The following is a 72,089-nucleotide window of genomic DNA, read 5'->3' on the forward strand; positions in this document are numbered from 1 at the left end:
TCTGTGAGATTGTTGTCCATAAGCTTGTTAAAAATAAGCCCCTCTTGATATTTTTTGGATACACCTAAAACTAAGCCCTAGCATCATGTTTTGCATCAAATTATGATGCAAGAGCTTTTGTTTTATGCAACAAATTATGATGCAAGAGCTTTTGTATTATGCAACAAATTATGATGCAAGAGTTTTTGCATTGTGCAACAAATTATGATGCAAGAGTTTTTGCATTGTGCAACAAATTATGATGCAAGAGCTTTTGCATTACACATCAGTTAGTATTGTGAGAGTGGCTGAGGAGTACAGATGTGTTGTTGCATTGCTCCGCTTATTTTTTTTAAATATCGCAGATTTGTATAAATTGAATTATAGGTTTGTTTGATTCAATATATAGAATTTTCTAATATATTGAACAAAGGGTTTATATTTGCCCTAGTTTGTTTTACAAGATCAATACACCACATATGGTATTAGGTCAATGCCTTTCCATGCACATCACGACATGCCTGTGCAGACATGCAATTGAGGAAGGTCATTGCTTCAGTGGATCGATACTTATTCTATCTTTGTGCATGTAGGCAATCCTGTACAACCTGTCATAGGTTTATTAAGTATAGAGTTTTGATTTGAACCCCAAGAATTTTTTTATAAATACCAAAGCCAAAAATATTAACACACATATACACACACTAGGTATACAAAATACACTGCTGAACCCAACTGATATTTTTTATTAAGCATAGAATTTTGATTTGGACCCCAGGAAATCTTATATAATAAACAACAACAAAAATGCCAAATCAAAAATTTTGTAATCAATGCAATAAGAATATATACAGCCCCAATTGGGCTAAGCATCAAAAGATTTGTAATCCAGACAAATGCAGAACTCCCACAAAAATTTGCCCTAAATGCCATAGAAAATATAATCTGGAATACTTCACTTATAAACATAAGGGTACTTGTTCTGCACAGTCATCAACATTGCCCCCACAACCATCTACATCTGGTCTGAAAAGGAAGCATGAAATACCTGTTAATGCTGGACCAGCAAAGCAGCCACGCTATGAACCCATCCATAGCAGTTTTAACGGCCAATTAAGGGATCACCGTTTTTTATCAGAGCCAAGATGTGACATTAAGAATTTTTTGAACAGTATAAATCCAGATGTGCAGGCAATTCTAAATGCACAAAATGGCTCTTATAAGCTGTCCCTCAAATTGTTTACACAATATAAGAAGCCAAATGGCACAAAATTTACACAGCCCCACATAACAGAAACTGTACCTGTATATTCAAATACAAATTCAGACAAAATAATAAGCAGTTTGATAGATCAATTGAATATTAAACACTCTGAATTTGCAGCAAAAGAGTCTGGATGGAGCCTATGCGGTTCTCCACACAAGTTATATATTAATATTTCTGAATTCAGCCCATTACAAGGTTCTACATATCTGCCATTACCTGCCAATATTAAAAACAAAAGAGCCGTGGTTAATATAAAAAATAATGATGATAAATGCTTTTTGTGGTGTATTTTAGCTGCTTTGTATCCAGTTTCAAGGCATCCTGAGCGAATAAGTTATTATAAACAGCATGAAAATGATTTTGATGAGGCAATGGAGGGTTTAGAATATCCAATGTTTGTTCAGAATATTGATAAATTTGAAAAAAAAAGCCCGGGATATCAATGGCAAACAATTATCTATTAATGTATTTACTTGTTCTACTGGCCGTGGCAATTGCTTGATAGATCCTCTCAGAATCAGTACATTTGATGATGATTCTGCTGTTCCGATTGATTTGCTCTTAATTGAAGGGGATGGCACATATCATTACACTCTGATACACAGTCTTGAAGCTTTAGTCAGAACACAACTAGACAAAACTCATAGAATATTCAAGTTGTGCAGAAGATGTTTGTCTGTATTTGATGGTCAAAAAATGGTGAATGGTGTTTGTGAAAAGAATGCAGAAATTGCTAAAAACAAGTTAATTGAGCATCTGAAATACTGTGGCAACCATAAACCTGTTCATATGCTGATGCCTAACCCAAATGAAAATGCCAAAATTCAAAAAGTTTGAAGCCTTGTTGGAACACCCAGCATATATAGTCTGTGATTTTGAATCAAATCTCAAACCTCTTGCATTCTGTAGCCCAGATCCTGAGGAATCTTCAATTACATCATACCAGCTACATGAACCTTCCAGCTTTTATTATGTGGTTGTACAGGATGGGGTTGTTAGTAAAGAATATTTATACATGGGAGCAGATGCCATCAAAAAATTTGCAGATAGAATAGAAAATGAGTGCCATGACATAGCATCTAATATTTTATTAAAATCAAAACCCATGTTGCCTTTAACAGAGAAACAGATTGAAGATTTCAACAATGCAGAAAAATGCCCGGTATGTGATTCTGAATTTTCAGATATAAATATCAAGGTACATCACCATTCCCATACAGATGGTAAATTCTTAATGGCCCTGTGTAATAGCTGCAATATTAAGATCCAGAGACCAAAATTTGTCCCCATATTTTGTCATGGTGCATCCAATTATGATTTTCATCACCTGATCAGGTACGATAGGTTTGACAAGCAGAATTTAAATATTTTAGCTGAAAATAATGAAAAATATATAGCCATTAGCAAAATAATTAAAGTTAATGGTGTTTCTATTCACTTAAGATTTCTTGATTCATACAGAATTTTATCGGCTAGCCTGGCTACACTGGCCACTCAATTATCTGATGATCAATTCAAAATCACATGTGCTTTGTTTCCAAATCAGGACCTGAAATTAATTAGGCGGAAGGGTGTATATCCATATGATTATGTTACAGATTTTTCTAAATTTGATGAGTGTTCTCTGCCACCACAACAAGAGTTTTACAGCAAAATCAGAGGATCTGGAATCACTGATGATGATTATCACCATGCCCAGTTGATGTGGAACAATTTAAAATGCCAGACATTTGGTGATTATCACAAGGCTTATTTAAAACTTGATGTGACCCTCTTAGCTGATATACTGCAGGCATTCAGAAAATCTTCCATGCAAAATTATAATTTGAATTTAAAATTTTGGGAGCGTCAGCACTTAGGCTATTTTGCTCCCGTCACATTATATGGGGGCCAGCCCCTTATCATTACAAATAACAACTCGAACGTTGTATCACTAAAAATCATAAAATGTTCTGACTTCTGTTAAAAGCTGAGGCTGTAAACGGGCACTCAGCACACACAAGGACAAAAAACAGGACAACACACACAAAATTATACTGGTCATAATGCCAGTCGCCAGAGCCTCGTTAGTCTTTAGTCCAGGGTGCACTACGTGGAAGTGAGGTTGACTTTTGGGCGCCTTAGAAGAAGACCGCCCCTTACACCCCCCATGCAAAATTATAAGCTGGATCCAATGTATTTTTACAGTGCTCCGGGCCTAGCATGGTCTGCAATGTTTTTAAACACTAAAATGCAATTGGATCTGATCCAGGATCAAGATATGTATCTGTTTATGGAACAATATATAAGACGAGGCATGGTGCAATGTTCTCAGAGATATGCCAGAGCAAATAACAAATATATTCCTGATTATGATCCAGCACTGCCATTAAATTATATACTGTATGTAGATGCCAACAGCCTCTATGGTTATGCTATGATGGAAAAACTGCCATATGCAGGGCTTGAGTGGGTTGAAGATTTCAACATTGAAGATCTTAAGGATTTTGATGACAGTCACTACGGCCTGTTCTTAGAGGTTGGTCTGACAATTCCTGATGATTTACACAACAAATTTTCTGATCTGCCCCCAATTCCCGAGGTTAAGTGCTCACCTGGCTCTAAACAGAAGAAATTGATGATGACTCTGGAGCCGAAACAGGATTATGTCATATATTACAAAAACCTCCAGTTCCTGATGAATCATGGTGTTCAAGTGACCAAAGTTGGAAAAGTTTTGAGGTTCAGGCACTCAAGATGGTTGAAACCATATATTGATACAAACACAGAGCTTCGAACATCTGCATTGAGCCAATTTGATAAAACTTTGTTTAAATTGATGGTCAATTCAGTGTATGGCAAAACAATTGAAAATGTCAGAAAACATATTGATGTTAAAATAATTACTGACCCAAGCCGGAGCAAAAAATTGATTGCAAAGCCCAACTTCAATTACAGAAGAATTTATGATGAGAATATGGCACTTTTCAACATGAAAAAAACAAAGATTAAGTTTGATAAGCCTATTTATGTAGGGGCTGTGATATTGGAATTGGCCAAATTACACATGTTAAAATTGTATTATGATGTGTTGAAGCCTTTTTATAAGGATCGTGTAAAACTGATGTACATGGACACAGATAGTTTTGTTCTTGATATTCAAACAGAAGATGTTTATCAAGATATAGCACAGCCTGAATTGTTTAAATATTTTGATACCAGTGAACATACAGAGATTCAACACCACAACAAAAAGGTGCCTGGCAAGTTAAAAGATGAGACACTTGGTGATGTTATTGTGGCATTTGCTGGGTTAAGGGCCAAGATGTACAGTTTTGAAACATGTAGTGGTGCTGTTGCAAAAAAGGCCAAGGGCATTGGCAGAGTGACTGTGGACAAAGAGCTTGAATTTGAAGATTACAAAAATTGCCTCAAATCATGTAGCACAATCAGAACATCAGAATCCAGAATTCAGAGTGTGGATCACTTGTTGACTAGCAATATTGTAAGAAAAGTGGCTCTGGACCCACATGATGATAAGAGATGCATTTTGTCATGTGGCATACATACTCTACCATGGGGTTATTGTGATTTGAAAAGTGGCAAACAATGCCCAATTACAGAGCATGATTTGACATAAATAAACATGCCTATGAACTTATTTGGGTTCAAAAAACAGGCTATTATGGACCTGCCAACACCACAACCCTCTTCTGATATGATATCTAAACTAAGTGCTTTGTTAATTATTCATCTGAACAGCATACTTACAGATGTTGATGATGAAACAGGTAAAACATTGTACATATTTAACAATAATTTAAATCATTACCAATTAACTGTAGGTGGTCAATTGCAATTTATTACAACCCCTGAGGGTAATGTCAAGATTTCAGTAGGGAGAAATATTTATAGAATTAAGCACTCAAACATGGTTTCTGGCACTGTATATACTGTTTCTGCTGGTGACTGCTTATATATTGAGGTCCCGGGATCATATGACAAGCTTATACCTTTTTTTTATAGAATTAAGAATCAGATATTCAATAATAAATAACAACTAAAACAAAATGCCTAATGATATATTTGGCCATACAAGGCATGAAGATCACAGTGATGAGATTCTGATGCTTGATGTCAGAGTCAAGAAATTAATAAGTGATTTACAAGCTTTACAAACCACACTCAATGCCAGTCTTCAACTAGAAATTACAAATTTACAATCACAATGCATGGACCCTCTTCTTAAAATTGATTCTGAACTCAAATTATTGCTTCAGAAATATACTGATCTGGCCACATTAGATAATTTTCAAAGTTTAGAAGAAGCTGTAGCAGCTCTTCAAGCCAAATTTAAGACCCAGGCCACCAACTCTGAGCAATTGAAACAGCAATTGGAAGAGCAGATAAATAATGTCCAGACACAGCTCCAAACAATTGTCAAAAGCATAAAATCACAAGAAGATTTTGATCTAGTGATTTCCACTCTAAAGGAACAGATTCAATCACTCCAAATACCTAATCTGGACCCTCTGAACAATGCCATAGCCGAGGTTAAAGAAAAAATTGAGACACTTGAAAATTTTATGAACAACTTGCCATCTTCTGATGCTTTGAGTGCTATAACTCTGAGTGTTGCCAACATTAAGCTGCAACTTGAAACATGAAGATTTTGGAAAAATTCAAAGTACCATAACCCATCTTGAGGGTACAATAGCAGCAGTGCAAAGTGATTTGACAAGTGTACAAGAATCTCTAGAATCTCGCCTGCCTGGTATTGTAGACACACTTGTCAGTGTCCAGCAACAGATCACAAAGCTTGAAAACCTCAACACTGAATCTGAGCTATTTCATTTTCATCACTTGATCGATGATAACCAAACAAAACTTGAAATTTTACAGCAAACAACACCCACTCAGGCAGATATAGCCCTGCTCCAAAATGCTATGCAAAATGTGGCTGATGCATCTGAATTAAATAATGTGAAATTGGCACTTGAATCTTTGCAAAATACTGTATCAAATCTGCCTACATCACAGGAGATCAAACAACTTACTCAGACAGTGGCCACTCTACCAACTAATCAACATATTAATGAACTGCATGCCCTGTTTGAGGATATCAGAAGACAGGTCCATGATCTTACTGCTCAAAATTCAAAATTGGTAGTTATTGAAAATTTCCAACAAATTGTAGCTAATATCAAGCAGCAGCTAGGGACCAAGGAATCCAATCAAGCAAATGCTCTGTCTGTTTTTGCCACCCAGCTTCAAGAGATTGTGCAACAATACAAGAAACTTATTGTGGACATAAAAATCAAGCCAGGCCATGATGATGTTGTTAGGACTATTAATGAGCACCTTGAATCTGTAACAAGCAGATTGCAGAAAAAGAAATAACCGGCATAATTGAGAATCCAAAACATACAGTAATTCTTGAATTGTACAGCATCCCCAACAAAGAATATGATTCTCCATTTACACCAGGTGGCAAAATATATATGCTGTCCCCTGCACAATTTCATTACCAATTTTTTGTTGGGAGCACACTGAGGCCAATCAAGATCAAATATTGGCTTCAACCACAGGCACATCACTACCCCACCTTATCAATAACAAATGCTGACAACAAACCAAAAATCACCAGTGTAGAGTTAGAGGATTTTACAGATCCCAATACATTAGAAACATCTTATGCTGAAGATGATGGCTCTCTGGAATTTCATATACAAATAGGAGACAAATTATATTTAGAATATCCTGTAGTATCAGCTGCTGAACACCCCATAGTTGCAATATTCTTGTTTTCATATTATGTCTAGACAAATTATTGTTGATGAATTACACAGACAAGTCAGACATAATTATAAGAGACTGCCAGTAGTCACAAAAGGCATAGATGATTTATGGCAAGGGGACTTGATTGAGATGGCAAGTGGACAGTTGAAAAACTTAGACAAAATCAACAAGGGCTACAAGTATCTACTCAATGTAATAGACACATTTTCAAAATTTGCCTGGGCTGTGCCACTCAAATCCAAGACTGGAAAATGTGTTACAGAAGCCATCAGGACAATCATCAATCAGAGTGGAAGATCACCGCGCTATTTGCAAACAGATAATGGCAAAGAATTTTATAATTCTGTGTTCCAACAATTTATTAGAAGCCAGTCAATACAACATTATTCGAGTTACAGTGATCTCAAGGCCTCAATTGTAGAGAGATTCAACAAAACCCTAAAAAATCTTATGTATAAACAATTTACACTTCAAGGTAATTATAAATGGCTTAATATTCTTCCAGAACTTCTACATAAATATAACTCGGTCCATTCCACAATCAACATGAAACCCTCTGAAGTAACTTCATCTGATGAGCAAAAATTGATCAGGACTGTTTATTATCCTAGATACCAGCCAACAAGAAAGGCCAAATACAACGTGCGTGATCAAGTAAGAATCAGCAAATATAAGCACTTATTCAAAAGAGGCTTTACAAGAAACTGGAGCACTGAATTATTTACAGTGGTTCAAGTTAAACCTGGGACCCTTAACACATATATAATAAAAGACCACCGAGGAGAAATTCTCAAAGGCCGGTTCTATGAAGAACAACTCAACAAAACTAAACAGCCTGACACATATCTCATAGAAAAAATCATCCGCAGAAAAGGCAACAAGTTATTTGTCAAATGGCTAGGACTTCCAGAACACAGCTGGATCGATGCAGACAAAGTGATAATATGAGCACCTGGGATGTTATAAAAAGGCTGCCAGAACCTGAACAGCAGATTAAGAGAAATGGCAAGTTGCTGCCTGAAAATATTAGATGTCTTATTGTTGGGCCATCGGCTTGTGGTAAAACTACACTAATGCTTGATAATTTTTTATTGGCACCCAACTGGTTAGACTGGAGAAACAGGCACTTGTATGTCTTCTCTAAGAGCTTGGAACAATTAAAATATCAGCAGCTGATGAAGCTATATGATGGATTGGATATAGCCACTTTTGAACCAGATGTTAAGCCACTCCATGAATGTCTCGATAATTCTGTTGTTGTGTTTGATGACATTATACTGGATAATCAAAACAAGGTTAGAAATTTCTTTACACAGGGCCGACACAAAAACATTGATTGCTTCTACCTGGCACAGACTTTTTCTAAAATTCCGAAGCAGCTGAACCGAGACAACAGCAATTTTATATGTGTGTTTCATCAAGATCATACCAACCTCAAACACATACATGATGAATATGTAGGTGGGGACTTGAGCTACAATGATTTTTCCAAGTTTTGCAGTAGGTGCTGGAACCAGGACAGTTATGGGTTTGTCACAATTGATATGACAAGAAAACCCAATAGTGGCAAATACAGAAGTAAAATCAACAATTTTCTAGACATTGAAACATATATAAATAACCATGAAAAGGCCAATTATTGATGATCTTAAATTAAGAGATTATCTTGTAAAAAGATTTAAGGGATGGAAATCACAGAACCGAGGAATTTATGAACAACACAAACAAACATAACAGCCTATTATTGATGCTATTAGTGAATTAGGTAAAAATATAAAAACTGTTACAGAGCAAAATCAAAATTTGATCACAGAGCTTGTACCTCTAGCTGCAAGGAACATATTAGATTATCCAATCACCCCACTTTCCAGTATTCATACACCTAGTCCTGTTGCTCCTCGAAGAATTGAAGCTACTCTGGATCCTATTGAATTGGGTCTTCTTGCTCAAAAATATTTAAGCACACCTAAAGACAACAAAGATGAGGTCTTTGGCTTATATGCTGACACAGAGCGTGATGGTAGCATCATACATAGAATTGGCAATTTCAGAGTAACATTTATGGGAGATGATCTAATTGTATATTCAGAATCTCAACTTGGACAAAAAGGTGGTTTTGTTAAATATCCCGGCACACCTGGATTGTGGGAACTGATGACTAGGAAAAGGCCTGGCAGCTATACAGATCAAGACTATGAGCACTACAAAGAAATATTAATAAAATCAGATGCTCTATACCAGAACAATGATCCCACACAAAAAAGAGTCAAGTCTAGCAGTGGAGCAAAATACAACAATTTAATCAAGCCCATATGGTCACAGATCAAGACTGGCAGTGGAATCAAACAATACAACACCCTGCCTAAAGAATTTGTCTGGGTTGATGATGTCAGGAAACTTGTAGATAGGTTATTGGTGATAGCTGGGAAGGAAAATGCTGGCAACCACAATTTTTACAATGAAAAGGTTGGAATTATGGACATGATAAGCACAAAATTGTCTAATTTTATAGTGAATGACACTAAGGGGATTGGATATCTTATAAAAATTATTAATACTCGACCACCTAAATTTTGGAATATTTCTGAGGGCCGGGGGTTGGTTAATGACATTATAAACAAGCTGCCATTTCAACTACACATTCCAGGCTATCAGTATTGTGGTCCAGGCACAAAATTGGACCATAGATTAAACAGAGGTGATCCTGGTGTTAATCCCCTAGATGCTGCTTGTAGAGACCATGACATTGCATACAACACACATTCTGATCTTGACAAAAGACATGTTGCAGAAAAAAAATTAGAAGAGGCTGCATTTGGTAGGTTTGTAAGCAAAGATGCTTCTTTGAGTGAAAGAATAGCAGCATTGGGAACCACCATAGCTATGAACACCAAACAAAAACTGGGGTGGGGGCTGTGAATATGTATATAATAAACCTAGAATGAAGGCCAAGGGTGTTATGTATCAAATACCTTATGCAGGTCTTAAATCTCTTAAAACTATTGATAGTCTTTTAACCAAAAAGCAGCGCAAGAAAAAAAGCTCATGTATTGCCAAGGGCCATGGTATGAAATTGTTGCTTAGTACCCCCCAATTAAAAAAATTACAACAATCCAGGAAAAAATCACATGCGGGGGGTTTCATATTTACTATCCCGGCCATCTTAGCAGCACTTGGGGCTGTTGGGAGCTTGGCTGGGGGATCAGCTGCCATAGCAAAAACAGTAATAGATGCCCACAAAAATAGGGCAGAATTAGATGAATTGAAGCGCCATAACCTGGCCATGGAGAAACAAGGCAAAGGTGTTAAGAGAGCCATGAATAAGTTTAAAAAAAACAAGAGCCGCTTACAAACCAAGATATTGAAGCTTTAATCAAGCCACTGGGCATCAAAAATTTTAGACGTGTGTACATGTCTGATTCTTTACCAGAACAACCACTCAACAAAGAGTGGGGCATTGTTAATTTGGATAAGTACAAAAATCAGGGCACTCACTGGATCTGTTATCTTAAATATTTAAACAATGAGGCATTTGTGTTTGATTCATTTGGAGGTGTTCCACCTGAAAATTTAATAAAATATCTAAAATCAGCTAATCTTTATTACAATAATGCGCGTTCAAAATTTCAAAGATGTTAATTGTGGTCATTTGTGTTTATCTGTTCTTAGATATCTGTCTCAAATAAATAAACCATCAATTGAAAATTTTCAAAAAGCCTTGTGGTATTTAAAACATCATGGGGGTATTCCATCTCACCAGCCAAAATTCAATATTGAAACTCAAATTACATGATGATATAGTGTATCCCAAAACAATAGCTCTCAGAGCATTTTATGGCATGTACTTGATCCCTAATATTACACACCACAACAACACAATTGCAGTAGGGGATCAAAAAATTGTCATCACTCCAGGGCAATATAATCTGTCCACTCTAAATGCTCAATTACCCAGAGGTATAGTCTTAACTCAAAATTCTGTCACTCACAGAGTAGAGATTGTATCTGCTACAGAAACAGTGGATCTGGGTACTATAGGAGAGCTGTTAGGCTTTGAGAGCAACACAAAACTTGAACCAGCCATCAAACACACTGCTATTAATATACCTAAATTCTTAGCCATAGAGACTCTGAATATTCACTGTAATGTGGCTGAGGGTATGATCACCAAATCAAATGGCATAGGCACTCACAAACAAACTGGCATCATTGCAACATTTAAACCTAATTCTGAATTTATGGAGCCCATAATCTACACTCCATCCCCAACATTATATTTTCCTGTGTGCCATAATAGAATAGATAACATTGAATTGATGGTCACTAATGAAAAAGAAGAATTAGTTGATTTTGCTGGAGCCACAACAACTGCAATCATAGAGATTAATATTTAAATAAAAATACATACAAAAAAATGGAAAATATTGAGAGTTATGAGCTACAATCATTCCCTCCAAACAGGAGGACATTTGCAAATTTGATCTTGATGTAGGGGATGGCTTTATACACCCCCACAGAGCAGATCTATATATCAAATTTGATGTTGTAAAGCTCGATGGAACAGATTATCCGGCAAATTCAAATATAAGATTGGTGGATAATTTTGTGCCGCATCTGTTCTCTGAAATTGACATCAGAAAGCATGGTGTTGTTATAAACAGAGTGGATTATCCCGGCATTACCTCCACAGCTTTGGCCACACTAAAATTATCCAAAACCGAGGCTTCTTACTACAAAATAGGTGGATTTGAGGCTGGTGATAAAATTATATCTAAGAGCCACACAGTGCTGTTCCCTATGCGCCTGTTGCCAGGATTCTTCTCACATTACAAAGATATTATGTGGAAGGGTGGTTTAAGAATCACATTTAGAAGAACTGCCAATGATAATAATGCTTTGATGAGGTACAGCACATTAAACTCTACAGGGGAAGCTCTGCCCAATACCCTACCTGATGAGGGCAAGTGCATTATTCAGATTATGGAGCTAAGAATCCCAGTTGTTGAATATGAAGCCAGTTATGCTCTTAAATACAAAGCAGATATAATAAAAAATCCGCAGGTTCCTTTACAATTTTATACATATCAATGTGTACAGAAGCCTGCCGCTGGTACTTATTATGAGTTTGATGCTACAAATTCATTCTCCAGTATACAATACGACATGCCGGATTTTGTGGTGGTATTGTTTCAGACTGGAAGACACAATAATCAGGAAAAAAATTCAAGTAGATTTGATAACTGCAACATCAAGAACATATATCTTAAAAATGGGAGAAATGAGGTATTTCCTAGAGAAAATTATAATTTAGACATGCCCAAGGATGATTTCCTTAAATTATATGAAGCATTTACAGCATACAAAAGGGTCACTACTGGCAATACTGACATGTATTACACACCAGATGAATTCAAAGCACAGAGACCCATGTTTGTAATCAACACTTCAAAAAGGAAACAAGTTGTGGTTAATGACAGGACAAACATTAAAATTATCTGTGAATTCCACGATACACTCCCCGATGACACAATATGTAGTGTTATTCTCATAGGTGAAAAATCATATGTTTATGATGTAAGAAATGAGAGAGTCACAGAGCAATTCTAGAATAATTACATTATATTAATACTAGATATGCAAGTTGAGCCTGGTGCCCAATTGAACTTAAACCTGAAGTGAACCGGAAGTAAATATGTGTGTGTGTGTGTGTGTGGGTGTAGGTGGGTGTGTGTGTGTGTGTTAATACGTTTGGCGTAGTTTTAGGTGTGGTCAAAAAAATATGAAGAGGGGCATATTTTTGACAGGATTATGGACAACAATCTCACAGAAATGCCTTTTATAAGTGTAGGCAAATCAATCTGAGGGGAGTCATACTTTCTCAGGAAATTCCCGAGGGCATTTTTACAAAAATCTTGGATTAGACGGGGTTCCACACTTGAGCAAAAAAGCTCATATGGGCATGTTGAGCAAGTTTTAAGTGTAGGCAAATCTGCCTGAGGGGGGTTCATACTTTCTCGTCCTGCTTGTAGCATAAATTACACTACTCCAGAGCCTCGTTAGTCTTCAGTCCAGGGTGTACTGACGTGGAAGTGAGGTTGACATTTGGGTGTACTACCTGGAAGGTCACCCCTTACACCCCCACATTCCGGTTCAAGACTGGGCCTAGGAACAGGGCCGTATCTCACAGGGTGTTTGAGGTTGACCCAGAAATCAGGAATATGATTTTCAGGTTGAATATGTGTCACTATCAATGAAGGACTATTTGGTTGTACCGCTCTGTGCTTCGTGCCGTGACTATGGCCACGTCGCAAAGCACTGCAGAGGGAGTAGGTGCTGTGATGGGTGTGGCTCTGATGGCCATGAGAGGGACGAGTGCAGGAGGGAGGACACTAAGAAGATATGCATACCCTGTATGCACAGGAAGAAAACTTGCACAGAGAACCCGAAGGAATGTCCAACGCTAAAATTCTTTCAACAAAGATTAATTGAAACAACCAATTATGGATAGTAATCCACAGAAGAAAAAAACACAATAACACTCCAAGCCGTCGTAGACGTAATTCGGCGCGTGCGGCGGCTTATGCTCTAAGGTTATCACAGGACATACAGGACAGGCTCAATAACACGTTTAACACTGGTTGTAATCATCATCTAAATAACCACAACGAATCCCTTCTACTCCACTCACCCTCAGAACCCCCTCCAATTAATTCTACTTGTAACCAAACTCCCAATATTACTTATTTAAATATCCCTATTTTTAAACCCTTGTTTAGTAACTGCATTTATGGCTTAAGACCCTGTTCCACCTTCTACCCAGAAACTTTTTGACCCCCCTCCCATTCTTAAATTTATCCCCCTTCGAGTCAATCTGCTCCTCACCAATAACCTCCCCCATTTCAACCCACCCTCCCTCCCCAAATTTTTACTCGCCCTCTTCGACATCCATGGAGTCTCTCAACCTGCCCCCACAGTTAAACAGTCCTCCCAACATGTCTACCCCGATACAACCGGAAGCTCACCAATCGCTCCTTCCCCCCCAAGCCCCACCCCCCAACCTCACCTATAGCATTACCTCCTCCCAGATTGACACATACCCACCTCGCGCAACTATTACCACCCCTCTGGAAAGCCCTCCATACAGGGATGAACAAGAAATCCAAAGCAATATACCAATTTCACTAAACCAATAGTCATGACACCACCTAGACCAGACACCCCTGATCCACCAAAACGTAAGATCAATAGAGAAGATATATATCCAAATTTTGAACTTAATCTTAGATTAAGTAGACTAGAAGAGGAAGAAAATCTAGGTACAGCCCTGCGCCTTTTAGTTAGGACTAATTATCCTAATGGTAAAACAATAAACTTCCCATATCCTGAGGTTGTGGATAAAATGCTGCTTAGATGCAGTAATATCCTCGTTGATCCTGACCAGCTTCACGATCTTCTGAGAGCGGCTTTCGAGAGAAGGGACCTGGAACTTGACTTGGAAGAAATATATAAGGACTTCGCCAGGAGCCATGGCAGAGTGGTACAAAATACGGCGAACCCATGGCCCTTATGGACCGGTGTAGTACGCCGCAATGAATTTGAATTTGAATTTAAAATTTTGGGAGCGTCAGCACTTAGGCTAATTTGCTCCCGTCACATTATATGGGGTCCAGCCCCTTACCATTACAAATTACAACTCAAACGTTGCATAACTAAAAACTTTAAAACCTTAAAATGTTCTGACTTGTTAAAAGCTGAGGCTGTAAACGCGCACTCAGCACACACAAGGACATAAAACAGGACAACACACACAAAATTATACTGGCCATAGCGCCAGTCGCCAGAGCCTCGTTAGTCTCTTGTCCAGGGTGCACTACGTGGAAGTGAGGTTGACTTTTGGGTGCACTACGTGGAAGCAGCACCCCTTACACCCCTAGTACGCCGCAATGAAAATTACAAACTTGTCAGACACTCATATAATATGCACGGAAATTAATTACCAGAAACTTAAATTCATAATAATTAACTGCTATATGGGGTGTAAGGGGTGACCTTCCACGTAGTACACCCAAATGTCAACCTCACTTCCACGTTAGTGCACCCTGGACTGAAGACTAACGAGGCTCTGGCGACTGGCCCCATGGCCAGTATAATTTTGTTTGTATTGTCCTGTTCTCTTGTCCTTATGTGTGCTGAGTGCCCCTTTACAGCCTCAGCTTTTAACAGAAGTCAGAACGTTTTAAATTTTTAGTTATGCAACGTTAGAGTTTTTATTTGTAATGGTAAGGGGCTGGCCCCCGTATAATGTGACGGGAGCAAAGTAGCCCAGGTGCTGACGCTCCCAAAATTTTAAATTCAATCAATCAATCAATTAACTGCTATTGTCAATATAGCCATGACATTGAAACGTTCATAACAAAACTTAGAAATATTTATTGCACATACCCGCACGAAAAAATACAGTAATGGATAGTAACGCTTCCTCTCCCATGTGGTTTGGAAAAGAAATAAAAAAGGGGGAGAAGATTATCAATTTAATAGCGGAACATAACTTAATAGTTGAAAACATGGAAGGCAACCCACCTACATATAGGAGACGGGCCAACGCTAGCAGTAATATAGATTTAACTTTAACAAATAACAAAATGGCAAGACTAATTCAAAACTGGATGGTCCATGATATGACCACCACCAGTGACCATAACGTGATCACCTTCAGCATTAGATTAGAAACTACACAGATGGAAGCTCTCCAAAAAAACCTCAATATAATTGGAAAAAAATTGACAAGGACATTTTCCTAGGAAACATCAACATAACAAAAGATCCCGGACCGGGGAAAACCACGAATGAATGGGCAGAAAACCTAAAAAATTACCTTCAGATAGCAATAGCGGCCTCTACACCCAGAAGAATAATTAAAATTGAAGTAAACCCTGGACTACAAAATTAAACAATCTAAAAGCCAACATGAGACATCTTAGGAAACAATACCAGAAGATAAATATATACAACAGAGAGGAATACCTACAAGCCTACCGTATAGCAAAAGAAAAATATGCTGCGGAATTAAAAGACTTCAAATATAAAAACTGGTGTACATTCGTGAACAAAAACTTAGAACGTGATAAGTGGGGACTACCCTACAAGATCATTTGAATTTGATTTTAAAATTGTGGGAGCGTCAGCACTTAGGCTATTTTGCTCCCGTCACATTATACGGGGGTTAGCCCCTTATCATTACAAAGCACAACTCTAACGTTGCATAATTAAATATCTTAAAATGTTCTGACTTCTGTTAAAAGCTGAGGCTTTACACGGGCACTCAACACAAATAAGGACAAAACAAAGGACATCACAAACAAAATTATACTGGTCATGGGGCCAGTCGCCAGTCTCTCGTTAGTCTTCAGCCCAGGGTGCAGTAATGTGGAAGTGATGTTGACATTTGGGTGTACTATGTGGAAGGTCGCCCCTTACACCCCCCTACAAGATCATGACAAACAAAATAAAACAAAGAAAGTATCACCACGATACGAAAACCTGATGGTACTTACACGAAAAACATGAGAGAGATGAGGAAAATACTACTTGATGAGTTGCTCCCGGATGACGAGATGAACACAGATATGGAAAAGCATAAGGAGACCAGAGAAAATAGCAAACTCTGCCTGAATAACACTCCCATCATGCCTTTCGAGCCTGGGGAGATATTGAGGGAGTTAATTTGAATTTTGAATTTGAATTTAAAATTTTGGGTGCGTCAGCACTAAGGCTATTTTGCACCCGTCACACTATACGGGGTCCAGCCCCTTATCTTTACACATAACTCTAACGTTGCTTAATTAAAATCATAAAAGATTAAAATGTTCTGACTTTCGTTAAAAGCTGAGGCTGCAAAGAACACTCAGCACAAATAAGGACAAAACACAGGACAACACAAACAAAATTATACTGGCCATGAGCCAGTCGCCAGAGCCTCGTTAGTCTTGAGTCCAGGGTGTACTAATGAGGAAGTGAGGTTGACAGTTGGGTGTACTACGTGGAAAATCACCCCTTACACCCCATTGAGGGAGTTAACAACAATGAAGAATTGTAAGGCACCGGGCCCAGATGGGATCCCAGTAGAAATCATTAAATTATCCATACCAAAAACAATCAGCTACAGGGTGCTCGGAAATTCCCCTTACATACTCCTAGGGTATGTAGAGGGGACTGAGTAGACAATATTTGGAATAGGAACCCTTGTCCGGAGACGTACCGTTTCCGTGCTATAACCATGACAATGTGTCAGATGTGCCTGTGTTGGTATGCAACCGGGTAGGCAGTACATGATGTCAGAAGATCACCTGAAGGCACGTGACGTCTACAAATTGTTGCATTCCACTGTCGACACAGGTGCTGATCAATGAATAGTACGTTTCTTTTTTGTTCCCTTGGCATTGTTACCAAATAAATTTGTTTGTATTACGTCGTTCGTAAAGTAAGTTCCACTGATGAATACCGTGGCGCTGCAAGCGGGGCAGTGTGAATGCGTATGCGCCTTGTGTAGCCACAACCTTGATGAAGTACAGACGTCAGTCTGAGGCAGGTTGGTCAGGATAGTAGTGCGTAGTGCGTTGTTGTTATGTTTCAGACAATCCAAACTCCCGCCACGTGTGAGGTGCGATCTGTGATCCGTTTTCTGGATGCACGTAATCTTCCAGCTGCGGAAATCCACCGTCAGATTTTTGAGGATGGAGAAGGAATAATGAGTGCTTCAATGGTAAGAAGATGGGTGAGACAGTTTCGTGGTGGACGGGTTAGTGTTCATGATGCAGAACGAAGTGGTCGACCGTCTGTTGTGAATCCCAATTTGGTTCGTTTAGTGGAAGAGCAGATTAGGGAGAACAGACGATTCACTTTGTCTGAGCTGTCATTCAAGTTTCCACAAATCTCCAGAACTGTGCTGTATGAAATTGTGACAGTGAATTTGAAATTTCGCAAATTGTGTAACAGTCGGTTCCCTCACCAGCTCTCCGAAAATGCCAAAAAGGAAAGAATGGGAAGTGCATTAGAGTTTTTGAAACGGTATAGTGAGGATGGGGAAGAGTTGTTGGATCGGATTGTGACTGGGGACGAGACATGGGTTTTGCATGAAACCCCAGAACAGAAACAAAGCACCAGGGACTGGAGGCACTCCGTGTCACCGCGGAAAACGCAAAGAAAACCAAAGCTTACAAACAAAAAAAATCATGTGCACTGTGTTTTGGGATAGGCATGGAGTATTGCTTGTGGAATTTATGGAGCGTGGACAGCACATCAATGCCGAAACCTATTGTGTGACACTTCAAAACCTGCGTCGTGCAATCCAAAACAAACGACGTGGCATGCTCAGTCGGGGTGTCATTCTCCTCCACGACAATGCTCGTCCGCATGTGGCAAATGCAACTCAGGAACTCCTGACGACCTTCCATTGGGAAAAACTACCACACCCCCTTACAGTCCTGATCTTTCACCATCTGATTTTCCTTTGTTCCTCCAACTTAAGGCATTCCTCGCTGGAAAACATTATGGTACTGACGAAGAACTGAACGTGCAGTTTCCCAATGGTTCTCCATTCAGGCGGAAACGTTCTATGATAGGGGTATAACGAACTTGGTATCTCGCTATGATGCGTGCTTGAATTCTTATGGCGATTACGTGTGAATGTTGTACCATGTATATATTCTCATCCCTATAAAGGTCGTGATATTACTATTTATATTTTTCATTTTATTGCATGATGGAACTTACTTTCCGAACGACGTTATATTATGGACTGAGTCATACGTCATTCACTTCTGTACCTTACGTAACACCTCATTTGACATGGTTGTAATAAATGATTACACTTTAGGTCATCAGGTGATCTTCTGACGTCATGTACTGCCTACCCGGTTGCATACCAACACAGGCACATCCGACACATTGTCATGGTTGTAGCACGAAACGGTACATTTCCGGACATGGGTTCTTATTCCAAATATTATCTACTCAGTCCCCTCTACTTCCCCTAGGTGTGTGTAAGGGGAATTTCCAAGCACCCTGTATATAACGGCCTTATTTAACCTATGCCTGGTCCGAAGGGAGTTTCCCACATCATGGAAAGAGGGAAAGATCATAGCGATTAAGAACATAAAAAGGATGAGACAAATATCAAATCCTATAGACCAATCTGCCTAATAAACACAATGGGGAAGCTATGTGTAAAAATGTTAAATAAGAGATTACAGGAGTTTCTCACCATGTGCGGCAACATCGGGAACCAATACGGCTTTACAAAGGGCAAATCAACGGAGGACGCAATTAATGCTTTAAAAACAGAACTTGCCACCTCAGAGAAGAAAATAGTAATAGCAATATTTGCTGACATAAGCGGTGCATTTGACAATCTATGGTGGCCAAATCTTTTCCAAACATTAAAAACCTTAAATTGCCCAGCAACGCTGTTCCAGATCCTGCAAGACTATTTTAGAAACCGGAACGTATCTCTGAAAATAGGCGATGAAGTGCTATTTAAAATAACAACTAAAGGCTGCCCACAGGGCTCGGTGCTGGCTCCACACCTGTGGAACATCAACCTGGAACCATGCCTCAGACGCCTGGATGGAATAAAGGATATAACAAAAGTTGTAGGATACGCCGACGACCTTGTCCTTGTATGTGCAGATGATTCCCGGGCAAAAGTGGAACGAAAAGCTAACAATTCAATAGTGGCCCTAGGTAACTGGTGTAATGACGCCAAACTAAAATTTTGACTAGAATTTGAATTTAAAATTTTGGGAGCGTCAGCACTTAGGCTATTTTGCTCCCGTCACATTATACGGGGGCCAGCCCCTTACCATGACATATAACAACTCTAACGTTGCATAACTAAAAATCTTAAAATGTTCTGACTTCTATTAAAAGCTGAGGCTGTAAACGGGCACTCAGCTCACAGAAAGACAAAAAGAGGACAACACACACAAAATTATATTGGCCATAGTTCCAGTCGCCAGAGCCTCGTTAGTCTTCAGTCCAGGGTGTACTAACGTGGAAGTAAGGTTGACATTTGGGTGTACTACGTGGAAGGTCACCCCTTACACCCTGCCAAACTAAAATTATCGGCAGGAAAACAAAATATTTAATTGCCAAAGGAAACATCAGTGGCAGTAGAAATCCAACAATTAAACTAACGGGCAAAACGATACAGCGAGCAACCAACTTCGAATATCTTGGCATAACACTAGAGGAGGGCATGAGATATAGGAGGCACGTACGAAAAATAACAACTAAAGCGGAACTGGCAATGGGCAAACTTGCTAGGGTGGCGTCGAAGCAGTTTGGCCTGGAGCCCAGAATCATAGAAACGTACATCAGGGCAATATATTACTCTACTCAATAGTCACATATGCGGCCTCTACCTGGGTGGAGGGTTTAACATCTACAAAGAAGGTAAGTTTTCTGAGGACTCCACAGAGGAGAATCCTGATAAGAGTGACGGGTGCTTTCGGTACTTCAACGGAGGCGCTCTTGGCTTTGACGGGACACCTGCCGATGGATTTGGAAATCAAATGGAGAGCGGGAAGGTACTTCTTCAAAAAGGGCAAAGAAAATCAAATAGTTGAATGCATTGGAAAATTCACACCAACAACACATGAGACGAGAGAAACACTATTAGATAATTGGCAAAACGAATGGGTAAACGCAGAAAACGGAAGAAGGACATATAACATCATCCCAAACATTAGAGAAAATAAACAGTTGAGGAAGTATTACACCCGGGGGCTCATTCATTTTCTCACGGGACACGGGCCCTATGGGGAGCACCTTCACCGCATTGGCAGCGTGCTGGAAACGGGATGCACTTCCTGTGGAGCTGGGAAGGATTCTCCGGAACACAGGGTCTTCTACTGCCCAGCAGCAACGGATAATATCAAAACCTTACGCAGGAAACTACCCACTTTCGATAACAAAACTCTGCTGTGCGAAGAACAAATAATGAATATGAAAACCCTGGCGGATGAGGTCTCTGAAGACGAGAAAAGAAAATTCCATCACCAACAGCATCATAACAGACCCCCCTCCTGAAAACCAACTGCACCAGGAGGCACCAACAAGGATTCTGAGAGGAAGAGTGGACAGGAGAAGCCCAACACCCTGGCATAGAGAAGAGGCACCACCAACAGCTTCAAGAAGGAGATACTTCGTGGTCTCGACTGGGAGATGGGAGGCCGCGGAAAGAAGAATTCGTCCTGTAAGGATGCCGGGGGAAAGGCATAAGGATTACCTAGCAAGAGTGGTGGCCGACAGGGCAGAAAACAATAAATAATAAAATATGAGCTGGTAGTCCAGCACTGATGACATCAGCACTCGAATGTCAACTACTTTCTAATAAAGCTAATAAATTATTGCACAAATAACCTAAATTAACCTAAACTTTTTATAAAAATAATATTTTTCAAATTATAATTATATTTATAAATAACCTTAAATAACCCTAAACTTTAAATCAAATTAAAGCAACCTAAATATTTTATGTACACAACCATTCCAAATTATAACTGTATTAATACATATATTATGTCATGGTTAGAGTGAAGTCATTTTGATCTACGTATAAATTAATTCTGATAAATATTCCTTACTTTTATATAATCATTTGATACACTCCTAAGTTAGTACTCTATCCTATCTTATTTTATTTCATATTTTTAATTTTCTCTTTGTCATAAATATAACGTAATTATTGTGGTGAATGTATTAATAATGATAACTAGGTGAGTGGGATGAGTTGACAGGGACAAGAACACCTAGCCTCTGGGTGTTCCCAAATCAGATGAAATTCCTAAAAAAGGTCTTCAACCTATTGTGATCTGTCCCTGGCTGCTTGTCATACGTGATGGAACATTCAATCACAGATTCCGGAATCCCGGGATCCGGATTTCAAGTACTGATTCAATCAACACAACTGACTATACAAATATCACAAACAAGTAAATAATGTATAAATATATATCAATCAATGGTCAATGAAAATATATATACGTGTTTATATATATTGTTATAAGAGTGCTTGATTTCTGTTTATTACTGTCTTTATTAGTGTCACTATTGCCTATGTTTTTATTACCTATGTTTTATTACTATTTTGTATGTTTGTGTTTGTAATTTTGTATTTGGGTCAATCAATAAAGGTAATGAGGAACAATAATGGGCGAACCGTAACACGAGCCACTGCCGTCCTAGTTTATTACAGAGGCAATGGGACATGCGCATACCCTCGATTGTGTGCGGGTGGAGGTTAGGACACATTCGGGGGTTCCCCCATTGTTGTCCGCACGTTGAAAGCCTATCGAAGAGCAAAGTCTCTATACACTATCATATATACACATATATATCTATGCTAACGAGTGACCCAATAAAGGTGGCTCCTGTTGGGGCCACTCCCAAGAATAAAGGGGGACCCAGACCGGACCCACCCCCCGAACAACCCCTCGACCCCTTCAAAAAGGGTGGTTTGGTATATTCAACCCCGATTTCAACTCTCCTCATTCCAAGAAAAGACACAAATCTGGTAATGGTGAATCAAATACAACTCCAATTTTCAGGGAAAACTACCCACCCCCGGAGTTTTGAGAAGCCAAATAGATGAAATTCTGCCGGATTCGTCAGTTATACAATTGGGTATATTCCAGAAAATACATTTGGAACTGACCACGATGGTATCAAAGGAAAAAAGTATGCCAACCGAGAAAAGGGCAATATTTCTAGAACTACTTGCAAAATAAAATCAGATCTATATGTAAAATGTAGCAGATTCCAGATCTTTAAGGACAGCATGCAATCCTTATACAGACTGTCAAGCAATATGGATTCACCAAGGGACTTGCCACAGAGGATGCTATCAACCATTTACGAAAATCAGTCATAGAAACTGAATTCAAACACGTCCTTGTGATTGCCATAGATATACAGGGTGCCTTCGACAATGTCTGGTGGGCACATGTTCTAAGATTTGATTTGAATTTAAAATTTTGGGAGCGTCAGCACTTAGGCTATTTTGCTCCCGTCACATTATATGGGGGCCAGCACCTTACCATTACAAAAAACAACTCTAACGTTGCATAACTAAAAAAGTTAAAATGTTCTGACTTCTGTTAAAAGCTGAGACTGTAAAGGGGCACTCAGCACACATAAGGACAAAAGAACAGGACAATACAAAAAAAATTATACTGGCCATGGGGCCAGTCGCCAGAGCCTCATTAGTCTTCAGTCCAGGGTGTACTAACGACATGTTCTAAGAGTCCTGAGAGCACTGAACTTACCAGCTGCATTATACAACGTAATAAAGGATTACCTAAATGAAAGATCTGTTAGATACCGCTGGCAGAACCATGAAATCTGGAGAGAAGGTACGAAAGGATGTCCGCAGGGCTCACTCCTGTGGCCGCAACTTTTAAATCTTACCATCGAGCCACTAATTCATCAACTAAATAAGAATTTATCTTCAATTGATGTCATCGCATATGCAGACGACGTGATGATTCTGGTTGGGGCCAACAATAGGAGAGACCTTGAACAGAAGACCAATAAAATTCTCGAAGATCTTGACCAGTGGTGTCACACCTCGAAGCTAGCTATTGCTACTAACAAAACATACATTACACAACTCAACGGGAAACTACAGAGAACCCCATGTATAAGACTCAAAGGCAAATCTATAGGAGTAGTCAAGACCATAAAGTACTTGGGTGTACACTTGGACCAGAACTTCGGATTCAGAACCCACTTAGAATTCGTAACAACAAAAGCCAAAACCCAAATACATCGAAGTACTAGGAATGGGGAACTCAGCATACAAAATACCATTTAACCTAGCAATTATATATTACAAAGCTATATTCCTCTCAATCATTAGATACGCAGCCAGTGCATGGGCACAATTAGCCTGGGAAGTGGAATCTAAAGCTAAACTAAGGTCGGCACCGAGAAATGTATTGACAAGAATACTGGGGGCCTTTAAGACTACTCCATCTCGATCCCTCATAGCCATCGCAGGTGTTTTACCTTTAGAATTGGAAGTCCAAAAGGCAGCTGTAAATTACTGGTTCAAGAAGAATGGTAGTGAGGACATCTGTAACAGATACAAGATTCAGATCCCCACACAAAGCGATATATCCAGACACTATGCAAATATATGGGAAAACGAATGGAAGCAGGAAGCATCTTTACAAATTAAAAGATTTATTCCCAGTATCAGCTTAAGGAACTCCTGGATGTACTTTAATCCATTAAAGGGATTCGTCCATTTCATTACTGGGCACGGCCCATATCAAAAACATCTGAAGAGATTTAACTTAACTGAAGCAGCAGAATGTGATCACTGTCAAGTGGAGGATACTCCAGATCATAAAGTGATGAGCTGTGAAAAATGGAACACTCAGGATGAATCTAGCTCAAGTAAATCTAGAGACAGTTCTCAGTTCAAAGAAGAATTACTACATATTAAATAACCTGGCAGATGAAATCTCCCGTCAAGAACAACTTAATTATAAACGTAGAACTCCTCCTTACTCGAGAGCAACAGCAAACCCAGTTCAACCAACCAGGATAATCCAAACTCGATCTAAAAAACCAAAACGCCCAATTGCTACAGCTAATGGACAGTCAGAAATAAGATCTTACGAAAAGGGCCCCACTGCACTTAACAGACGACATTTCTATATTACAACTTATAGAGGAAGAAGACAGAACCAGTAACTGAGGACTTCAAAAGGTGGATTAAGCAAGAAAGAAGGTTTACAAGTGACTTTTTAGTGATATGAAATACGTCCAGACAATAAGCAAGAACAATTCGTCCATTTTCAATGCAACCCCTCTAAGACCAGAAAGTAATTGCAGAAGAGGTAGAAACAGGAAAGACAGGCAAGATGGAAAGAGACATGCTGGACCAAGAAATGAAGAAGAGGACCCACAAGACCCCTGTTAAACGACTAGAAGGTAATTCCAGAAGTGCCAGAACCAGGAAGGATTAAAAAATATGTATCCCATGCAAAAAAAAGGAAGAGAAACTGCAACGAAAATCACAAGGACGACTTTAAAGATTTTTCAACAAAGGTTAATTGAAAGGACCAATTATGAATAATAATCCACACAAGAAAAGAAAAAACAAAAACACGCCGTCACAGACGTAATGCAGTCCGAACGGCGGACTATGGCTTAATTAAGGATAAAACCGGAATTACAGGACACACTTGATAACTCTTTTAACACGAACTGTGCATATCATTTAATCAAAATAAATTAAACATTACTTAACCAATCCCCACTAAAATCCCATCCGGATAACTTTATTTTTAACCCCCCTTTATCGAAAGTCTCTATGATAAACCCTTTTTTCCATCCTTTATTTAGCACTCGCCTGCCTGGACTACGTCCATGCTCCACCTTTTACCCATACCACTCCCCCTCCCCTATTCTGAATTTATCGGTGTTTGAATCCCCAATCATCTCACCAATTTCATCCCCCACTGCTACCCCATCTCCCACTTTTGACCCTTACTCACCCCCTTTGACTCCGCTTGAATCCCCCAGTGCACTCCAGTTGACTGACTCCCCGATCATGTTAACTCCGCCACCTTTAGAACCTTTTCAACTGCCAATCTCCCCTCCCCCCACTCACCCCGTCTCTGACGGCAACTACCCTGCGGGACAGATTCTCCGCCAGATCCAAATTACCGATGCCTCTCCTCCGGAGAGCTCCGATACCAAGAAAGACAAGGAAACCACAAGAAAACTAAACCCTAATGCCACACCTTTCATACAAAATACAAACAAATATCCCAAATTCACGACTCCCATAGTTGAGACTCCAACCAGACCAGATACCCTGGAACCATCAAAAGCCAAAGTTAAAAGAGAGGACATATATTCTACCTTTGAACTTAATCTTAGTCTAAACAGACTAGAAGAAAAGGAAAATTTAGTAACAGCGCTACGCCTCTTAGTAAGGACCAAACACCCAAATGGTAAATCAATAAATTTCCCCTATCCAGAGGCTGTGGACAAGATGTTACTGAGGTGCAGCAACATCCCTGTAGATCCCAACCAGCTGCATGACCTTCTGAGACAAGCGTTTCAAAGGAGGGAATTTGAATTTGATTTTAAAATTGTGGGAGCGTCAGCACTTAGCCAATTTACTCCCGTCACATTATACGGGGGCCAGGCCCTTATCATTACAAATCACAACTCTAACGTTGCATAATTAAAAAGCTTAAAATGTTCTGACTTCTATTAAAAGCTGAGGCTGTAAACTGACACTCAGCACACATAAGGACAACAGGACAATACAAACAAAATTATACTGGCCATGGGGCCAGTCGCCAGAGCCTCATTAATCTTCAGTCCAGGGTGTACTAACGTGCAAGTGAGGTTGACATTTGGGTGTACTACGTGGAAGGTCACCCCTTACACCCCTTCAAAGGAGGGAGTTTGAGCTGGAGCTGGAGCTGGTGTATAAGGATTTCGTCAGGGGGTTGGGAAGAGTTATACAGGAAACAACCAAACCTTGGCCGCAGTGGAGTTCGGTGATAAGACATTAATTAACAATAATCTTGGCTGTTTACAGATCAATTTAAACGGTGCGAAATTGGCAACAGAGGAAACTTTTATTTATGGTAAAAGAAGCCATATAGATCTCTTATTTCTCCAAGAACCATACACACGGAATGGTAAGATAATTCACGGACCCCTGGATGCCACACTTGTTTATAACAAATCTTATAACGCTAAAGTAGCAATTATTTCGTTAAATAATGACAAAAATTTTGAAAATAACACAATTCTCGGACTCACATATAAACTGTGTGGAAATAAGTATAAAAAAACAGACATTCATTGTGGTTAATTGCTACTGTCAGTATAGCCACAATATTGACAGATACATAAATAACATCAGAAAAATCTGTGCAGCCTACACCAACAAGAGAATCCTTTTGTCTTTAGACAGTAACTCTTCCTCTCCCCTCTGGTACGGCAGGGACACGGATAACAATGGAGAGAAAATATTGGGTCTTCTGGCTGAGGCTGATTTATCCATAGAAAACCAGCCTGGGAACCCTTCCACCTACAGGGGTAGAGCAGGAGCATCGAGCAATATAGACCTCACGCTCACAAATCATCATATGAACAAGCATATTTCTAATTGGAGAGTCTTAGATATGGTCACTACTAGTGACGATAATGCAATTCTGTTCGACCTGTGTATCGAGCATACCAGTGCTGAGATGTCTGAGAATACGCCAGTTTACAACTGGAGGAAAACAGACCAGTCTACTTTTCTGAGTATCCTGGGCCTGAGCGCACGCTGGATGAATGGGCCGAGGAACTAGCCAAACAATTCGAATTTGCAGCCAAAGCCTCTACTCCAATAAGAACCAAAAGGAGCCCGAATAAACCATGGTCTGGAAGGCTTGTGAAGCTGAGAGAGATAATGAGAAAAGCTAGGAAAACATATCAGAAAACCAACATTCCTGACATAAGAGCCATTTTATTGGAGGATTACCGCAAACTTAAACAGAAATACACAGAGGAGCTCAGAAGTTAAAAAAAAAAAAAAACAATTGGCATAACTTCGTGGCCAAAAATCTGAACATGGACAAATGGGGTCTACCATATAAAATATTAACTTTGATTTGATTTGATTTGAATTTAAAATTTTGGGAGCGTCAGCACTTAGGCTATTTTGCTCCCGTCACATTATACGGGGTCCAGCCCCTTACCATTACAAATGACAACTCTAACGTTGCGTAACTAAAAAATTTAAAATGTTCTGACTTCTGTTAAAAGCTGAGGCTGTAAAGGGGCACTCAGCACACATAAGGACAAAAGAACAGGACAATACAAACAAAATTATACTGGCCATGGGACCAGTCGCCAGAGCCTCGTTAGTCTGCAGTCCAGGGTGTACTAACGTGGAAGTGAGGTTGACATTTGGGTGTACTACGTGGAAGGTCACCCCTTACACCCCATAAAATATTAACTAACAAAGCTAGCAGGGACAGAGGAATTACCACAATAAAGAGACCGGACAGCTCCATCACTAGGAATACTTTAGATTTATTTTTTTTAATTTAAAATTTTGGGAGCGTCAGCACTTAGGCTATTTTGCTCTCGTCACATTATACGGGGGACAGCCCCTTACCATTACAAATAACAACTCTAATGTTGCATAACTAAAAACCTTAAATTCTTCTGACTTCTGTTAAAAGCTGAGGCTGTAAATGGGCACTCAGCACACACACACAAGTCGAGGGTGCACTACGAGGAAGTGAGGTTGACTTTTGGGCGCCTACGTGAAAGGTACCCCTTACACCCCACTAGGAATACTGAGGAGACAACTTGGACACTTCTAAATGGCCTTCTACCGAACGATGACGTGTGTAAAGACAATATGGCTAATGCTAACATAAGAAGAGGTTTAGGACAATATCCAAACAACTTGCCTATCCTCCCCTTTTCACCTGAGGAAGTCAGTCGGGAACTGACCGGAATCAAAAATTTTAAGGCACCTGGACCTGATGGAATTCCAGTGGGTATCATCAAAATGTCTCTGCTCAACACCCTAAACTTCATCACAGAACTATTCAACATGTGCCTGGCAAACAAACATTTTCCCACCCCCTGGAAGGAAGGTAGACTGGCGGTGCTAAAAAAGGAGGGTAAAACTGACGACTCGGGCGTAAAAACATACCGATCAAATTGGCTGTTAAACAACATTGGTAAGCTCTTTGAAAAGATGATTAACAAAAGGCTACAGGAGTTTCTGCTGATGGCAGGAAACAGTGGAAGCCAATTCGGTTTCACAAAAGGGAAATCAACAGAGGATGCGTTAAACTACTTAAAGAACTCTATTTCAGAAATGAACCAAAAAATTATAATGATTATTTTTGCAGATATAAAGGGGGCCTTCGATAACCTTTGTTGGCCTCACCTCTTCACTACATTAAAAGATTTAAACTGTCCTGCTACAATAATTCGGATGCTGGAGAGTTACTGCAAAAACAGGAAGGTCTATTTGCATCTGAATGGAGTCTCCGCGTCAAAATTACTAACTAAGGGATGTCATCAGGGGTCTGTACTGGGGCCACATCTCTGGAATATAAATTTAGAACCATGTCTTAAAGAAATGCAGAGTAGTAGACATGTTGACAAAGACATAGCCTATGCGGACGATGTCGCAATCATCTGTGCGGGGGAATCACGAGCCCAGGTGGAATTCAAAGCCAACAAAGCTCTTGAGGTACTCGCCGCGTGGTGCCAAACAGCTAAATTGGAACTCTCGGCTATGAAAACCAAGTACTTAATTGCAAGAGGTAAACTCAGTTACACCAGAAATCCTTCTATTAAAATTCAGGGGAGCAATGTTAAAAGGGCAAAAACGGTAGACAACCTGAGTTAGACTGAAGGAGGGGTTGAGGTTTGGTGAACATGTCAAATACATAACAACCAAAGCTGAACACGCCATGATGAAGCTTACCAGACTTGCATCGCAGGAATTCAACCTCCACCCGGAAATAATGAATACGTATATTAAATCTATTTTCTTGATTTTGATTTTTGATTTTAAAATTTTGGGTGCGTCAGCACTAAGGCTATTTTGCACCGTCACACTATACGGGGTCCAGCCCCTTATCTTTACACATAACAACTCTAACGTTGCTTAACCAAAATCATAAAATACTAAAATATTCTGACCCTCGTTAAAAGCTGAGGCTGCAAAGAACACTCAACACACATAAGGACAAAAGAACAGGACAATACAAACAAAATTATACTGGGCATAGGGCCAGTCGCCAGAGCCTCGTTAGTCTTCAGTCCAGGGTGTACTAATGTAGAAGTGAGGTTGACATTTGGGTGTACTATGTGGAAGGTCACCCCTTACACCAGATAATTACCTATGCATCCTCGACCTGCAGCGCAGGATCCTGGTTCGGGTGTCTGGGGCGTTTGGCACAACATCTACCGAGGCAGTATTGGCAATAGATGGAAAACGACCAATAGACCTGGAGGTCAAGTGGAGAGCGGCCAGGTACTTCTTCTAAAAAAGGGACGTACAAAACCTGGAAAAAATTACTGGCACTTTCTACCCGACGCTTTCGGAAATAATTAATAGGCTTACCATGGACTGGTAGAGGGAGTGGGCGTCTGCCAAAAATGGAAGAAGAACTTACGATTTCATTCCAAAAATCAGAGTCAAGCTGCTAACTTTGAAGCAACCGATCAAAGGCCTGATGCACTTCCTTTCGGGGCATGGTCCCTATGGAGTGCATCTGCATCGGATTGGCAGTAGAGAAATGCCTGGTTGTATCTCATGCGGAACACAGGAGGACACGCCTGAGCACAAAACCTTCTTCTGTCCAGCGGCTGAGGATGATGTCAAAAAACTACGCATGGAACTACCAACTCTCAATACAACATTTTTACTTTGCCCACAGCAAATAGAAAATCTAACAAAATTAACCAATCTGGTATCACTAGTGGAAATTAACCGATTTAACCATTAAGTCAACCCATCCCACGCTCCAGACACACAAACGAACACAAGTCCTAGAAGAGGAAAGGAAAGATTCCAGCCACCGAGATCAAGAGATGGAGTAGCCTCCTCAAACACCTCAACCCAACTAGATGATTCCAGCTCATCGCAGGATAAGAAAGCACCAGCAGGTGCTCCCAGAAGAAGATTCTACATGGTATCAACAGGACGTAAGGAGGCTGCAGAAGGAAGACGAATTCGGCCGATTTCGATGCAAGGGGAATCCCATAATTTTGACTAGAATTTGAATTTTAAATTTTGGGAGCGTCAGCACTTAGGCTATTTTGCTCCCGTCACAGTATACGGGGGCCAGCCCCTTACCTCTACAAATAACAACTCTAACGTTGCATAACTAAAAAATTTAAAATTTAAAATGTTCTGACTTCTGTTAAAAGCTGAGGCTGTAAAGGGGCACTCAGCACACATAAGGACAAAAGAACAGGACAATACAAACAAAATTATACTGGCCATGGGGCCAGTCGCCAGAGCCTCGTTAGTCTTAAGTCCAGGGTGCACTAACGTGGAAGTGAGGTTGACATTTGGGTGTACTACGTGGAAGATCACCCCTTACACCCCGGGGAATCCCATAAAGAATATATGAAGAGAGTGGTGAACTCCAGAACCAATTAAAAAGTGTAAACTACATTTAAACATATTCCTTAAATTTAAAATTAAACTAAATTGAATGAAATTATTTTTCAATTATAATTAAAAGAGCGCCGGCACTCCGGTGTTTCTAACGTCTAACTTTTTAACTATCAATTAAACCTTAAACCCTAAAACATAAAATCTAAAACTCCTAGATATAAATTATTATACCTCATAGGCTAAAGTGTATTCATTTTGGTCTAGTTTATTTTCTTTGGTTTTATTTACTAGTTAAATTTTCAATGTTAAACTTATTTCTAAACGCAACGCGCTAGTAAATTACATATAATCTGTGTAGCTTTCATCTCTACCTAGTAGGGAGCTGGGAACAGTCGCCGGGGACAGGAACACCTAGCCTCTGGGGTGAGCAATTCCCTACATAGTCCTCAACTAATAAAAGGTCTTCAACCATTGCGGTCAGTCCGTGGTGGCTTGTCCTAGATCAAATTCCATTTTACTTAGATTGAGGTATTTCGGAATCCGATACTAAGCCAACGCAAACAATGTAATTAATGAGTAACAAATACAAAAAACTGAAACCAATCATAGAATTGTACACCAAATGGGACAAATTTGTTAATGAAAATCTAAATAAGGACAAATGGGGCCTACCATATAAAATATTAACAAATAAAATCAAACAAGGAGAGGGAATCACAACAATAAGAAAACAGGATGGCACGCTCACTGGAGATATGAGGGAGACAGCCGAAGTAATCTTAAAAGTAGAAGCGCCAAGCCGGTCATTTTGACAGTTTTTCAAATTTCAATTTCTGCTTTGTACAGAAAAAATTTTCTTCGTGCGTTGAAATTTTGTGACTTCTCCTAAAATTTGCAGTACATTATTACTGCTATACGTTATTTACAAAAAATAATACTAATACTAATGGAAATATTTGTGTTTCTACCTAGAAGCGCCGTTGCCGGTCATTTTGACCGCTAATGTATTTCAATGGAAAACCACTTCTCGATTGCAACGTTGCACTTACAGTTTCCACCCCTATTCTTCCTTCCTCTTTTAGACTCGCTCATATATGTTGGCGTATTGCAAAGCTGATAAGACGGAGAAAGTGAAGTCTCAGTTTCGTTTGAACACTGCAGTTTGTAAGCATGTTTTCTAAACAATGTGTCCTCAGTCCAGAGGAATATTTGAAAGTATTACAGGAGATTAGTGAAAATGAATCCGATGTCGAGGACCCGGATCTTACTGTAGACGATTCCATGCTTCGACACATACAGAAGCAGCTTGAAAGCAGCAACCCAACTGGCGTTTGTCATTACAAGAACTTGACGCTTTCCTGGCTATTTTATATGCTAGAGGAGTGTATGGGTGCAGTTCTATAGACTACGATTTTTATGGAAAACTACTTTCGGGGCCACCTTTCTTTCAACAAACAATGTCAAGAAACAGATTCAGGGAAATAATGAAATATCTTAGATACGATTCAAGATCATCCAAATCTGAACGATTACAAACTGATAAATTTGCACTGTGCTCTGAAATTTGGGACAAATTTATAGCTAACTGTACGAGTTGCTACACCGCAGGGGAAAATCTGACAGTTGACGAAAAATTGTTTCCTTCGAAAGCGAGGTGTAGATTTACGCAGTACATGCCAAACAAACTAGACAAATTTGGTATAAAATTTTGGATGCTAGTGGACGTACATTCCAAATACATGTGCAATGCCTCTCCATACCTTGGGAAAGATGAATCAAGGAATGATAATGCTACTGTACATGAAAATGTTGTATTGAGAATTACTTCACCTTATCTAAATGCGGGTAGAAATGTAACTACTGACAATTATTTTACATCGCTAAAACTCGCTGAGAAGCTAAAGGAGAAGAAGACGAGCCTCATTAGCACTATGAAGAAAAATAGAAAGGAGATACGTAATGAAATTGTGAACATTAGAACACAAGTGTATGAAACATGTTTGCCAAAAAAGGGGGAAATTACATTGTGTGCATACCAAGCTAAACCAAACAAAAATGTTCTACTCCTAAGCTCCGTGCATTCAGATGTAGAAGTAGATTTGCAAAGCCAGAAGAAACTACTAAAAACAATAAAGTATTACAACAAAACTAAATGCGGTGTTGATGTTGTTGATCAAATGACAAGCAAATATTCAGTCCGTGCTTCATCACGTAGATGGCCGGTACATGTGTTTTACAATATCTTAGATCTGGCAGCAATAAATGCATGGGTAGTTTACAAGGCAGTCATGGGGAGGATCGTTACGAGACAACTTTTTGATAGAATTAGCTGAGGAACTGAGAGAAGGATATTTGAATGCAAAGCCCAATAAAATATTGTCAACATCAATATCACATGCACGGAATGTAAGTGGTTCTGTTTCCAGAAAGAGGTGCCAATGCCAGGTGGCATTGTGCAATGAAAACAAAACAAGTCACATTTGTTCAATGTGCAACAAATATGTTTGTGGAAAATGTGTTTCTGGTGTAGAAAAGGTACTGAAATGCAAAAAATCTAATATGTGAAATTTCATGACGGAAACTTATTTCGTTGAAGAAACTCAATATTTATTGTTGTAATTAGTGCATGGAAAATAAAAATTGCTGGGTTTCATGATATTTTTGTATTTTTTTACAAAATATTTTGTTTTATTAGGAATAAGATGATTATTGGCAATATCCATTTTGAGAAATTGTCAAATTTTAAATACCGGTCATTTTGACCGGAGGTGGTGCTTCTAGGTAGTAAAAAATCCTGGCGCTTCTAGTGTTAAACGGACTTCTCCCGGAGACGGACAATGATGATAACCGGGCAACTAGAAGAAACAACACACACTATCCAAATGATACACCCATCACACCTTTTGCTCCGGAAGAGATCATTAGAGAGTTGGCCACAATGAAAAATAATAAGGTGCCTGGCCCGGATGGCATCCCAGCTGGAGTAATTAAATGGTCAATGCCCAAAACTAATCCCTTCATAACAGGTCTATTTAACTTGTCTGATTAGGAAGGTGATTCCACGATCTTGGAAGGAAGGAAGACTTGTGGTCATCAGAAAGGAGGGGGAAAAGGGACGAAGAAAGCCTTAAAACATACAGACCTATATGTCTCCTAAACACCATAGGGAAACTCCTAGAAAAAATTATCAATAAACGACTACAAGAATTCTTGATAATGGTGGGAAACACCGGGAGTCACTATGGCTTCACTAGGGGCAGATCCACCGAGGATGCCATAAATAAACTAAAGGAAGTAACAGCAACATCAAATAAGAAAAATCGTAGTTGCGATCTTTTCAGACATCAGCGGGGCCTTTGATAACCTGTAGTGGCCCCATCTTTTCTCCACTTTAAGAGGAATGAATTGCCCAGCTACTCTGCTCCAAATACTTGAGAACTACTTCAAGGATAGGAGAGTCCATCTGAACTTCAATGGAGAGAGCTTCTACAAAACTACAACCAAGGACTGTCCCCAGGGCTCGGTACTAGGACCGCATCTCTGGAACGTGAATCTAGAGCCATGTCTTCGGGCATTAAGAGGAAACGACTGTGTCGAGCAAGTAATACCTTATGCAGATGACGTGGCCTTGCTGTGTTCATTTATAATATCAAATATCATTTATTTACATTATGTTATTAATACACCTTTTGTTATGTTATCCAATTTCTTATGATTTACATTCACTACTCAGTTAGATGTGTGTATATATATATATACAGGGTGACTGGTAATTAGATGTATTCCCTGAAAGGGGTTAAAGTAGTGACAATTTGCAATAAATTTGACCATATGATACCCCATCCGAAAATTAGTAGTTTTAGAGATAATCAAATTTCAAATGTATTTTTTTAAAAAAATGACAATTTTCCACATAAAAAGATGAATTGACAAAAAACTACTCATTGTATGGAACTTATTTCAGCGTTTTCTGATAGCTAACAAATAAGTTGTTCGTTGAAAAAAAAACGTTTTTCCCAAATAACAATCACATGTAAGTAACGGGTGGGTCTAAACTTACAAGTGATAATAAAAAAAATGCACTCTTAGTTTTCTTGGCAACATATTAATAACAAAAATGGTATGACACAAATTACTTAAATTACTTCATTGTGTCATCTGCTATCCAACAAGATACAAATGTTGCTAACATTAACATTTGTGTACAACAAATAATACTTCATTCATCTTCATGTGAATGGAATCAATGAACAATACAATTAAAGAACATTACACGTCTTGCTCAAAGTGGGCACCTCCGTTACGAATGCAGGCACGCAGGTTTTTACGGACATTTGGTCTCGTAACTCGTGATGTAATGGTGTCCTTGATGGGTTGATCAGCTGAGGCTGTAAACGGGCACTCAGCACACACAAGGACAAATGCAATTGGAAGATACCATCCGAAATCTAACTACTGCACTTGAATATGCTGTTAACTTGGCAGCTACATATCCCCAAAAACCAAAAAGAAGAAATAATTTCCCAGTTTATACTGTATATTTCAACGTAGAACAATAACTAGAAAGCTGAGGAAATTATAGCAAAAATCTCGAACTGAACAGGAACGACAGTGCTACCTTCAAAGGTATAGGCAATCAAAATGGCTAGATTACTAAAGCAGGAGCTCTGAAAGAATGCCTGGAGTTGGCCATATAAAGTTGTTGCCAACAAAACAAGATTTGATTTGAATTAAAAATTTTGGGAGCGTCAGCACTTAGGCTATTTTACTCCCGTCACATATTACGGGGGCCAGGCCCTTACCATTACAAATAGCAACTCTAACGTTGCATAATTAAAAAATTTAAAATGTTCTGACTTCTGTTAAAAGCTGAGGCTGTAAAGGGGAACTCAGCACACATAAGGTCAAAAGAACAGGACAATACAAACAAAATTATACTGACCATGGGGCCAGTCACCAGAGCCTCGTTAGTCTTCAGTCCAGGGTGCACTAACGTGGAAGTGAGGTTGACATTTGGGTGTACTACGTGGAAGGTCACCCCTTACACTTCCCAACAAAACAAGAAGCAAACTAAATCTTGTAACACTAAGAATGCAGAACAACATTTACACAGATACATGGGATGACACCGTGGAATATCTTCTAAATACTCTCCTACCACTTGATGAGAGAACGAAAGATTCTATAGTCCAGACTAAAATAACGGAAAAAAATGGAAGAAATATACATCATCATCCCAGTTTTTCCCTTTGCAAAAGAAGAGATCGCAAATGTTATAGACACTTTAAATTGTGGAAAGGCCCCTGAGCCTGATTGCATAGTAAATGAGATTTTGAAAATTCTTAAAAATGAACTACTCCAACCACTACAAACAATATATAACCAGTGCCTAGCCTTGGGCCAGTTTCCAGTTCAATGGAAAACAGCAAACCTCCTTATCATTCCCAAGGATGTACGCAAGGATCCTACGGAGGTCAAAACCTATAGACCTGTCTATTAGATAATGTTATTAAGTACTTCAAAGGCTCATAGCTACCAGATTCAATGAAAGACTAATAATGATGGAGCAATCTGGTAGACAATATAGATTCAGACGTGGGACCTCAGCTGAGGATGCAGTAAATAATGTTATTCAGAAGGTCCAGTCAAGTTGTGGCCGCAGTGGCTCAGTCGGTAACGCGTCTGACTACCATGCTAAAGGTCCCGGGTTCGATCCCCGGCCGATTCAAATCCGGGAACTTTTCTAACGATGGAAGCAGCCCCGGCGCACACCCAGCGTCGAATAACGTGGGTACCTGGGGGAAACCCTGGGGGGTAAAGGCCGTCAGGCGCGTGATGCTGATCACATCAGCCCCACTCACGACCGGATCAAGAAAGTGTGGGGCGTTACCCCCACACCCCCTATACGCCTTCATGGCATGGTGCTATGCACAGGGGAGCACTTTACCTTTTTACCTTACCAGTCAAGTTCGTCTAAATACATTATTGTATTGCCTTGGTCATTAGCGGTGCATTTGACATGTGGTGGCCGTATGTCTTGAAGATTCTACGAGACATGCGGATTCCGGGTCCTCTACATGAAATCATTGAGAATTATCTTAGTGAGAGAATGATTAGATTCCAGCATGGCAGTGATGTGACTCTACGGAATATAAATTTGAATTTGAATTTAAAACTTTGGGTGCGTCAGCACTAAGGCTATTTTGCACCCGTCACATTATACGAGGTACAGACCCTTATCGTTACACAGAACAACACTAACGTTGCAGAACTAAAATCATAAAATCTTCCGACTTCGTTAAAAGCTGAGGATGTAAAGGAGCACTCAGCACAAATAAGGACAAAACACAGGACAACACAAACAAAATTATACTGGCCATGGGGCCTTTCGCCAGAGCCTCGTTAGTCTGCAGTCCAGGGTGTACTACGTGGAAGTGAGGTTAACTATTGGGTCCACTATGTGGAAGGAGCACCCCCTACACCCCTTTATCTCTTCTTCAATTTGGCGGAATATAAATAAGGGATGCCCACAAGGGTCAGTTTTGGGACCCCTTCTATGGAATCTTACCTTAGAGCCCTTACTCAAAGAACTCAATAGTGAAAGATCTGTGTTGCAGGTAACAGCTTATGCAGATGATGTGATCATTCTGATAGAAGCCGAAAATCAAAGTGATTTAGAAGCAAGGGCCTTCGAGGCCTTGGGTGTTGTAAGTTGCTGGGCGAGGAATTCTAAGATGGAGATTGCCAAGCACAAAATCAACTACATCTTGCTTAAAGCAATTGGGCATGAGATTTCGTTCACATGTAATTGGGGTCCTGGCTAAAGCCAAAACTACGTTGCACAACATTTTAAGTATGGGAAATGAAGCTTGGAAGATCCCCTATAGTCTCTCACTGTTGTACTATCAGCGGATTTCTATCCCTATAATTAGTTATGCTGTGTCTGTGTGGACGGATGTCGTGGTAGAAAAAAGGTAGTGCTCCCCTATGCTTAGCACCACGCGATGTAGGCGTATAGGGGGTGTGGGGGTAACGCCCCACACTTTCTTGATCCGGTCATGACGGGGGTGATGTGATCAGCATCACGCCCCTGACCGCCTTTACCCCCCACGTACCCATGTCATTCGACGCTTCCAACGTTAGAAAAGTTCCCGGATTTGAACCGGCCGGGGATTGAATCCGGGACCTTGAGCATAGTAGTCAGACGCGTTACCGACTGAGCCACCGCGGCCACGCGGATGTCGTGGTGCAGGTGCAAATCAAAACCAAGCTTAGGGCCGCACAACGAAACGTCCTATTAAGGATGATTGGAGCATTTAAGACAACTTCCACTAATGCACTTATAGTGCCGTCTGGAGTTCTGCCCCTGGACCTGGAGATTACCCGCTTGGCTGCGGGGTACTGGTTCAAAAAGGAGCGTGATGAACGAGTGAAAGCCTTACTTGGTGTGACAATTAGTGCCGGGAGTGAAATTGATGGAATCATATGGAATAAATGGCAACAAGAATGGATGTCATCCCTGAGTTCTGCACGTGTTAGGGAAATGTTCCCTAATGTGGACTGGAAATCTAAATGGCGGAAATATCTACCAACAAGAGGATTTATCCATTATGTTACGTGTCACGGGCCATTTGGAGAATACCTTAAGATGTTGAACCTGAGGTGGGACGACGTTTGTGAAGTGTGTGGAGTTCGTGACACGCCAGACAGCTTCTTGATGAGCTGTAAACAACACGATGGTCTGATGGTGAATGAGTTACGTAAAAGACTTTTAAGCCTACGTTGGAAGCAACATCTTCAGGATTTAAGTGTCTTGGAAGTCATTAATAAGTTAGCTGGTGAAATCTCGTTGAAAGAAGAACTATATGGGCTCCAACCCAAGACTCTGGTACCCAAAAATAATGATAACACTGGCCGAAGCCACAACCACAACATTAGACTTACTTCAAGATTGGGATCTGTGCAATGTAGAGGGACGCCTCAAGTGCTGAATTCAACAAGTCATGAACAACCCAGAGAATTGAGGTTTTATGAAGATGGTCCATCCTGTATGAATAGAAGGAGATATTATATCAAATCCTTAAGGGGACGCATCCACCAGGAGGATCCTGGTGATGGAATGTGAAATCTTGTATGCATATATAAGGCATAGCCTTTAGGACCATATGGGACGTGTCAAGATTTGTATATTCTCATATTGTGAATTGTGAAAATACCTTTTGCTGATTCTCTGAAAGTGTGACTGTGTCAGGAACTTCGATGTGTGGACTTATGGTATGAAGTGAGGGAAGCTGTGAAGGTGCTAGGAGAAGATGCTGGTACCAGCCCGGTGAAGAAGATCCATGGGAACAGCCATTTATTTGGTTGTCCCTCTTGAAACACTTCTTGAAATGGGCTGGTCTATGGACTGCCAATATAATTCATCAAATATATTCTTTACTTTTCTATTTTTGTATAAGTTTCATCTTTTTAGTTCTATATGTTTGGGTGATTTGTTTGATAATTGCATCTACAATACTGGTTTTCTCAACTTCACCACTTATATTATCATCTATGTTAGTCTGAGGACTGTGGCACACATACATATAAATTAAATATTGGCTGTTTCACATGGTCCTGGGACTGGTAATATTCATCTTCCATGTTGAAGCTCTAACAAGAAAATAAGATCTAAGTTGGGCCTATGGACCCTCTAGGACTGGGCTGAAGATATATCCCAAGCAGATGGCATCCATGGAGTTCCTGTAAGAATAGGAGGCCATGGCACATCTCAACGTTACGGGATGTTCCTTTCTTGATTCCCTAAATTCTGGGAAACATAGTCCAAAGACTATACATGGAACCATTCTCAACCAAAGGTTGAATATTCAAGAGATTATTCAAGTTATATTATTTTCTCTTCTATTCCTTATTTATATTTAAATTCGACATTTTATAATTGTTAATGATACAACACCAACACAAATTTCTCTTTAAGAAATTGGTCTAAGGACCATCTAACAATAAATACTATTTTATTTTTCCAAGGTGTGTTTCATTTATATTTTATTGGCTGTATCGCATATTTTATTTTATTGTTTTGTTTATACATATTTAAATTTTAAATTTAAAAACATATCTAGTTCTAATCAATGTTGGAAACACACCTTGGTATAATTTTTAGGAACCAAGGTAATTATTCCTCTCCTCAATCCCTATTACATCCTAATCCTCCTGAGGGGCACGACCACTCCCAGCTAAAAGTGCATAAAAGAACTGCAAGCTACGGAAACTACGCTGGGAGAGAAGGTGTAATTGTGTGCGAGGTGACTGGAGGACCTCGTCCCCCGTGCCCCTCCAAAGCTATCCGCCCTTCGTGTAATAGCATACGTGGACGACATTGTGCTGATATGCTTGGGAAACTCCAGAAGAGATGTGGAACTGGCGGTTAACGACTCCTTATGGACACGTAAGGAATGGTGCAATCAAGCAAAACTCCAACTGTCCTTAAACAAGACCAAATACCTTGTCCTCAAAAGAAACCTAAATACCAAAAGAAACCCAACAATTAGGGTCGGAGATGCTCCAATACAGCGAGTCAGGGACTTTGAATACCTGGGAGTGACGATAGAGGAGGGCGTCCATTTCCGAAAGCACATACAGAAGGTAACTGCAAAAGGAGAAGCGACCATGAATAAGCTAACAAGGCTGGCATCGCAGGATAACAACCTAAAACCCGTAATTATGGCAACATACGTCCGAGCTGTCTATGACTATAGTTACCTATGGAGCATCCACATGGAGAGCAGCTAAAGAAAACAGGAAAAATATACAGACACTCCAATCATCCCAGTGTAGGATGTTACTACGCATTACGAGGGCATTTGGAACCACATCCACCGAGGCTCTCCTAGCCCTGACTGGAACTATCCCCATTGACTGTGATATTCGTTGGAGAGCGGTAAAATACCACTTTAAAAGAGGAAACAAAGCGGCACTGGTCGACTGCGTGGGGAAATTCTATCCCACACTCCAGGAGATCAAGAACAAACTTTTGGCGGATTGGCAGAGGGAATGGAACAACTTGACAAATGGTAGGTGACTGTACGACTTCATCCCTAACGTCCTGAGCAACCCTCTTAGAGGAACCAGAATATCCAGAGGATTGGTCCACCTCCTAACAGGTCATGCCCATATGGTACCTACCTTTACGGCATAGGCAGTAGGGGCACTGAACGATGTGCAGACTGTGGTTGTGACGGAGACTCGCCTGAACACAGAGTTTTTCACTTTCCAGTGGCTGAGGAATCGATCAAAAGTCTCATATCTTAGCTTCCAACTGCGGACATTAGAACTCTTCTGTGCAAACAACAACTAGAGAAGCTTAATGAGCTCGCTCAATCCATCTCTGATGTGGTTTGATTGAATTTGAATTTAAAATTTTGGGTGCGTCAGCACTAAGGCTATTTTGCACCCGTCACAATATACGGGGTCCAGCCCCTTATCTTTACACATAACAACTCTAACGTTGCTTAATTAAAATCATAAAATATTAAAATATTCTGACTTTCGTTAAAAGCTGAGGCTGCAAAGAACACTCAGCACAAATAAGGACAAAACACAGAACAACACAAACAAAATTATACTGGCCATGGGGCCAGTCGCCAGAGCCTCGTTAGTCTTTAGTCCAGGGTGTACTAACGTGGAAGTGAGGTTGACATTTGGGTGTACTACGTGGAAAATCACCCCTTACACCCCCATCTCTGATGTGGAGCTAATAAAATACAGAGCTCAACCCCGTAGGCGTCGGTCTCCCCCAAGGGCCCCAAATCCCCCTCGCTCATCATCCGCGAAGACAAGAATTCAACTAAAGAGAACCCTGTCTACTCCGACGCCAGTGGCCCCCCAGAGAGGGGCAGGAAGATGAAGAAGAGGAGGCCCCCAAGGGTGCATCTAGACGAAGGTTTTTCATCATGTCGTCTGGGAGAAGAGAAGAAGCGGAGAGGAGAATTCGACCAATTCGAATGCAGGGTGAATGCCACAAAGACTACTTGGTCAGAGTGGCACTTGCTAGAAACAATTCCATGTAAGAGTATTGGTATATGATATGATTTTAAAATTTTTGGGTGCGTCAGCACTAAGGCTATTTTGCACCCATCACATTATACGGGGTCCAGCCCCTTTACGTTACACGTAACAACTCTAACGTTGCTTAATTAAAATTATAAAAGATTAAAATGTTCTGACTGTTGTTAAAAGCCGAGGCTGCAAAGAACACTCAGCACAAATAAGGACAAAACACAGGACAACACAAAAAAAAATATACTGGCCATGGTGCCAGTCGCCAGAGCCTCGTTAGTCTTTAGTCCAGGGTGCACTACGTGGCAGTGAGGTTGACTTTTGGGCGCCTACGTGAAAGGTACCCCTTACACCCCATAAGAGTATTGGTTTCGACCCCAAGATGTAATGTAACAACCAAGGCTAATCAACTATTCCAACACTTCGGGAGTGCCAATAAGACCAGTCTTCGCAGATCACCACTACTCCTGTGATCCTCGTGAAGTGATATCGAACCCATAGGAAGAAATTGCCATATTCCTTCCTTCACATGCTTGATTTGATTTGATTTTAAAATTGTAGTGCGTCAGCACTTAGGCTATTTTGCACCCGTCACATTATACGGGGTCCAGCCTCTTATCTCTACAAAGAACAACTCTAACGTTGCATAAATAAAATCTTAAAAGCATAAAATGTTCTGACTTCCGTTAAAAGCTGAGGCAGCACACACAAGGACAAAAACAGGACAACACACACAAAATTATACTGGCTAGAGTGCCAGTCGCCAGAGCCTCGTTCGTCTGCAAAACGCAGTCCAGGGTGTACTAACGTGGAAGTGAGGTTGACAGTTGGGTGAACTACGTGGAAAATCACCCCTTACACCCCTTTCACATGCTTGAAACAAACTTACTACTGTTCACATATATTATCTCACTTTATTTCATAACCTTATTATGTTCCATTGTTTATTTCTTTTCGTTTTACTTATTTTTTGGCTTATATAGATACTGGTAATTTTTTATATTTTATATTTCTATTAACGTCAGTATATTTCAACATATTAAACAAATACCACCTTACACTTTAAACACCAACACACAACGCACACTACACACCAATTAAAAGTACCAAACACATAACCACCAACATTTGTATATGCAACATTACTAGATAACCCACGCAACCCTAAACACTAACTATATGATCATTACCTAACAACAATTGAACAACACAGGCATAACACAATCCCAATTATCATGACAAATTACAAAGAGCATCAATAAATAATGAACATGGTGAGGCTAGCCATTTGACGACAGAAACACCTTGCCTTTGGGGTGGAATTTGAATTTTGAATTTGAATTTGATTTTAAAATTGTGGGAGCGTCAGCACTTAGGCTATTTTGCTCCCGTCACATTATACGGGGGCCAGCCCCTTATCATTACAAAGAACAACTCTAACGTTGCATAATTAAAAATATTAAAATGTTCTGACTTCTGTTAAAAGCTGAGGCTGCAAACGGGCACTCAGCACACATAAGGACAACAGGACAATACAAACAAAATTATACTGGCCATGGGGCCAGTCGCCAGAACCTCGTTAGTCTTCAGTCCAGGGTGTACAAATGTGGAAGTGAGGTTGACATTTGGGTGTACTGCGTGGAAGGTCGCCCTTACACCCCACCTTTGGGGTGGAGTTACTACCAAATAGAATCAAGATAAATTAACCAAACGTGCAGACAAAACTCAGCTGCACGTTGAATGACTGACCTCATACCACCAGTCAAGTTAAAAATAGACCTGGACCCCAGGTAACTAAACTAAATGTAATTCTGGCTGCCAGAATCATCAATGCAGACTTTACATCATAACACGGCATAACCTGGATGTCTGTGAATACTTAGGCAAATCAATCAACACAATTGTAAATGCATCATGCGTACCTTATATTCAATTTATATTATTATCTGTATTTTAAATTTACCAATAAAGATGTAAGGCAACGATTAACGGGGGAACGGTAATTCGAGAAATTGATGTCCAAGTTTATATACAAAGGCACTGGGACACAGCGTATACCCTCGAATGTATACAGGTGAAGGTTTGGTTATATTCGGGGGTTCCCCTTAATTGATTGTTCACACTGAGGCCCAGACACCTGGATGGAATACAGGATATAACAAAAGTTGTAACATACGCCAACGACATTATCCTTGTATGATTCGCGGGCGAAATTGGAACGAAAAGCTAACTGTAATGGTGTAATGACGCCAAACTAAAATTATCGGCTGAAAAAAAACAACATATTTTATTGCTAAATGAAACATCAGTGGCGGTAGAAATCCAACAATTAAACTAATGGGCGAAACTATACAACGAGCAACCAACTTCGAATATCTTGGCATAACATTAGAGGAGGGCATGAGATATGGGATGCACATACCAAAGATAACAACTAAAGCGGAATTGGCAATGGGCAAACTTGCTAGGGTGGCATCGAAGCAGTTTGGCCTGGAGCCCAGAATCATAGAAACGTACATCAGGGCAATATATTACTCAATAGTAACATACGTGGCCTCTACCTGAGTGGAGGGATTAACATCCACAAAGAATGTACGACTTCTGAGGGCATAACAGAGGAGAATCCTGCTAAGAGTGACAGGTGCTTTCGGTACGACTTCAACGGAGGCACTGTTGGCTTTGACGGGACACCTGCCGATGGATTTGGAAATCAAATGGAGAGCGGGAAGGTGCTTCTTCAAAAAGGGTGAAGAATTTGAATTTAAAATTGTGGGTGCGTCAGCACTAAGGCTATTTTGCACCCGTCACATTATACGGGGTCCAGCCCCTTATCGTTACAAATAACAACTCTATCGTTGCAAAACTAAAATCATAAAATATTAAAATGTTCCGACTTTCGCTAAAAGCTGAGGCTGTAAAGGGGCACTCAGCACACATAAGGACAAAACAACAGGACAATACAAACAAAATTATACTGGCCATGGGGTCAGTCGCCAGAGCCTCGTTAGTCTTCAGTCCAGGGTGTACTAACGTGGAAGTGAGGTTGACATTTGGGTGTACTACGTGGAAGGTCACCCCTTACACCAAAAAAAAAAAGGCGAAGAAAATGAAATGGTAAAATGTAGTGGAAAATTTACACCAACAACACATGAGATGAGAGAAACACTATTAGATAATTGGCAAAACGAATGGAAAAACGCAGAAAACAAAAGGACACAAAACATCATCCTGAACATTAGAGAAAACAAACAGTTCAGCAAGTATTACACCAGAGGACTAATCCATTTTCTTACGGGGCATGGGCCATATGGGAAGTACCTTCACCGCATTGGCAGCGCTCTGGGGTCGGGGTGGGCTTCCTGTGGAGCTGGGGAGGATTCTCCGGAATATAGTGTTTTCTACTGCCCGGAAGCAACAAACAAAATTAAAAACCTACGCCGAAACCTACCCACTTTAGACATTAAAACATTTCTATGCGAAAGGCAAATTATAAATTTCAAAACGCTGGCGGATGAGGTCTCAGAAGAAAAGAAGAACTTCAATCAACAGCAGCATCATAACAGACCCCCTCTTAATAACCAACAACATCCCGAGGTGCCAACGAGGATTCTAAGAACAAGAACGGAAAGGATGAGTCCAACCCCCGAGCATAGAGAAAGAACTGATGAAGAGAAACCGCCAACTGCACCAAGAAGAAAATACTTCGTGGTCTCGACTGGTAGAAGGGAGGCCGCGGAAAGAAGGACAATTCGTCCAGTAAGAATGCCGGGGGAAAGACACAGAAAGAGTAGTGGCCGCCCGGAAAACAACAGATAATAAATTACGAGCTGGTATTCCAGCACTAGTGACATCGGCACTCCGATGTCAACTAATTGTTAATAAAGTTAACTAATAAATGCATAAATAACCTCAAATCAACAGTGAATTCATTTTGATCTACATATAATTTAATTCTGATCAATATTCCTTTTTACTTTTATATAATATTAATCATTTGATAAACTCCTGAATTCCATTTAGTATTTTACTTGTAGGATTTTCTGTCAACTTCGTGTTTATTATTCTATTTATAACGAAAATGCTACAATCTCAACACCTATGTGTTGATATGGGCTCTCCACTCTAAGTTCGCGAAGTATTTGCTGTGTAGTAATGTAGACTCACAATAGATGGCAGCTCCAACTTCGTTAACCTTTCAGTGGCTTAATCACGATACCTGGCCTATGACACTGTGCATGACGTTTCCTCGAAATGCCAGCAGAAACAGACAGACAGTCTCGACTCAGCTCTTCAGTGTGTAACAGCACGTGCCTAGCATCAAGGAGTGGTATAGATCGACCACAAGGAAAGAAAACCTTGGGACGGAAAGTCCCCGCGCAGCTTTCCCTTCTTCCCTCCACCTCGGGCCATAAGGAAGCATGGTCCACTCTCCCCCACCCCTACTCGCGGGGGTACGGTGCACGGGAGTCGAGGGTCTGCGCAGGTTGTTTTGCTCGTGGTTCCACTATAACACGGGTTATACCCGTAGGACTCTGTTGTATGCAAGCATGTGGTAAATTGTGATCCGAGTTGTCCTTTTCGGCACTCGCAATGCCATTTTTTGAACATGCATAACCTGCTCGTTGCTTCTTCAAGTTAAAAGGAACACGAACTTTTGATCAGTGTTTTGACTACAAAAATGAGCAACGATTAAAAGGGGCAAGTTAAGATTTAGGTCTCATTTAGATCCTTTGTAAACGAACAACGAAGTGCGGCATGTTTTCCTTTTTAAATTAAATCAACCGAAGATACCAATAACAGGTTGCATGAATACGCATTTTTCAAGCACAGCACCAGATTGCGAGGAGACAGGTTGTGTGACAATGCTACCCCAGTTACGCACGAAGCCAGTTTTTCCATTTTTGGAAGATGAGGTAACTGTTGTGCTACTGGTACCAGAATTCTACAAGCTCCGCAATATAAGGTACGATATTGAACTTATTGTTAGTGGCTCTTGAAAACGAACAGTTGGGTTCTCAAACTATTGTACTTTGAATTACCAATGAATCATGATTCGAAAAGATATTGCAAACCTTTGCGTGTAATTTTTCTTCTGTACTTTTATGTGCGTTAGAGCCCCATAAGAAAGATAAAATACAAGTACGGATTTTGTTCATGTAATTACACTGCGCTTGAGAACGAATCACAGAAAATCAAAGTGAGAACCACGTAAGTTATTGTCAACGTTTAGTGCTCTAAAAAGGTGATAAAACAGACAACGATAATTCGACGCATCTGTACTTATCCCAATGCGAAGATCGCGAACATGTGATAAAAACAACAGCCCGCATATTAATGTAAGCTTGAATACCTTCCTTGCACGAGCAATTGTTCTCGCTTTGATACAAACTAAGAAATTAACAAAAAGGTATAAGAAGCATGTTTAGAATATTGTTGTAAGAAGGAACAAGGTTAACAAAGATTCTTAAACGAATTGCACGTTCACGTAAAATTGACCAAGGGTCATACATATTATTATTATTGTTATAAATTTTGCTGGCCAAAAAACTCAAATGCACGTTTGATGAAATATTATTATTACTATTCTTATATAAGAGATAGATTAAACGACATGTGGACGCGTCTAGTCCACGTCTAGTCTCAGAAGTCCTGCACCAAACAAGGGCGAAAATGAAACACAGAATATCAGAAACAAAGACAGACTTTATTCAGCAAAGTACAGGCCTCCATGTTCAGTTAACTTCACTCATCTCTGCGACAACAGTTCAATCTGATGGCGATACCAGGTGGCAGGTTTAGAATTGAAAAACACAGAACAGGCAGAATTTACCTCATCATATGAATTGAAGTGCCGACCACACAGGAAATGTGAGAGAGAGCGAAACAAACCGTAATCCGATGGTGCAACTTCCAGACTATAGGCGGGATGAGGTAACAACTCAAATCCGTCAAGCTCAGTTAGTGTGTTGGTCACTCTTTGAGACTGGTGACCGGGAACATTGTCATTTTGCAGCAGTAACCTCTTCCTCCTCGTTAATGCCGGGTATTTCCTGTTCAGAATGGCATACACTCGGCGTAATTGTTCAGAATACAGTTCACGTGTTACAGCATGACCTTCTGGAACAAATTCATAATGGACAAACCCGTCAATATTCCACCACACACTAAGCATGAGCTTTTCCCCAAATCTGTCCTGTTTCACATGGGCGATGTCCTCCTGTCTTCTTTTTACCCACTGTTTACGTGTATTAGGGTTTTCAGAAACACCCACTCCTCGTCTCCTGTCACAATTCTCCTCCAAAAACGAAGATCATGTGGGTTTTGTAGCAATATCAGGCAAATTGCAACTCTGGGCTGGACCTGCAACTTTGTCAGCTCGTGCGGACTTTGTCGGGGCTGTTTAATGGTGTAATCCATGTCATACAAATGACGGTTTACTGTCGATTTGGATGCCCCAACCACTCTTGCTAACACACGTGTGCTGGATTGTGGTGTAGCATTCACAGCATCCTGCATTGACTTGTTAATGTCCATCAGAGGTCACCCTGTGCGAGTCTTGTCCGCGAGTGGTAGATCACCTGAAGCGATTTTTTTAAAACCAACGGGAAGCTGTCGATCGATTCACCACTTCCTCATTCTCCACGCGACAAATTTCCTCCACTTACGGTTTTGCTGTTAGTCATTTTTTCCATAAAAAACGTAGCACTGCACGAAGTGCAATTTGGTCCTCACTCATCGTGCCCACTTTAACTTCACGGGAACACTCTCACTACACATGCTGTGCGTGCCTTCACTTGATCCCACGAACCTATCCTCTATGCCTGCCAACAGCCTTTCACCGGTGGCGCCAACTACCCTTGCAAACTTCTTCTTGGAGCTCAGTGTGCTGAGTGTGTGATGTGTTCCGACTGTCGGCAATAAAACACTGAGTAGCATTAATTGAAGTCTAATGCTTTCATGTAGTTAGTATTTTTTATAATAACGATGTGGCACTTATTAAACAAAGCGAACGTTATTTCAAGTAGTTCATTATAAATTGTTGTATTAAAAATGCATATTTTTTGAGACGTGTTGAAATAAAATTAATAAATAAAATTGTTAAAGTATTAAATGAAGATTTGACCTTGGAATAACCCCCCCCCCTACTTTAAGTTAAGAGTAATAGGTTAAAGCATTTAGTGGTAGATGCAATTATGCCTTTTCTATATATGTATGTGAATACTTGTAGGAAGTTTACTTGAACTAAACATATCTTTTCCAGGTTGTGAAACTATATCTGATCTTTGACATACTTGTTCGAGCACTGTTATATCTTGTGAAGGACACCATAAATTGAACAAAGAGGTGGGCGACTCGAGGGCCCTGCACACGACTTACCATTATTTCTTTGTTAAACCCTGAGGTATCGTGAACCACAAGGTGAAAGCCTCCAAACCAGCAGTTTTGTGTGTTTCTGTTACTATTGCCGAAGTTTTGAGATCCCGGACCTTACTAAATTGATATTTGGTAGCATACTTTTGTCCCTTCAATAGTCACGGCAAACAGAACGTTACATACTTTATATTTTTTATTTTTCTCTTTTCTATGATATATCAATATAACATAATTACTGTGGTAAATGTATCAATAATGATAACTGTACATGGGTAAATGTTAAAATCTGGGAGAGTGGGATGAGCAGACAGGGACAAGAACACCTAGCCTCTGGGGTGAGAAATTTCCCTATCAGATCAAGGTCTTCAACCTATTGCGATCTGTCCCTGGCTGCCCGTCCTACGTCATGGAATATTTAATCACAGATTCCGGAATCCCGAGATCCGGATTTCAAAACGAATTTAATCAACATAATTAACAATAATAAATATCACAAACAAGATAAATAATGTATGAATATGTATTAATCAAGAGTCAGTGGAAAATATGTATGTACGAGGGTCACTATTTATATTTTGAGCCTTGGTAACACTGATTGAAGTTAGGCGCGATTTGACGTTTGCACGGAATCGTCTGGCATTATTGACCATAACGTACTTCAAATGTTTTGTCAATAGCTTCATATGTGTTGTTTATGTTGCCTTGGAGATTGCGCGACAACAATAAAATGGAATTAACTCGTGAACATTTTCGTGCCATGATTTTTTACGATGAAGCCCCATCCTTTGCCACTGTGAAACGCTGGTATAACGAATTTAATCGTGGCCACCATTTGCTCACCGACGAGATTCGCAAAGGTCGTCCAAAATCAGTTGTTGTTCAAGAAAACATTGATGCAGTGCAAAACCTAATACTGCAAGATCGTCAGGTGACATACTGTGAGATTGAGGCAACCATAGGCATTAGTTCCACCAGCATATATAAAATATTACATGATCATTTAGCTGGGAGAAAGGTTATGTTGTCGTTGGATCCCACACAATTTGACAAAAAATCAAAAAGACGCTCGCGTCAATTGCTGCAAACAAATGCTCAATAAATACAATCGTGGTGCTTCAAAAGACGTATATAAGATTGTAACAGGTGACGAACCATGGATATATGCATGAGCCGGAACGTAAACAGCAGTCGACTGTATGGGTGTTTCAAGATGAACCCAATCCAACAAGAGTTGTTCGCGCTCGAAGCACCTCGAAACAAATGGTTGCCTGTTTTGTTTGTTTTTCGGGAAAATTGGTCAGGTGGCAACTGTACAAATGTGCAACTTGACAGGACAACACACACAAAATTATACTGGTCATAGTGCCAGTCGCCAGAGCCTCGTTAGTCTACAGTCCAGGGTGTACTATGTGGAAGTGAGGTTGACTTTTGGGCGCCTACGTGGAAGGTACCCCTTACACCCCAAATGCATCTGTGAAATGGCGGAAGAGGATAGAGCTACTAAATTAGAAATCCAGTGTAAAGTACTTTGAAACAGAACATGGAATCTAAATGATGAGCGCACATTCACAAGGGATAACATGCAGTCAGCAACTTATTAGTAACGCAGATATACAAGATAATAATAATAATTATAATAATAACAACAACCACCACCAACAACAGCATGTGAGGGCCACGAGCTACCTACTGACCGGCAGCCATGTTGAGATGGGGTTGTAGGTTTCTATGACAAGGTTATGAAACTCATTCGTAGCTCCCCAATTTCCTCACGATGGCAGGTGCTCACCGGTCCCATACACAGGCCGACATCTCAGGAGAAAAGTTATTTCGCTCCCCCTTCAGGAGACTCGAATTTGTGCATGTTGTTGCCGGAGCCCAAAGTATGACGCTGTAGACTGCTGTGGGATAGATATACAAGATAATAAGTACCAAGATGCTTCACAGGTTTTCCACATTAAAATGCAATGAGGACTTTTAGACACTTTCCTGAATTCCCTCCCATGTCATGTTATTTACATAAAGGAGCATTGGTTTCAAGTTGATAAGGCTGGAGTGCATGTTCCTCCAGGACTTTAATGGTTAATGTATCGTAGAATGAAGATTATGCACGAAGCAATAGCAATGTCTCCCACACAACTGGTAAACACAAATGAACGAATATTGTGTTTCAAATACATTTCCATATCCAAAACAAAGTGTCACTGATTACGACTGATAATGTAAACTGCAAAGCATTTACATAAAATATTTTTCTTTACTCTAAACTTTTCAAAGATAATTACAACAAGATCAAACTGATGAAACTGTTAAAAAAATAGAGGCACTAATCCCAGTATTAGAATAGACGACTTCCAGATGGTCTAACAAAGAACAGATATTTCTCTCAAAATTTATCACGAGGAAGTAGTCTGAGGAAGGGGAGGAATTAACATTCCACAACTTCAGTGAGTCCACCTCTAGGAAATGAGGATGCGACAGACTATGTCATTCTTCTACCTCACCAACGTTGTGCCAGACACATTCTCGTCATTTCTTGTTTGGAAGGTGGGCGTGTGTGTGTAGTGTGGTGTGGTAAATGCTTGTGAACCAAATTGAATATTGGGCAGTGTTTCAATATATTCACCATTATTACATTCTTCAGCCAGGAGATCGAAATTGATTTCCGTGAGTTGCAAGATGATGGTTTAGTGGCCGGGAACAAGAAATGTGTCAAGTGCAGCAGACAATATTGAAGAATGCAGGAGTGAAGTTGAAAATTCATAATTTAAATTTGAATTTAAAATTTTTGGGTGTGTCAGCACTTAAAGGCTATCTTGCACGTGTCACGTTATACGGGGTCCAGCCATAACTGTTATACATACATGTTGCTTAACATGTTATATATAACATGTTATGCAACATGGCGAAAGTTAGCTAGATGGGTAAAGTGCACTCTTCCAGCATATTCTATAAAGAAGGTGAAGGAAAAAACTGTAGTATTTTAAAACATTGTATTGGCATGGAACAGTGTCCGTAGGAGAAGTTCCGTGTGCAAGTTTATGCTATTTTTACTAGTAGTGATCACATTTATAGAATATTTGTGTGCGGTTGTGACCAAAAATGCAGTGTTTGTGCATTCAGCATGCCCCCCCCCCCCCAAAGAAGCAAATACCCGCAGGCACCTTGTCTCCTGCCACCAACGAGTGCTTTCCCCCGAACTTGCTAAAACAAGTGACGGATGAAGTGAAGTCAGTGGTGCAATCTCCTGATGTTTTATCGATGATCCAAGACTGCCTTGTAGACTATTACCAAAGCAGTGGTGGCTCGACTACAACAACTACTAGACTTCAACGCCGAAAAAGTTCACCAGTTCGAGGAAGAGCCAAGGAAAAAGGATGAAGAAATAGCTGCTCAAATTGGAAGAAAGAGTGGTGGACCTCTAGCAGTACCAGAGGCGGAACAGCATTCAGATTTGGGATCCCAGACACCCAGAATGAGAACACCGATAACATTGCTCTATCTCTGTTCGAGGAACAATTACAAGTGCAAATGGAGCCATCAGAAATATGTAGGTGCCACAGGATAGGGGACGAGAATGAAGGTAAGACCAGACCAATTATTGTTGTGTTTACGAATTATTATTCTCGGGCCCAAGTATTTAACTGCAATAAAAGGCTAAAAGGCAGTAGAACATCTATCAAAGAGGACTTATACTTCTCCAGATTGCAGCTCTACAGGGGAGCAATCGAAAAATTTGGTATGAAGTGTGTTTGACATTCTATGTCCGCATTGTTGTTAACAGAAACAATGTCAGACACTACATCACAAAATTTGATGAACTTGGTCACCTTTAACACAAAGTGCAGTGATAGATTCCTGGGATTCATAAATTGCGTTATTTCTTGCTTTTTTCCCTTATACTTTCATTTTTTAATCATTTTATTCTTATATTCTTCTAAATTTCATTGTAAAAAACAGCTTTGAATTTCATAATCCTGAAATTCAAGTAATATATATATTTTTTTCTTCCATCTGCCTTACATTATAAATATAAACAAGCGGCAGAAAGTTTCGACTCACCTATGAAATTTATTGTTTAAATGAAAATAAAATGCTTATAGTTGAAACCAACCATCATAGTGCATTTATTTGAACTTGTATAAGTAAGTTACTCACCAACCTACATATAACACTGTTTTTCAGAAAAAGTTCAAAATGTTATATCAAAAAAAAAAAAAAAAAAAGGGAAAAGGAATCAAAATGCATTTTCATCACACTGCCTGTTCGTCAATGTGTCCTCTCCTTGATTTGATGACCGATTTACATATGATTGGCATTCTTGCTGGAGCTTTTCTAATGTCTCCGTTTTCATACCTTCCCAGGCTTCCAGTAGACACTGCCACAGCTCCCCCACAGAGCTTGGGGGTCCTTGTTTTGCCTTTCTGTCAAGTTCCTCCCACAATAGTTCAATTGGTGACAAATCAGGTGATTGGGAAGGCCAAATCATTGACTTCAATGCTCCTTCAGCTTCCTTTCCTGTGACATATTGCTTATATGACACTTCCTCCTCCATGCTTCACTGTTGGAATACAAGCTTCCAAAACTCTTCTCCGGGGTGGCGACGAATGTATTGGCAGAAGTTAGAACAATTTTTTTCATATTTTGATTCATCCGACGAAAGTACTTGTTTCCATTGTTCGATGGTTCAGTTAGCATGATCTTTGTCCCACTCCAGCCTTTTACGCTTGTGTACGGCTTTCATCAATGCTTTACGAACTGCTACTCGACCAAATAATCCAGCCGCTTGCAGATAACTTTTCATGTTGTAACAGAAACTGGTTGCTCTCTTGTTTTATTTATTTCTGTGCTATGTCCACTGCCGAACGCCTTCTGTCACGCTTACTGAGAATGACAATGTGGTTGTCCCCGACGATAGAAGTCTTCCTTCGATGCCCACATCGTGGCCGATCCTCATGACTGCCAGTTTCCTCTCTTCGTATAACTGCTCTACGGACACTGCATTCGGAAATGTTTAATTGTTTTGCTATTTGTCGGTTTGACCATACAATTTCCTTATATGCACATGTCTTGGCCCTAATTTCTTGGCTTAAATTAGCCTTTTTCCCCATAGTTGCTGGTAAATGCGAACTTGTTCCTGCCTTTAAGTCCAATTGGGTATTAATACTTCACAAGGTTCAAATACAAATACCACAACAATAGCAGATACTGTACGTTAAAATTACACACAATCGTTTCTGGTATACGTACCACTGACCCCACAATAACTCGTCAGTAGGCTGATGCAACCACTCACAATCAGTAATATCATTGCAATGTTGAAGATTAACATAGCGAGAATGTATTAAAAGACAGTGAGAACTTGTTAAGAGCATACCGATAACAGAGGGAAAAGTTTATAGAAGAGGACTGAACACTGATATTACATAATCATTATTCGATAAATAGATTAAAATTTCCAAGACATCAAAACAGCTTTAAAAACATTCTATAAATACCAATAGTGAAATTCCAGCACAGTAGTTTCACCTGTTGTCACATTTCAAGCTTTACTTTCAGTGAATTACAAATTTTTGCAGGCGAGTCTAAACTTATAAATTCCACTTTCAAATTCTCAAATTGTTCACATCGCTCACATTTAACAACTCAGTCCGTAAGTAAATGTGGCCGGGTACACATTTGAAGGTCTAGGAATGGGTCCTCTGGAACGAGTATTTGGAATCAGAACGAATTCGTTCTGACTATAAGAAAAGCCTTACACAGCAAGTGAATGAATCGTTCCGATTCCAATTGATTGATTCCGATCTACTGCACCTGCGCAATCGTAAACAGAGATGTCTATCACTTTCATAAACCCCTCTCGTCTTTCCCCTCGTCCTTCCGACCTTTTCCTCAATGTCAAAATGGAATGCATCGTTCAAAGAGGCGAGATTTGGCTGCATTGTGGATTTGAATCCAAAATATGACTTTGAAGTGCAGTTACCACTTTTCAATTAAAAATAACCAGTTGCAACAAAATAAAGCTGATCACACTTTTGCAAACAGGCTTACAACCTGTATTCACATTAACTCATATACTGTTATCAATTATATTATTTAATGACAAAAAAAGTTCTAATTTCTGTGCTTTATAATTAGCACAATTTTTCTCCTAATATTATTACGAGAATCGGGATCCCAGATATGTACACAACAAAACATAATTTGATTTGATTTTAAAATTGTGGGAGCGTCAGCACTTAGGCTATTTTGCTCCCGTCACATTATGCGGGGTCCAGCCCCTTATCATTACAAAGAACAACTCTAAGAGTAATTAAAAATATTAAAATTTTCTGACTTCTGTTAAAAGCTGAGTTTGTAAATGGGCACTCAGCACACGCAAGGACAAAAAACAGGACAATACAAACAAAATTATACTGGCCATCATGCCAGTCGCCAGAGCCTCGTTAGTCTTTAGTCCAGGGTGCACTATGTGGAAGTGAGGTTGACATTTTGGTGTACAATGTGGAAGGTCACCCCTTACACAACAAAACATAAAGTGAAGATTTAATTGAAAAGGGGAATAAGTAGATGGGACAAATTACAACCGTTCGACATATATTTTCTGTACTTGCATGTTATTTACGGCAGGATAATTGCCACTTTTGGCTAATCGCAACGATCAGGATGAGTGATGTGGTGAAACTGATGAGGGAAAACTCGCAAAGAACGCCCATGCCCCGACCGGGATCCGAACACGGGCCCCTGGCGACCTTTCAATTATATTCTTATAAACGCCTCGTTAGATAATCATATAACATGTAGAGAGCGAGAGAGAGATATTGGCTATTTAAAACTACAGAATCTCAATCTCTATAGTACAAGGAAATGTGTATGTCATAAATGTATGAAAAATATTAAATTGTACAGTATAAACATTACTACATGTATCAAGAAATTCGAATGAAAAGTGCATGGGCATTTTCATAAAAGTATAAATACACAAATATATATAGCTAAGAAAAAAGTAATTTACCTACCCTCATCCGATCCTAATAACAGAATGATACTGTTAGCATCAGCTTCTAAAGTATCTGATCCAGATAAATCCAAACTTTCACTTATATACACAGTGTGTGTTTACATTAGTAAGGTTAAGCCTAGGTAAGGAGCGCAGAATGTTAAACAGAAAATAATATGTACAAAGTAACCTAGGTGTTTATATACAACATAAAGTCAGTCGGAACAGTCTACAAATTGTAATTTAAGAAAAGAACTTTCAAAACTTTGTCACTACTTAATCTGTTCCGTCTTTCGTCACCTTTTGAGAACACGCGTTCACAGGGCACTGAAGTTGCTGGAATACATAATCTTCTTTTCATTACTTCAAATAGCAAGGGGTACAGTGCTTGACTATCTTTCCACCAGAGCAGTGGGTCAGCCGTTCTCTTAATTAGCCCTTCCTGTAAATATTTATATCTGTTTCCACTATTCCAGCAGCAGTGGGATTTTTTGGTTGCAGCAAGTTTGTCACCTTTCTGTCAAAATCTTGCCACAACATGGATGTAACTACTGCGGGCTGAGGCAATGATGTTTCGTGTTGCACCCCTTCATCATTCCTGATTTTAATATTCCTGGCTTTGTGCGATACCGATTGGTATGCAGCCCTGAATGCCCGTTCATCATGAAATCCCTGCCTCTTAAATCGGGGATCAAGGAGCGTTGCTTCGGCCAACAAAGGCGTATCCAATTTTAAGAACCTATCTTGCAATTCCTGCATTCATTTCTCGTTCATCATTTGGAGTTCAGGTGGTAAATTAGGTTCTTGGGATGCATTTGAGACATGACGAATTAAAGCCTTGCCCAATAATATTGTTTTGGTTATTGTCATGTCTTTTTCACTGCTTATTTCTTTAGTCACCTCTACAAACGCTTTTAGAATGGTGCACACTTTCTCTATTGTCATCCATTGGGATGTTGACACTTGATGAAGATCAGTGTTGCATACCGCTAGAGCTGACGTAACTGGTTCTCGCAATTGCAAAATTCTTTCAAACATGTTTTATGTTGAATTCCACCTTGTTTGAACATCTTGTTTCAGTTTAAGGTCGGGATAGCCCATCTGCTGCTGGAGAGATTCCAATTTAGTCATTGCTTTGGGGCTTCTCTTAAAAAACTCAACTATGGATTTCACTTCAGTTCGTGTGATTTTTATTTTTTCTAGGTGTCCCTTCTGTACAACCAAATTGATACTGTGAGCAAAACATGGGATGTGGCACCATCCACCAATGCGCACAGCAGCAACAATATTTGCGGCATTGTCAGTGACAATTGCAGCCACTTTCTCTTCCAAACCCCACTTGCTGATTACTCTTTTCATTTCGTTTGACAGGTTTTCTGCAATATGGTTTAAACCATACTGGAAACAGTCCAAGAGAAATGATTTCAATTGACAGTGGTCGTCGACAAAGTGTACTGTCAAAGCAATGAAACTTTCATTGTTGATTGACGTCCAACCATCTGTCGTTAGAGCAACTGCTGCGGCATTCTTGAGAACGTCTTTCACCTTTTCCGCTGTTTGGTTATATAACAATGGTATTAGACTGTTCGAATGGTCTTTCTGCAAGGGAGCCTGTAATTTGAATTTGGCATGGACACAAAATTTCTAACTTCGGCATCCTCTACCAAACTAAATGGGTGATATTCTTTTACTACCATCCTCATTAACTGTTCGTCTATTTTCTTCATTCCTTTGGGTGGCAAAGGTCTTGGAAGGAACTAGGAAATTGAAGATTGAGAAAATGTAGAGGCAGGAATTTGTGGTACACTGACGGGTTGAGAACAGGAGGCAGAAGCTGGTGTTCCAGGCTGCAGTACAACAGGTGTAGAAGTATTTTATTTCACGGATGTCTTTGCTGTCCTAGGTCTTGTTACGTGCATTCCTGGATGTTTTCTAGCAGCGTGACGGGTTAAATTTGTTTTGGAACCACAACTGAACGATAGAACACAGGAACAAAAACCTCATTTAGCCTTATCCGGCAATATTTCTGTAAAATACTGCCAAATTACCCTGCATTTTCTCCCTTCCTTCCTCATCTCCATCATCCAGATATTTTCACAGCACAAATAAACACTACACAAACGAGAATTAATAAGTACACAACAATTAATAAGTATCGCCTTTGAAATAAAACACATTAAACAAAACACACTACCCTAGGCTCAATACTTTAGGAACAAAATTTCCACAAATTTTTCTAACACTCCGCGAATGATTCCTCGGTCGCTCAATGTATTAATTCACGAATCATTATTGCTACGTTCCACTCACTGTTCCATGCTCACAAAATGAAGCCAATGAAGCAAACACAACCACAGTTTCACATACGATTGTCCTAATGTTCAGTGTTGGACATAGGGTGTACGATTGTGGAATAACATCTGGAGAACAGATTTTTCAGAGGTTCAGCCCTTTCGGAAGTTTGAAAGCATGGTACCGTACTGCAGGCACGTAGCCAGTGTGTGGGTTCGGGAGGTTGAACCCCCCCCCCCCCTTGAAATCCTACAAATATCTAATTTAAAGAGTGCATAGTGGTAATTAATTACTTTATTTCCTTAACAGGATTAAACATGTTGCATAATAACTTTTAATGTATTGAGAAATTAATCTTCAGGGCTTCTATCTCCGCCACCTTTTTGCCTTTAGATAGCGGCTGCTGATAAGGGATGAGCCACTCCGAAATAAAATTCTCACTACGGGCCTGTGTGTTGGTTGATTGATTTGATTTATTTCACTTCACTTTTGTACCACTCTTGGGTAATTGCGAAGATGGGGATGAGTGATACGACGAAATTGATGAATGGACAGTCTGCACATCAATGCCCAGCCCAGGATTGGGCCCCTGGCGTTGTACCACGATATGCTAACCACTCCGCCACGGCAGCCGGCAAACTTTCCTTACAGTTAAACATTTTTCATTCTGAACTTACAGATCACGATCTTGTAGTTTCTGGGTTCGAAACCAAGGTTGGGCATTCCCTTGTCGGTATCCCGTCGTCAGTTTCATCTAAGCATAAATAATCTACCGGCTTGGCAGCCAGCATTTTATGTGGACGACAGTTAAATCTCACAACCGAATTTCGCTGATTCGAGTCCCGGGTTGGGCATGGGTGTTCTTTCTTCACAACTAGTCATTATCCTCATTGCTGCGATAGCCAAACATGACAGAAAAAAACACAATTTAAGGAGGGTACAAAATCATTGAAGACTGTTGGGGAGAGAGAAAAATCTTAACATACACACACATATCATTTTAATGACGCCCACAAACCACAGATTCGTATAGAGGACATCAAAACAAACAACTTTTCTCAGTAACATTTTTCTCGTGGGTTCAACATTTCGGCGCTACAGCCAATTAAAAAAGCCCGTTTTGCCGCCTGAATGCTGACAACCACACACAACATTTGATTGGATTTGTGACATCATATCCTGTCGTGAAGCAATGCGTTCCAGGGTTGCCAGGCACACACATATTCTGTGAAAAATGACATACCTACAATCAGCCACATTATGTACCGTAAAACAAAACGAGCAAACACATTCTGTAACTTAACAGGAAGTAAACAAACGATACGATCATATCGAATTTTGTCTCAGCTTACATGTCAAAGTTTGCATCTACAATTTAGTCAATCCACTTCGTCCTTCTGATACTAGTTGTCTGTGACACACTGAACAGATGACAAAATAGAAATGGAAAAACTCAAAATTCCAAAGGTAAGCAACACATAATTAGCATATTCAGGGCATTATGAGGCAAGTGACAAAAATGGTTGAAAATACAGGGATATAAGTAGTAGTAAAACAAGCTCTCCGATGACTGTGTTTATCGATACACCGGATACACATGTAATAGTTTGAAGCTCTGAACAGGGCAGTATATTCGCTACTGATTCATCATTAGATTGTTACTGTGGTTGTACGTGTTTTAGCCGTAATGTAACAACGTGGAACTCCAACACTTCCGTTATCAGCACAAAAATATCACGATGCATATGGGCTCAAACCTGTAGATATCAACCTTGCAACGAGATTTGCAAATATAATTGACATGTAGCTGGGCATAAACAGACACATGTAAGCTGCAAGTCCAATAAAATTAATTATTCTTGATATTTGACATGTAGGCTGAGATAAAATCCGATATTGACACTTCATTTTGAATACCTTTTTTTACCATTTCTCATATCGTTGGTTCACTTCCTGCCTTCCTTAGATGACTGCTGATCTTCTGGCTGGTAGGGTATGATGTTCGGTCTACTGGACGCGTTTCTCGCTTCGTCTTACAGTTAATAATGTGGTTGGTAGTTTGTCATTTTTCACAAAATTTGTGTGTTCCTTGCAACACTGCCGTGCGCTGTTTCACCGCAGGATATGACGTCACAGATATGATCAAATGTTGTGTTGGGTTGCCAGCATCCAGGCGGCAAAACGGTCTTTTTTTGAACGGCTGTAGAGTCGAATCGACGCACCAACGAGAAGAATGTTACTGAGAAAAGTTGTTTGTTTTGATGTCCTCTATATTTTCCGTGGTCCGTGGACGCCATTCAAATGACACCCTGTGTGTGTGTGTGTGTATATATATTTGTGTGTGTGTGTGTGTGTGTGTGTGTGTGTGTGTGTGTGTGTGTGTGTGTGTGTGTGTGTGTGTGTGTGTGTGTGTGTGTGTGTGTGTGTGTGTTTCATCAGGGTGGCTACAGACAAGCAGAAATGAAATTCCCTGACATTTCCAGGTTTTCCAGGACAAAATTTAGATTTTTTCCCTGACAATTATAACCTAAATTCAGGTTTTTGCAATTGGAAATAAGAATGTCATACAGATCCAGGTATATTAAGAACCTATATTAGCTTCCACGAAATTGACTTCATTTCTCTATGCATTCAAACTGCAAAATAGTGAATTTGGAAAATTATTACTATTCACAAGCTAGAGAGGAATTATGGGAATTTTTCATATGCAGTGAGTTTTTCAATAAAATATTTGATTACTTTTAAAGTTACGAGTAAATGAGATTAGAGTGAAGGGATTTATGCAAAAAGAAATTTTGTAATTTTTCAATCTCTGGCCTTTCTCGATATTATATGTTGATATTTCCACTGAGGTTTGGAACCCTCTGCTTGCAAGAGCCATGAGTGCACTCATTGTTCAATGCACAAACCTACTTCTCTTTTCTATGTAAAGCAAACAACTTAACCCTTACACACAAGTGAAACAATTGAATCCTACAAAACAAAGTGTCATATTTCCTTACATTATCAATGGGACTTCTCCTTCAGTACAAACATTCACAGTATATCCAAGTGAAGTACTGTGAAACTGCCAACATGCAGTTATACCATTATTATTGGCGAAATGGGTGTATATGTATTAAAAATTAAACTCAAGCATTTTATGGAAGGGGAATCTACTGCATTGTAAAGGTGCCTGATTTAGCAAATCAAATATTAAAAGAGGAACATGCTGTTGATAACAGCTTCCAAAAGTTTATGTACGAGGGGCATCCAGAAAAATGTTCCAATGTGGTCGGAGCGCAACATGCATATGCAGGCAGGAAGAAGTGTCATGTGGCTGTAATCTGGTGCAGTAAAATGCAGCCATTTTAGGACAGTTCTAGGTTAAAGATGGTAGCTCTCCTACAGTATCCCACCAGCGAGGTACGTGTGGTAATCAGATTCTTGCATGCTGAGAGCCCGGCATACAGCCACCAGCAATCATGTCCGGTGTACAGACCAGACATCATGAGCGATAGTATGATCAGACAATGAAGGACAATCCAATGTGCGCGACCCCATACAGCCGAGTACATGCAGGTTCTTTAACATCATTTCAAGTGAGATATCTTGGACCACTCCCTGTACAGCCCTGGCCTTGCATGTACCCACTTTCATATACAGGGTGTCCGGCTAAAAAGTATAATAAAAGAAAAATTAATAACTTGAGAAGTAATAAAGATATTTATTGGCGGTTTGCTTCTACAAGTATGTTAACTCAAAATGTTTTTTTACATACCTAATACACCTCGATATGTGCACCATTAGTGGCGCGACAGACATCTCATCTGTATTCCACTTTTCCCCAAGTGTTTTGCAGCATTGCAGGCGTAACACTAGCGATAGCTGCACGAATGCGATGGTGTAGATCTGGTAGATCACGAACTGGTGTCTGGTACACTTGATTCTTGATAAACCCCTACAGAAACAAATCAAGTGACGTAATGTCTGGGCTTCTAGGGGACCAAGCAATCCATGGACTACTACTCCCAATCCAGCGATCTGCTAACTCATGATCCAAGAAATCCCTCACAATGTTCGCAAAATGGCATGGTGCGCCATCTTGTTGAAAGATCACTTCACAAGGAAGTTGTGGCACAACATACAGCTCCAACATGTCGATGTACGTTCTTGCATTAACTGTAGGCTCCGCGAAGAAGAATGGGCCTATAACCCTGTCCTTCAACAATCCACACCACACAGTCACTTTCAGAGAGTCACGTTCCCACTCCATCACTACGTGGGGGGGTTCACTTCCCCATATGCGGCAATTGTGCGTGTTTACCTTGGCGGAAGTGTGAGAAACAGATGAAATCGAGGAATGCCTCGTTTTCATCAATTTTTGCCAGAATTGTCTCCGCGAAGTTCTTCCGTCGTGGCCTGTCCTCGGGTTTGATTTTGTGACGAGGCTGCATTTTGTATGCCCGTAGGCGCAACCCTTTATGGACGACATCGTGTACTGTCAAACGAGGTAACTGTAACTGCCTACTTGCTTGTCGGATTGACTTACGAGGGCTCTGCTGGAAGGACGCACGGATTAATTCAACAGTAGCCTCTGGAACTGAGTGCTTGGCATGGCGGCCCGACATCGAAAGCAAACTTCCAGTTTCCCGAAGCTGCTTGTCCCCACTTCTTGATTGAAATGTATGAACATCGTCGGTTGGTCGCAGTCATATTCACGCCGAAAACGATGTTGTACCAGTGTAACAGACTTTAGTTCCGCGAGAGAAAGCATACAGAACACCTTCTGCTGTGGAGTCCACATGGCTACTGACGCATGCGTTTACGTGAACAAAGCAATTAAGTGCAGTTACGCGCATGCGCACGCGGTACCAACTGCCGCAAGCATACATAAAAAAACATTTTGAGTTAACATACTTGTAGAAGCAAACCGCCAATAAAAATCTCAATTACTTCTCAAGTTATTAATTTTTCTTTTATTATACTTTTAAGCCGGACACGCTGTATTTGTTCAGCTGAAGAGATTTCTGGCAGGACAAGGTTTTCACAGCTACACTGCAGTACAGATAGTTCCAGTCTTTGCTGTCAGACACATATGCCAAGGGCACACAAAATTTAGTGTCATGCTACGACCAATGCCAGAACAACAGTGGTGATTAAGCAGAAAATTACATTAGGAGTCACTGTAACTAATGCTTTTAATTACTACTGATATTCTTGTTTTATTTATGCCAAATCGGTAGGGACCTTGATCTTTTGTTATTTTTCTTCCAAATTGATGTTATTCTTTATTTATTTACTTTTACTATTCAGTGCTATTTTTCACAAAATTCACATTTTCATTTTAGCTCATTTTGTGGCAAATATACCTAAAATTATACCTTCATAGTGCTTTTTAACCACTGTTTTAAATTGTAGTCACGTGGTGTACGTATTTTCGTGACAGTTTGATATGTTGGAACAGAACATTTGAGGAAGTTATTTTCCATTTTTTCTCACTCGACAAATGCCAATGTTACGACTCTCCTGTGGCGGTAGGTGAGCACTCGATCTCCACCAAAATCGCACCACTTCGCTCGGTGATTCAAAACACTTCTCGCGCGACAAATACTGATGATGCGGCTTCTGTGTGAACCCCGCCACTGTGCTCTGTGATGCAAATTGTTCTGACAGAAGTTGAGAAAATCCTGGGAAATATTTGATTGAATGTGACTGTCGGAATTATTCCACGTACAACATGCATTATAGTATTCTCTTCGATAAAATGTTGCAAAACTTGGCACATTTTGTTTCTTTAAGCCTAAAAAAGACATGAATATTGGATTTCGAGGAATTTTTTGTTGTTTAGGCACATTTTTTAAATTCGTGAATAATGCCAACAATTCACATTTTATGCCAAATTCTCATTATTTTGCTATTTCGAGCGGGTGAAAAATGTGTCCACACATCACTGCACATTCATAAACACTACTTTGCAGCAATTGACATTTTCCACTATTATCGCATTTGTGAAAAATCAAGGTCCCTACTAATTGGAACTTACTTTCTGGATGCCCCTCGTATAAATCATAGATGAAAAGTGAAAATTTAGAAGGTCTGGCAGAGAAACGTGAATTACTGAAGAAAGTGATATGCTTTTAGGATTGAATGATTCGAGTACTTGATATTAAAATATTTACGTATTTATTATTATAATTTACGCAATTTCATAACATTGGCCAGTCCACGAGTTTAAACAGACAGGATCGAAAAGGGTGGGGGGTGAATTGCAATACAAGTGTTGCAGAAAGCTTGAGGTTGGGAGCATTCACTTGTCATATTTATATGACGTTTACCAATGCAATTTCCTTTTAACTTTTTCGTGACATTATTTAACATACGTATATATATATATCCCGATTTGTTGGATTCTTCTTGACATGGAATTACAGAAGCATATTTGCAGTGGTGCAGCAGACTAAGGCTCCATTTTTGTTGGATATTGCATCTGGGAAACGTCAAAAATGACAAAAAATATCATACTGGAACATCCAAGAAACATCGGATTCATGAGAGCGCAATGCATGTGATTTTTGTCAGACGTCGCAGAATGACAAGTTCGACAAAAATCGCATGCATATAAGGAGCCAAAAAGTTTGTTCAATGAAATGTTGTACCACATCAGACAAACTCGGATGTACAAGGCTCTGTTTATGTATGGAATTTTTGTCACATGTTGCAGTCCGAAAACATACAACAAAAATCAATTCCATAAGAATGCCTTGCATACGATTTTTGCCATATGTTGTACTGAACATTTTGACGAAGTTCAACATTCACTGTAATATCCGACAAAAATCGTATGCATCAATGGAGTCTAAATGTTCTTCCGACAAATGCTGTACCACGACATTCAACAAATTACAAGGTTGCATAGTGCCTGTTTTGTTTCCATGTTCCTTCAAAATGTCCAACAAAATAGAGCGACCACAAACAAAAGAACCTCCCGCGAAAAGCCTCCGCACGCCTTTCCCTTCTTTCGTTCATCTCAGGCCATAAGGAAACAGGCTTCACTTTCCCCCTCCCCTCCACGTGGGAGTGTGGTGCACAGGAGTCGAGGGTCTGCGCAGGCTTTCTCGCTTGTGGTTCCACTATACGACGTCCAACAACTATCAGACAGTGCCACAGTGGTAATGCTCCTTCCCCGTTCCCCTCCATCTGTTGATTGACAAGAAAAATTATAATTCAATGCATTTTCCACGTGATATTTAGAGGCTTATCAAATTTTTCTGCCCCTCCGGAAATTTCTCTCCCTCCCTTATGACTGGTTTCTGTTCTGTTATGCATAAAAGGGGCCTCAAAGTTGATGCCGAGATTTAGCAACAAGTTACATAACATACATAACAACATACATAACAATGCGCAAAAAAAAGAAAAAAAATTAATAAAGGCAAAATTCCCTGACATTTCCCTGACTTTTTTTGACCTCTCAAATTCCCTGACTTTTCCCGGTTTTCCAGGTCTGTCGCCACCCTGTTCATACAAAAGTAAATTTACAAGTATTGTTAGTAAGCTGGCTTCTTATTTTTTACGAATATTTACGAGCAGAGCGCATAAATTGGTCAACTTTAGATCTCGCTACCAAAATTCTTGGGTTCAATTCCTGGCCTGAGCATAGGTGTTATTTGCGTCCCTTCACCAATTTCATCTATTCATCATTCATGTGGCCAAGGTGGCTCAGTCGGTAACGCATCTGACTACCATGCTAAAGGTCCCGGGATCGATCCCCGGCCGGTTCAAATCCGGGAAATTTTCTAACGATCGAAGCGGCCACGGCGCCCACCCAGCGTCGAATAACATGGGTACCTTGGGGGGGGGGGTAAAGGCGGTCAGGGGCATGATGCTGATTGCATCACCCCCACTCACGACCAGATCAAGAAAGTGTGGGTCGTTACCCCCACACCCCCATATGCCTTCACGGCGTGGTGCTATGCACAGGGGAGCACTTTACCTTTTTTTACCATCATTCATTCATCCTCATCGCGATTAGCTAAACGTGGTAGAAATGTGACACCAAATAATAAATTGATTGGATTGATTCGGTGTTTTAAGTCCACTTTATGCACAGTAAGGCTAATCGGGACTGTACCTACAGTTTAAAGTTGGATCGAAACCACTAAGTGCCTCCACCGGGAATCAAACCCGGGACCCCTTGATTACAAGGCAACGGGGAAGCCGCGACACCAAATAACAAAAATACGAAGTACAAGTGAGGATTTACGAAATATGTAGGCTATAAGAGGCTAAACAATTCAAATAAGTTCTTCGGTATCCTTACGCATTTTGAAAACCTGCATGGATTACATATTATTGAGGTCGAGAAGTACAACTTGCTAATGCTCCCTGTTGAAAAAGTTCCGAACTTTCTCTCCATGAACAGACCGGGAACCTTAAAACCTGAAATAACTGTGCATAACAGTTTCCATAGTTGCAGGATTTGAACCGTGGTCAGGCCTGAATATATCATTGCCCTATGCATTACTGTCTCGTCAATTCATCATCATGATCGCGATCAACGTAAGAGATAGAGACGTACATTAAGCAAATGAGAAATCAGATTCAATAGTTTATCTCTCAGGTATTTACTTTTTTAAAAAAAGTTTCCACGCATTTTTTAAAAACTGAGACATAGTTATTGTGATTTTTTATTTGATCCACAACCAGAATTTTATTTTACAATTGCAAGAGGTTTGTTGTAAAGAAAATTAATTGCCTTTTGATTCTTCTTCTAATTAAAACATGTATTTACACTATGAGAACCACAAAGAAGTTTATTTTCTCTTAGGAAATTAAACTGAATTTTCATCTCGTCTTGCGGAAGTCAGTCACCAGTCTTTTCTTTTGTTATGCTTCTTTAACTATGCTATCTTAAATCTCCATGGTTTGTCACAGGGTGTACATCTGCATCCCAGCTTTACTTTCTCTTTTGCCCCTCCAAGGATTCCATTGAGAAACCAGAATTCTCAGAACCAACAAGCTAGTGACTCCCTCCAGGTATCCTGATCGGCAGAAAAATCTAGTCAGCTGTCAGAAAAATTCCCTTTTGGACTTTAAAATTCCTTTTTTTTTTAAAAAAAAAAAAAAAATAGGAGATAAAAATAGAAAACAAATGGCACTAATTGTAGAATTTTCCAGGACTTTCGGTCTAGAAGGATGATAGTAAAATCTTAAGCGGAGAGGTGTAAAGGTAAATTTTGCACCAAATTAGGCCTTTGTAAATACACATTATTGGGGCATGTCGCAAAAAATTGAATGAGCGTGTACTTAATTTATTATCTTGACATTACACATTAAATTTACAAAATTTGCTTTATCTTCAGACCTTATTACTAATTAATTAAACTTTTAACTCAATTACGATCAGCCGAGTTAAACAAAATATGACATTTCATGTGTTTATTCTTCACAAAAAGCTAAAGGCAGAAGAAAACGTGACTCTGAAATAAGCATTAAAATAGTGCATTATTCTTGACGTCTAAATTACTGCACATTTTTTTTTTAGATGTTCCCCCTTTTTCCATTTCCTTGTTTAAAAAGTGGCTTATGGGCAATGTGATTCTGCAAAATTCTGCCTGGCAGAGAAAAATTTCCCTCCCGTATAACAAAAAAATTCCTTTCGACCTTAAAATTTCTTGTCTTCCACAACCAAGAAATATAACAATAAAATAGAAAACAAATGGTCCCTACTTTCAGGATTTATCCAGAAGTTCTAATCTAGGAGGGTGTAAGTGATGTAGAGGCAAATTTAGCACCAAATTAGATTGATTGATTGATTTTCTTTATTTTACTTCACTTTTTGTGCCACTAATTTGCGAAGATGGGGACGAGTCATGATGATATTGATGAATGGACACTCACAAATATCCGTGGATTCGAACGCACAACCCCAGGAATCGTAGCACGATGTGCTAAACAATCTGCCACTCGGGTTCCAAATTAGATGTTTGTGAATAAATTTCAAAGGGGTCTGTTGGGCAAAAAAAATATAATCGTGTTATTTAGAGGTGCATATATCACTGAGTATACAGTGAATTAATTTTCTTCATATTGGAGAAAATATGCTTCATTTCAGTCGATGTTAAATAATATTTTTACTTGAATGTTGTCAATTACGATCACCTGAGTTCGAATGGCAAGAACATACATTTCAGGTGTTACATCGTAACGTCACCAATGACGTCTAATTTCACAGTTTCTTGAATATTTTAGATGTTTCGCTCTTTTCCCTTCCTTGGCTACAAAATATCCCGTTCCTGGGAAAGTTTCCTGCTGGGACCATCGCAGCTAAACTCCTCTCTCATTTAGTTGCTATTGAGGTCAAAAGGAACCAACCAAGAAGCCGAGGAGAAGAGAGGGCGTTACTTCAGTGTTTAACTCGCTCCCAGCTCCCTAATAGGGTGGCTGTACATTTCAAGGACTAATGAGTGACCCTTGATACGAGTTTTTGGAATTGGAACAAGAATTCAGTCTGAGCAAATCATTCCAACCAAACAGCCTGGAGAGAGGCGAGGGTGCGTGTGTGTTTGACATACACCTGCGCTTCGTAAAATAAAATGTTCACTGAAATCTGAATCATGTGAACATCGAATCCTAAAAAGAAAGAGACGTAACTATGTATTTGAAATTAATAAAAATACATTTACTTTCAGAGAAGAGCGTAGTAATCATTTGGCATGCATGACAATATAATTTATTAATTATATTTGAAGGTTAAATTTTTCTCGCACCCTTCCCACTACACAACCTTCATCAAGAAAAGATATAACAAGGTAAAAAGAAAATATCAGTTATGAACCATTCTTGCTGTCGACATAAGAAAACCGTACCTGTATATTTTCACGCAATCAGCCTCTTTGAGAGATTCCTTTTACCACATGGCATATTTTTGTTAGCTTTACTTCCATCGCCCTTGAGTTAGACTGTTTATTTGTTATAGATATCAATAATAAATGGGAATAAAATGTATGATGAGAATTTCATATTAGTGAGTTGAGCAGTGCAGCCGGGAAGTGTAAAATGCTACAAAACAACATTGAATGGGCCCACCTTTTAGCGGCATGTAATTAATACACACACACATATTACCAGTTCATCGTCAGCACATCCTGCATTATTTTCAACTCCCCCATCTCCTCTCCTGGCAAGGAGGAAAGAAACATGTGCCTCATTCCTCAGAATGAGAGGAAATGATTCCAGGAATCATGATTCCGAAAAGGAACGAGTGAACGAAATCATAGTGAAACTGGAACAAGACGGCCGGAGTGGATCGAAAGGAACAAGTTTGAGGAATCGATTCCTCTAGGTGAGCGGAACGAAAGGAATCAAATCCACAAAAGAACGACTTTTCCCATCACTAGCATATAGACCTCCTAGCGGATCGGTTAGAAAAGCGCCCAAATCTTACAAACGATGATCACAAACTTACCACCAAGCCAACTATCCATATTCTTACGAGACATGAAAGTAAATCTACTGAAAGATGACAAAGGCACAAATACATTATTCGAAACTTTATCCGCTTTAGGACACAAACAACTCGTTACTCTGCCTACAAGAATCATGTGGACATCTGAATCGTTAATTGACCACATTTATTCCTCGAACCCTAACTTGCACACAGTTACACGAACTGTGTATGAGGATATGAGTGACCATTTTCTCGTTTACACCACACTCAAAATTAATATAACGCGTATGCCAAGGAAACTAATTACTACCCATAAAATTCACCAAATATATTAACCTGATTTGTTCACCTTCGCGTCCTCTTTTCCGTTCTATGCAAGTACATCTCCTGACTTAACTGTGGATGAAAAAGTTAGTCATCTGCAGTCTCTCCATTTCGACTGCACTTGACGAATTTGCTCCCTTGGAAACTCTCAGGGTGAGAGAAAGCAGGAAGCCCTGGATTACTCCTCAAATTATTAAATTAATATCACAGAAGAACCACTTGTTCAAGAAAGTGGTGGACCCTCCCTGCAACTATACGTGGGAGCAATACAAATCTTTTAGAAATCATTCCACAACAATTACTAGGCAGGCAAAAGTAAATTAATACAGAGATATGGTGAACCAGGCCATTAGCAATAACAGCTGCAAATGGAAGGTTATCAATGAGATCACGGGTAGATAATCAAAAACAATAATTAATCACTTACGAGTCGACAATGTCTGCCTAACAAGCCCGCCCGATACAGCTCATTATCTGAATATCCATTTTTCTAATATCTGCAAATCATCGATGCATGTTAATCCCAACAATTCAGGCGTAAATATACTAAGAGAAGACCCCAATTCAACTATTCAAGCAAATTGAAGAATTCATATTAAAATCTGTCACTGTCGATGAAGTTTTGGCAATTCTTAGTAAGTTAAACGTAAAAAAGGCAGGAGGTTCGGATGGCATTCCCAACAGCATTCTGGTGCTGTTGGTCCCACTTATAGCAGAGCCCCTTGCAGACTTAATAAACACGTCCTTCAAACGTGGCCAGTTTCCAACTAGCTGGAAGCACTCCATGATAACACCAATCCACAAACCTGGATCTCCTACCTTAGGGTCTAACTAAAGGCCTATTTCTTTAACACCTACCTTGAGTCGAGTTTTAGAGAGGGTAATAGACAAGCAATTGACTACCTTCCTGGAAACAAATAATCTTGTGTCTGATCGACAATTTGGATTCAGAAAGGATGTGTCCTCGGAATGATTGTTACTTAGTTTATTTAGTAAATGAATGGCATGAGACACTGGACTGAAAAAACAGTCCCCTGGTTGGATTAATTTCCCAGGACGTATGCAAAGCATTTGATACTGTTGACCACAACTTGCTAATACAAAAATTAAAGGAGAGATTTGGGTTCCATAGCAAAGCCATTCTCTGGATGGAAAGTTTTCTCGCAAATAAAAAAATCTCAACGAAAGTAGGATGTTCACTTTCCACCGAGCAGTCAGTGTCTGCAGGCATTCCACAAGGCTCTATACTTATTCAAACTATTTATTGATGATATCACACTAATAAATTCAGATTTATAGATTACTCTGTATGCAGATGACTGCCTTCTCGTCCATGTTGGAGAAACCTACCAGGATGTAAAGGAGAAAATGGAAAACTCAAACTCATTCCCCAAAGTATTAAATTGGA

The sequence above is a fragment of the Lepisma saccharinum genome (assembly GCF_977018435.1).
Source record: "Lepisma saccharinum chromosome 12 unlocalized genomic scaffold, izLepSacc3.1 SUPER_12_unloc_1, whole genome shotgun sequence".
Lineage (NCBI taxonomy): Eukaryota > Metazoa > Arthropoda > Insecta > Zygentoma > Lepismatidae > Lepisma > Lepisma saccharinum.